This window comes from Melanerpes formicivorus, unplaced genomic scaffold, assembly GCF_026170545.1.
Source record: "Melanerpes formicivorus ecotype bairdi unplaced genomic scaffold, bMelFor1.0.p_v2 SCAF_608, whole genome shotgun sequence".
In the NCBI taxonomy this organism is placed as follows: Eukaryota; Metazoa; Chordata; class Aves; order Piciformes; family Picidae; genus Melanerpes; species Melanerpes formicivorus.
In genome coordinates this window covers 24358-96446 of record NW_027142960.1, presented here as the reverse complement: position 1 = coordinate 96446, position 72089 = coordinate 24358, and the positions used below count along the sequence as shown (strand labels likewise).

Below are 72089 nucleotides of genomic sequence, written 5' to 3'. Positions count from 1 at the left end.
TTTATTCTCTTCAGCCTACATAGCCTCATTGAGTGAGAAGTGAAGCAACCAAAGAATGATATGTCATGCTTATTTGCAAACCATCTTTTATGTGTTTATTGCAAGGAATGCAAAGATTCAGAATGTGAACTATAAATAGGATTTTATTTATTGTGTTTATCAAACACACACACATGCACTTAGACCCTGTTTTTGATTTCTGGTGTTCTGAATAACCAGAAGCAACAAATTGTTTGGAAAACTGTGGTAGTTTTAGTTTCAACCCACCACAAAACCCAGAAGATGATGCTCTGAGAGGAGGTAAATAGGCTGAGAATGCTCAGGGAATGTGAGAGAGAGATTGAGTCCTGGAGTCACACCTTGCCCCCTGTAAGACAAACCCAAGAGGCAAACAGAGCTCATGTTATGGAGAGATCCCTGTGCTCTTCTTGCCTGATGAAGTGCAGTGATTCAGAAGATTGGTGGCAATGGCAGCAGGTTCCTGTCTGGTGCAAAAGGCACCGCATGTGTGTGTCCCCAGTAACAACCCCAGCTTCCCAGCTGCCCTTGCAAAACAGGGACACTGCTCTGCAGAGGGAAGCAAACAAGGGTAAGGATGATGGATCACACATATTGGAGGAGTTGCCAAGGTTTAGTCAGTTTAGACCCCGCATCAGAACTTCTTCATTAAAAAATAAAAGGTGCATCATTGTCATGAGTGACTCCCCTCTGAAGGGAGCAGAAGCCCAGATATGCAGGCTGGACCCATGTTTTTGGGAAGTCTGCTGCTTCCCAGGGGCCTGGGTTAGTGATGTGAGGAGAAAGTTTCCTTCCCTAATCCAGCCCTCAGACTACTTTCCACTGCTGATCTTCCAGAAAAGCAGTGATGAAATAATGACAAGAAGTCCAAGGACAATTAGGAGAGACTTCATGGCCTTGGGATGACTAATTAAGGGATTGCGAGCACAAGCAGTGTTCTTCTCTACTCTCCCATTGTGAGGAGTGATGAAAGAATAACCAGGAAAAGCCAGCAGATCAATGGCCCCCAGATTGGAATTGGGAAAATTTTCTTTACTGAAAGAGTGGCCAGGTATTGGAACAGGCTGCCCAGGGAGGTGGTGGAGTCACTGTCCTGAGGATGTTAAAAACAACCATGTAGACGTGACTATTCAGGACATGATTTAATAGCCGTGGTGCTGTTAGGTTCATGGTTTCACTCAATGATTGCAGTGATCTTTTTCAACCCAAACAATTCTGGTTCTATGATTCTATAAGAACCAAGATTAGCACATCCTGCTTAGGACATGTTTCATAATTGTTTAAACATTCCAGAATAGTTCCTTTAGACATTGTTCTCTTCACGTCCTCAGAGAGTGCACAAGTTTCCCTGCTCACAGGCATAAGCCCAACCATTGCATTTCTTTTTAGTCTGTATAAGGGAGATGATTTAATATTTCTTCCAGATGAAGAACTTTACATCATGGGCAGAAAGTTGTCAAGAAAGATCAAATCAAATCAAAGAGCAGTATAAAATATCTAACATAACTCACCTGAAAAATAGAAAGTTTGTGCTACATTCCTGTTCTCTTTTGATCAAAAGCTAGTTGAGACTTTCTAAACCGCTCAGGTTTTTCAAATGATTGATTTCTCACTGAAGTGGCTGAAGAATGAAAATATTGAAAATCAACCCAACCTTCCCATCATTTGACGCCACTTTAAAATGACATGTGATTTGCTTTCAGACACTTTTCATGACTTGATTAATAGGGCTGATTCAGATTTGGATCAATAGTTGCTTACTCTCAAATGACTATTTACTCCCCATCTTTGATTGTACAGCCTGATGAAGCAAGGACAAGCCTTGTCATTGCTGCCTGTTTCTAGTGAAGCAAATCTGTTCAGCTCTTGCAGTGGCCAGAATCAGGGACTAAGCATGCCTATAGTATGGTCACTGAGGCAGTTATCTGCTGACAGAATAAACAAGTTTGCATCTGGGTTGGGGCAAGCCCAAGCACTGATATAAGCTGGGCAGTGACTGGCTTGAGAGCAGCCCTGAAGAAAAGGACTTGGGGGTGCAGGTGGATGAGAAGCTCAACATGAGCCCCCAGTGTGCACTTGCAGCCCAGAAAGCAAATCACATCCTGGGCTGTATCAAGAGAAGCATAGCCAGCAGGTTGAGGGAGGTGATTCTCCCCCTCTACTCCACTCTGGTGAGACCCCACCTGGAGTACTGCATCCAGTTGTGGAGCCCCTATTACAGAAGGATCTGGAGGTGCTGGAAGGTGTCCAGAGAAGGGCTACAAGGATGAGCAGAAGACTGGAGTTCCTCTCCTATGAGGGCAGGCTGAGGGAGTTGGAGCTGTTCAGTCTAGAGAAGAGAATGCTGCAAGGAGACCTAATTGTGGCCTTCCAGTATCTGAAGGGGACCTACAGGAAAGCTGGGGAGGGACTTTTTAGGGTGTCAGGTAATGACAGGACTAGGGGGAATGGAACAAAACTAGAAATGGGTAGATTCAGATTGGATGTTAGGAAGAAGTTCTTCCCCAGGAGGGTGGTGAGACATTGGAACAGGTTGCGCAGGGAGGTGGTGGAAGCCTCATCCCTGGAGGTTTTTAAAGCCAGGCTGAATGTGGCTCTGAGCAACCTGATCTAGAGTTGGAACTGGATCCTTGAGGTTCATTCCAACCCTAACAATTCTATGATTCTATGAATATATCTACTATGTATTTAAGTATTTTATATAAAATTGGAAGCTTCAGTGAGAGTTTTCAGGACCAAGTATTGAAGCATACAGGGAAGCAGCCACACCTACCTCCTTCAATTCCTGCCTCACTCACCGCTAATCCTGCAGCTCAAATTGAGGCCAGCTCCAAGTCATCTGTCATGTGAACTGTGCCAAGTGAACACAAACTGCCTTTTCAGTTCATAAAATATTCATTCACTCCCAACTGGGATTGCAAAGTAAGAATCTGTTTCTAACATTGATATCATAAACTTTTTATTCTCTCACATATACATTTAAGGAAATAGCTATACCCCCACTTGTAAGTACAGCTATCTCCTATATCTCTAAATCAAAATTTAACTTCTCCATCTCACTCTGCTGGAAGCCCACTTCACACTAAAATCATCTGTCTAATCCAAATGATAGCTATTGCAAAAATGCTTCAAATTTTCACCCTGCCATAAATTCCTACCCTCTTCCTTCATATCCATCTTGCACTTGGGAAATTTAAGTTCCTCAACTTTACCTTCTCTTGGCATTTGATATTCCTTATTGAAGAAGTATTTGTGGTAAGATCAGTGCAACACAAGTCAGAACTAAAATGTTGATGGAACAAAGAGCTTTGGAGTCTCCCAGAGTGTATATCCACTCTTCTAATTTAGAGAACTGGAGAGTGCTGTGATATGCAGCTTTAAACACAGAGAAACTTCATGCACAGGATACTACTTTAGATCACATTTGCGAAATTCTGCCTGTATCACTCTTGGGTTTTCTCTCTCTTTTTGATTTACAGACAAGGATTAATGCAAATCTTTACACTTACAGAGATTAAATAATAAGTAGTGTAGGATCATGCTGAAAGAATCCCCCTGTGTGTCACAGGCACATTCATATACCATGTCAAAAATGTGACCCACTGGCCTTCATTCATATCTAGTAGACTTCTCTCTGTTCCTTATAAAGAGTTTATATCCATCAGACATACTTTCACCCCAAGACTCTTCCAGCCACAGTGCTGTGAGATGCAGGGTCTTGGGGTTTAGATGAAGCCACTCTTCCCAAAATAGCTTTAGTGGAAGTCTGGGATTTTCTACCTTTCCAAGTCAGAAGAAAACTGATCATTGAAAATCTCTGATCATAGAAAATGTTGTGACTGTGTTGTCATGGACTGTTTGGACTGTCTGTAAGAATGGTAATGTGATCCATAATTTGAGTGGTAGAAGAAGAGACTGCAGAAAACTGGGCTGAGACATCACACCCCAGATACAGAGGTTTGCCACTTCTCAACAAAGGGGAAATTCTTGATACTTCTTGCTTGTAGAATTAGCATTGGCCATCATTGGCCTCAATATGAAAGGGAGAGCTGGCACAGTCTTCAGACAGCCACACAGAGCACCGATACATAAACAAGCACTTCAGCGGACAGGAAATCCAGTTTTTTGAAGGGTGAACAAATCCCTACACTACATTCTAGTCTTGAGGCATCTGTTACAGATTGCCTCAGTCAGAGTTTTGTTTTGAAGCATACTTCCTCCAGATACTTAAAAGTTCATGCTACAACAAGAGGGAATATATTCAGGCAGGGGACTGTCAAAATGGCTGACACTGAGAGTCTGCTGGTAGGTAATCCTAAAGGAATCTGTTTTCAGAGGGAAGAGACATTGATTTGAATTTCCTTCTTTTGGAGATGAAGAAGGCTGGTTGTCTACCCTCTGTGTTAGAAGAGAAACTGTTTGCTGCAGAAGTTGAAACTGGTGAAAAGAGTACCCAGAAAAGTGATGAGGAAGGTCATTCAGTAGCACCAAAGAAAACAGAATAGAATACAATAGAATAGATCAGGTTGGAAGAGACCTTCAAGGTCATCATGTCCAACCTATCAACTAATCCAACCCACCTATAAAGGACACTGCTGCTCACTGCAGGCTTGAACCCATGACCCTGAGATTAAAGGTCCCATGCTCTGCACTCTGTCTCCATGAGTTGCATTGCCCAAGAATTCAGCCTTCAAAGTGGTTGATTCCAATGTAAACATGTACATGGATAATTAATTGTTGAAAGAGATGGATAAAGAAGACAGATGCTGTGGGGATAATGAAAGATTGTATCCTTCAGTATGCCTCCAAAGCCATTCTGTAGAATATGAGGGTGTGAGAGGCTAGTAGGTACATACAAATTGCCTCCAGCAGTAGTGATGTCTAGATGAATGGTAATATCTCCAGGTTGTGTGGATATGCTGTCATGGAGGATGATCGGCTTCTGGACTGACCACAGTGCAAGATAAACATAGTGTGCATTGTTGCTCATGCTCAGTGGTTGTATTCTTAGAGGTGAAATGCTGGTCTTTGACTTTGTGAGCCATTCAGAGTCCCATCTTTTCTGGGACTGAAAATCTCCAGGCTCTCAAGATGATTCTCTGCTGCCTGCTGCAACCTCTATGCACAGATTTTACCAAGACTGAAGAGGCAAAGCATTGAACTGCAGTGACAGTGGCATCTAGTTTTGCTTGTAAAACACTCATCATGAAAGTGGTATCTTGAATAAAGGAAAGGATTAAGAGCTTTGCCTTGAAACAACTCATCAGCAACTGCTGTCCTTTAGACAAAGAAGAGATGTGCTTAAAGGGTGAAAAGGAGTCTGTGCTTGATGATTATAAATAAAAATATTTGCTGTGTTGTTAGAGCCCCAATGACTCCATTGTCTCAAAACAATGTGTGACATACCTGGTCTGAACATACAGGGTGATGGCTTTGATGGACCTTAATTGCTCTGGAGGAGAGCTGCTGGCCTGGCTGAATGGCTTAACAATGAAAAGAGAGATTTTCTGTGGAGGTGGGAATTCCCTCTTTCCTGATTTTAAAACCACTGCAACAGCGCCATGGAAAGGCGGATGGCAGACATTGCACTGGAGTGGCCTGGTGCACACCTCGCTGTGCTTTGGGTATACACCTCCTCCGCAAGATCTTGTTCTGGAATGCAGAAGCTGAGGATAAAACTGATAATTTGGAAAACCAAAACCAAACCAAACCAAACCAAACCACCCAACATTAGAAAGGAATGAAAGAATAATATAAATTCTCTTGAGAGGTAGAAGGTTCGGTGCTTGCTGCTAAGACTAAGGACAGGAGGAAATGTCTGAGAAGTGCCCTGCAATCCAGAAAAGGAGATGCTTTAGTGGGTGAAAGCAAAACTCATGTATTTTCTCTTCTCTTTCATTGTTATCACATGGGAGAGACCAACTATGCCAGTTTAGAGTCACTGATAAGGAAAGGAAGATCACTCAAACCTCTTTATATACTCCAATGATAAAGAGAGATCTCATCTCATGCATGTCTCAGTAGTGATGGAGAACCACTTTCCTGGGCTGATTTGCAGGTGATTGATGCCTCCTTTCTGGCCTTGGAGTTATGGTTGGCAGAAATTCTACCATGTTGATCCTCTCTTGTTTCTTTGTAAGCCAGTACTGAAGTTTCAGGAAATCATATTATTTCCAGGAACATAGAATCATAGAATGGTCTGGGTTGGAAGGGACCACCAAAGGCCATCTAGTCCAGCCCCCTCTGCAGTAAGCAGGGACATCCTCAATTAGATCTGGTTGCCCAGAGCCTTGTTGAGCCTCACCTTGAATATATCCAGGTGGGTTGGGGCCTCAACTACCTCCTTGGACAACCAGTTCCAGTGTTCCACTACCCTCATGGTAAAGAACTTGTTCCTAACATCCAGTCTAAATCTGTTCTTCTCTAGTTTGAAGCCATTGCCCCTCATCCTATCAGTACAGGCCTTTGTAAACAGTCTCTCTCCATCCTTCTTTTAGGCCTCCTTCAGGTGTTGGAAGATTGTTATTAGGTGTCTCCTGAGCCTTCTTTTCAGGCTGAACAACCCCAGCTGCCTCAGCCTGTTGTTGTAGCAGAGGTGTTCCAACCCCTGATCATTTTCATGGCACTCATCTGGACCTACTTCATCAGGCCCATGTCCTTCCTGTATTGAGAGCTCCAAACCTGGATGCAATATTCCAGGTGAGGTCTCACCAGAGCAGAGTAAAGGTGATAAAGTAGTATATAGCATAGCTGTCAGAAAGAGAAATCTCTCTCCTGTAGTCTGAACTCTACTGTATGTTTCTGAGGAGCAAAGAGACAAGGAAGAAAGTCAAATCATTAAATGAAAGCAAATTAGGATGAAAACAAGTTGAAAAAAGAGTAAGGTCTGTGTGAGGGCAGGACAAAAGATTTAAAAAAGAAAAGAAGAGAAAAAAAGCCTGGTTTGGCTGGTAGATAGGCAGTGATGAGTGTGCTCATGTCCTATAATTACTATGCTGCTAAGCAGGAGGTACATCAGTAAGGATGTTGTTAGGGCTAAAAATCTTGTCTTGCATGTTTAGTTATACGCACACCACAGTTTGCATGCTCATATGGACAATCACTTGAAGGGAAAACACAATCTGCTATAATGCCTGTCTGCTAGACAAAATGTGCATGATTAGCTCCATATGGCTTTTGTGGTTTTTTTTAGGGTTTTTGTGTGTCAAACAGCAGAGCTCCAAAGTGAGGAGAGGTTCCAAACAGAGGTGGTGATGTATTTCAAAGTCTCAATTCGGTGATGTGCTTAGTAGGGCAATTGCTGCGCCAGGGGAGGTTTAGACTCGAGGTGAGGAGGAAGTTCTTCACTGAGCAAGTCATTCGTCATTGGAATGTGCTGCCCAGGGAGGTGGTGGAGTCACCATCCCTGGAGGTGTTCAAGAGGGAATTGGACGTGGCACTTGGTGCCATGGTCTAGTCATGGGGTCTGTGTTGATAGGTTGGACTGTGATACTGTGTGTAATTGGCCTTCAGTGGGATTTAAACACACACTCATGTGCTTTGCTGGATAGAGATGTCCTTAAACATCTGCCTACCGACCTGTATGTACTCAGGTATGATCATCTTTGGGTGGGCTTTGAATCAGCTCCCAAGTGAGGCTTCAAAAGAAGATACCTGCAGTCTACAGAGAAAAGAGTATCTGTTTTCTGATGTAACATTTTCCTCTACTGCTGAGCTGCCCTCGCAAGTAGAAAAGTGCTAATGGCATTCCTCGTGACACAGCCACATTTAGGAGACAGATAGGCTTCTTAATGAAATGAAGTGCCTAGTCCTATATGTGCCTAGTCTTACAGTCACAGAGGAGAGAGTCCTTTAGAGGGTAAATTGGGAAATCCAGATGTCATGCTGCATTTTAACATAAGCCACCACTGATGACTTTAAAACAGCCCCTGGCCTTCAGTTCCAGCTTTGAAATTTTTCTGGGTGAGATTTTCTTTATGTACACACCATAGAAGGGAAATGAGGCAGGCTGGTCTCCTAATTTAGATGTCTATGTCAGCTGCCTAAATTTAAGTGCTATTAGTAAGAAATGTGAATAGTCTCCTTCAGACAGAATATTTTAGGAGAGGTGGGCTCTAGAATCACTATTTGCCATAAATGCAAGAAACCCCCCAGATCAGTCTGTCCAGCATGGCTGTTTGTTATCACATGTCAAGAGCGCTTCAGCAGGCATTCTGCATCAGGCTGTAGGAGTTGCGATGTACAGGAGGTGGCATATCTGTTGCCAGCGTCCACCTTGCCATGCTATCTGCAAGGGTAACTTGGTGAGGTGACAGTCACTCCATCAAAGACAGGAAAATCAGGCATCCAGCTGAGAATGTCCAAAAGCCAAACTGCTGAGCATGGGGGAGTCTTAAATTAGACAGAAACACCAGGAGAGATGAAACCTCTCCTTTGATATTTCCCCAGGAAGACAGGGATTCAGAGCTCTGAAAGCACTGCCTGTGATGTCTTGCCTGTTCTTTTCCATAGCCAAAGATTACAAAACATGCCCAGGAGGTGAGAGCTAAATCCTAAACCAGCATCACCCTTGCTGATGTTTGAACCAATGGCTCTGCATTACAGGAACCTGTGTTAGCTGCCAGCTTATGAGGCACATTATACAGAGGCAATTTCCATCTTACTGAATTCAGACTGCTCTGTCATCAAAAGAGATGAATTTGTGAGAGCAGAAGGCAGGGGTCCCCACAGGGAACTGGATCAGTAGCCTTGGTTGTAGGCACTTGGCCTGGGGAGGGTTGTTCTCTAGTTCCTCTGTCTGCTAAGAAAATTGAAATATAGCACTTATAACAACAAAGGAAAAAAAACCCTGGAGTAGGTGTCAGAGTTCTAGCCCACCAAGATCCAGGTTATGGTTGCTCTTATTCGTGCTGAAGTCCTCTCTTTCTCAGATGTACCATAGTCCAAGAGTAATGGGGACCATTCTTACCCCATATATGCAATGCCTGATATTTAAGGCATTTTTCTAAGCTCAGGGAGATGGAGGCTCCAACTTCCAAGGGCTTAGAAGACCCTAGGGTACAAGTTTCATGTTTCCTGGAGTAGCACTTTAGTTTATTGGACAGAAGCACAGCATCATGTTTCATGATAAAGTCATCTTAGCCAAACTCCAGGAGAGTTCAGGCTTGTGAAATGAATACTGAACAGGAGGCCAGGCCCCAAACAGCCTCAGAGATTGAGCACAAACCTAGCTGGCCAGCTCAGTGAAGCCAAGGCTGTGTACAGCATACCTGTTGGCACTGCAGAACCGTCTCAGGGAAGATTTTCCCTGGGGATGCAGGTGTCAAAGTGCCTGAAACAAAAGAGAGGCAGCTAGTCACAGCAGGATAGGACAAGATCCTTCCTTGATTCCTTCTCCTCTGTGAGCTCCCCTCCTCCTCCACCATAATTTGATTGCTAGTAGTACGCCTGAGTGTGAGGTCCTATCTGAATGCAGTTTTATTTATGGAAATTCTACTTCATATACAGAAGTCAATGACTTGTAACAAGAAGTCAAACTGCTGTCACTTTTCCTCCAGCCCCTGAAAGAGGGCATTTCACACTGCACATTTTGGATACAGACTCGTAAATTCCACCTAAGCACCACTTTGCATGCATAAATCTCTTTTTGGAGCTGAGAATTAATCCACAAGCCTCACTTTGTCATCTGCAAAATGAAGAATTTGCTTACCTGACAAGAAAAGTGAGAGGATAAATATTTCAGAGACTATGAAGCACTCAGACAGCTCTGAGAGTGTGGGTGACAAAAGTACCCTGGCTAGACAGGAAAACACTCCCTTAAAATTCCCAGAAGAACAGCGTAGAATAGAGGTGACATACAGCAATGTGGGAGGCAATTGCAGCAGTCTTCATCATGGATGGCATCATTCATACACAGTAAGGTGAAAAGGATCAGTCTGCAGACTTCCATCCCTAGTATGCTCTCCTCACTTCTGGCATAAGCTTCATAGAATTGTAGAGAGAATCCTAGAGAATGGGTTGGGCTGGAAGGGACCACCAAAGGTCATCTAGTCCAGCCCCCTCTGCAGTCAGCAGGGGCATCCTCAACTAGATCAGGTTGCCCAGAGACCCGTCGAGCCTCACCTTGAATATATCTGGGCATAGGGCCTCAGCTACTTCCCTGGGCAACCTGTTCCAGTGTTCCACTACCCTCATGGTAAAGAACTTGTTCCTAACATCCAATCTAAATCTGCTCTTCTCTAGTTCAAAGCCAGTTCCCCTCATCCCATCCCCACAGGCCTTTGTAAACAGTCTCTCTCCATCCTCTTCAGGTACTGGAAGGCTGCTATTAGGTCTCTTCAGAGCCTCCTCTTCTCCAGGCTGAACACCCCCAGCTCCCTCAGACTGTTGTCATAGCAGAGGTGCTCCAGCCTCTTGATTATTTACCTGGCCCTCATCTCTGCACTGTGCTACAAAATAATGTTGTCCATTCTCCTGCTTTTTAATAACTGCTTGTTACATCAAGACCCTCAGAAACAGAAGTGGGAAGAGTAGTTGTGTGGTGTTTGAACTACTTACTGATTTGGTGTTGTGGGACAATCTTTGCAGTTCCAGTAGGGATTTAGCCTTGGAGCTACAGAAATGCAGAGACAGAAGGTTCAAGGGAAAATGGACTTATTCAACTAAATTTTTACCACGTGCAGGTTTCTCCTCAGGCAGGACATCAGCTGGCCGTCAGTGAAAACCTGTGACACTGAGGGAGGGGAGTTGGCAGCTCTGGCACCTTTAGCTGCTGTTTCCAGGCTGGCCCCACGAGAGGGCAATATAGCAACGTAAAAGAAGGATCCAGCTCTGTACCCGAGGATTTGATTCTCCAGTATATGCACAGTGTTTATCGAAAGAGCATTAACTCTTTTAAAGTGATAATATTTTGCTTAGAGCAGTAACATATAACTAGCATACATTAAATTATTTCATCTCACAAAAACTAACGCAGCCCTCTGCTGTTTCCAATATAGGACAACTAAATAACCAGAAGAAAACTTTGGTTTTTTTTTTATTATTTCAGACACTCTGTAAGACAACTAAACTGGAGAGTCAGTGCTACAACTCATCCTCAGGGATTTATCAGTCGTTTTAATAGGGCTAAGAGTATGGATAAAATTCAATAGGTTCATGTCCTTACTTTCATTGATCCTCTTGGAATTAAATACCTTATTTTGTATCTTGCCCTCAGGTCTGTAACCTCCCTTACTTAGCTAACAAATATCTGTATCACTTCCTGACCTGGTTGATCTGAATGAGCTTTCTGAATGTGCCACTGACAGCAAATCACTGCTCCTACTGCAGTCTATAAAAGGTTTATTTTCCACTCGACTGGAAAATGCTAAGCATATGCTAAACAAGTTTGATAATGCCATCCAGAAATGTTGTTTTCCACATATTTCATATTCTGTCTTATGTTCCAAAAGGCTCTGCATATTTTGCAGCTGTCTTATCAGATGCAGCTGAAATATTTTTCTTTTTGAGTGATTCAGCTCTAGACGAGTGATTTGCCTTCCCTTTGTGTTACACAGAAGTTACTTGCCAGGTCCAGGGCTCTGGCAGTGATTTGCAGCGTTACCAGCCATTAGAAAGGAGAACACAGAGCCCTTACCCAGATCTAGACAGGTAAATGAGAGGACCATACAAGCTACTACTGTGCTATTTGCTGCAGGATGAGCAGCAAATAGATGATGAGGAGAAGAAGGCAGGGAGGATGCTGCAGGAATGCTGGGAGGCCTGGCAGCAGTGACTCCTCCGGAGCAAACCGGTCAGTCAGCCTGCAGCTGAGTGCATCACTATGGGCAGGCAGCAGCAACAGGAACTGGATTGTATCAGGTCCTGTACAGCCATAAAAGGGTCAGCATTTTTAGCATGGCATAGGCATTACTATGTGTACTTCTCCCACATATCACACTCCTTAATTACTGTAAAGCATTGGGCAGCTCTGTGGAATGGAGGAAGTGAGTAGTGTGATTACTCACTGTTTATGAAATCACTGCTCACGTGTGTGGCCCCCTGCGCACACTGCATTCAACACATGCACTGGGCTGTCATCATCAAAGGTGTGCTGCCACCCTCTGAGGGTAGAAGTGAAGATGGTGGAAAGTAAATAGTCATTCAGGCCACAGAGACTGGCAGTGATGAGGGGGTGACTCTCAGCAGGACAGAGAGAAACACTGTGCTTGGAGAATTGCCTGGATGAAACAAGTACTTCTGTGCAGGTGAGGACAGGTCAGTCTCTAATGATCCTGTGGTTCTGTTGCCATCATGAGAAACAAACCTGCATAATTAATTTATTCTTGGTTTGTTCTTCATCTGGACACTGTAGACAGGCAGGGAGCATTGTTACCTTTACAGTTCTGCCCCTGGCTTTTCTGCTGGCCTGGAGAGGCACCTTGCACTCACAGAGAAGTCTAATATTTCCCCATCAAGAAGTATTTGAAAGAGTTCATAGAATCACAGGACTGTTTGGGTTGATAAAGATTTTTAAGATCACTGAGTCCAACTGCTAAAGTAACACTACCAAGTCTTTAGAAAGTCTGTAGTTCCCAAATTTACTTCAGGAAAAGACACTAGGAAGCTCTGCTCAGAAAAAAAGGTGTGGTGAAAGTGGTGCAGCATGAAGCTGGATACACCCTAGTACAGGGTGTACCAAGCAGCTGCTGCTGGCCTCACACACTGAACGTGCATGATGCAGCCAGGGCAAAGAGAGAGAAGATATTTCTGATAAGAATGCTTATCAGATTAAAGCATGAGTAAAAATAGTGGTGCACCAGGACTGTGCCCAGGCATACCAAGGAAGCAAAGGGCATACCAGGGCCAGGCTGGGAGGCTGCTGTCCTCCTGTCTGCCCCATCACACTCATGCATAGAGGCAGAAAGCAACAGGCAGCAATGTAAAGGAGAATTCTGGTAGAGAAAGTCAGTGAGAAAGAGCAGGGGACCTCTGCCCTGAGCTAGGGGCAGCCCCTGCTGCCCTAGCTTCATCTGTTGGGCCTCTGGCTTGGTCACAGAGCTACCCCATCTTCCCAGCCCTGCCTGGCAGTCCTCAGGTCTGTGATGGTCCCTAGTCACCATCCTGTCCTAGTTTAGTGTGGGACAGATTGCTCTATTTCCCCAAAAGGGGCAAAATAATGATGCTCACACAAATGGATTGGATAGTCATGGAATGTTTAAATGGAAAAGCAATTCACAGGTGCTACAAAAACTACAAAGCATAGTGGTGAGCATAGCAATTCAAATAAATCACTAGTCTAAACTTTATACAGAAGTTCCTTTACACCATACCAAAAGCCACCCAAAACCCCAGGCCTCTTTCTTTCCCCCCATTGCTAGGGTGGTTTCAGACTGGCCAGGCCTTAACTGCCCCCCTGCTTTTTACCCTGGCATTAGGGTAAACAGGCCAAGATTGCACAGGGAGAAGAAAAAAGATACCCAGGCCAAAGAGGCCTGGGATACTTCCCCACTGTTACCAGATAAGAATACATCTCTCTCCCATGGGAGCAGAGAGGGAAGAAAGAGAAAGGCAATAACTTTGCAGCCAGATTTATAAGGGTGCAGGATGTAAGGGTAGCAGTACACTATTGCCTGTGTCCACCCACTGGACACTGGAGGTCTCAACTCTGTGGCTTCCTTTTGGAGGCACCCAGCCTAAAGAGCCACACACCCTCATTCTGACTCTGCCCTGGGACTGCCCCATTGCCAGGACAGTCTAAGGACAGGTACCACACTTTACAGGCTCATTCATTTCCATGAAAACAGTGGCCTTCCCCAGATTACTTTTACCAACTTTTCACTGTACTTCAGCAAAAGCAAACTGCCAGCTGGAAAATTTCCTTTGCATCAACAAGATTTGCTTAATGGGAAAGGACATTACTACTAGGGAAAGTAGTTTTTCCAGCCCACAGAACCAAATGCCAGGCAGCATAAAAAAAGAGAAAATGGGAGGGGGGTGGAAGAAAAAAAACTAAAAAGCTCTATCACTTTTTTTTTAATGTGAAGATTTACTTCTGTTATATATCTGAACATAAATTGCAATAAGCTTTTAAGCAAATATAAACTTGAGTAGACTTTAAAGACATTTTATCTGTGAGACAGATATGTAAATGGAGCTATTCAGTTTTTATTAAGGCATCATAAAGAAGCAAATACAGATTTCGTGTGACATGTAGTATTCACAGCATAGATTCACTGAATGGTTTGGGTTGGAAGGGAATTTAAAGATCATAGTATCATAGTATCATAGTATCACTCAGGGTTGGAAGGGACCACAAGCATCATCTAGTTCCAAGCCCCCTGCCATGGGCAGGGACACCCCACACTAGATCAGGCTGGCCAGAGCCTCATCCAGCCTGGGCTTAAACACCCCCAGGGACTGGGCCTCGACCACCTCCCTGGACAACACATTCCAGGGTTTCACCACTCTCATGGGGAAGAACCTCCTCCTCACATCCAGCCTGAATCTCCCCACCTCCAGCTTCATTCCATTCCCCCTAGTCCTATCACTACCTGAGATCCTGAGAAGTCCTTCCCCAGCCTTCCTGTAGGCCCCCTTCAGATACTGGAAGGCCACAATTAGGTCACCTTGTAGCCTTCTCTTCTGCAGACTGAACAGCCCCAACTCTTTCAGTCTGTCCTCACAGGAGAGGTGCTCCAGCCCTCTGATCATCCTTGTGGCCCTTCTCTGGACACATTCCAGCACCTCCACATCCCTCTTGTAATAGGGGCTCCAGAACTGGACACAGTACTCCAGGTGGGGTCTCACCAGGGCTGAGTAGAGGGGGAGGATCACCTCCCTCGAAGATCATTTAGCTCCTTGCCATGGGCAGGGACACCTCCTACTGGACCAGGCTGCTCAAGGTCCTGTCCAGCCTGCCTTTGAACACTTCCACAACCTCCCTGGGCAACCTGTTCCAGTGTCTCACCACCCTTATTGTAAAGAATTTCTTCCTAATATCTCATTCACAAATCCCCAGTTAAATTTGAACACTGAGAGGGATGTGCATGTGTAGAGGTTAGACTCTGGATAATGCCTAATATTTCACTGGAGTGAAAAAGGAGGGTTTTGTCAGCTCAGCCACTTCTAAAGTCACATGCTACCCACACACAGTCCCCTTCTCACAAGACAAGCTGCTGTACAATGCCACACAAACATGACGGTCACAACACGTAACAGCTAGCTTTCAAGGTGCCTCTTTCTGCTACCTTCGTTAAGTAAATACGTGTTCTTAATGCAGGCCATTTAGAACTCTTGCAGTCAAGTTCACGGCAATTTCCTTTCCCCACAACCAGAATTGTTTCCCTGAGCACCTGTGTCCTTATTTCTTGCTTGGGTTGTTTACCTATTACACAAGGCAGGTCAGTAATTTCAGCTGAGACAGATCGGCAGAGTTAAGCTCAATGGGAGCCTGACCTCAGGTTCCATAACCAATAGATTAGATAATAGAAGTTTATTCTTTTCCAGAAGAAATGACAAAACTAAACATTAACAGACAGATTGACTTTCCTGTGGGGTCACTGTTCATTAAATTTCCCACTGTTTTTACAATCAGAACCACTACAGTCATTTAGCTTTCAGCTCAAGTCCTTAAAGCAAGAAGATTGTTTCTTTATTACCTTGGGACCATTCTTCATTTTAATGGCATTTTTCAAGCTCTCATCTTAGAACTGGTGAACACTATTAAAAAAAGAAGAAGAAGAAGAAGCAGCAAAGAAAACTGTGCCTTGTGCAGCTTAAACATAAACAAACCCAGCTGCTTTCATCCTTCTCATTTAAAATCTGTCAGGCACCAATTTTCACCAGGCAGGTAACTAGGTGGCTAATGGAGGCAGCTGGGTAAGGATGAAAACCTCCTTCACAGAAGCTGATGGTGGAGTCACAGCAATTACTTATGAAGGCCTGGCTCTGCAAAGTAGCAGTTTGTTAGGTAGGCTGTAGGGAAGTGTGTACTTGCCATGTTTTGGCATGCTGAGGAACCAGGACTAGGAACTAGGGACAGGTCATTGAACTAAAGAAGATATACCAGAGGGGAAGTTTACACTAAAGTCTGCTGAGTTTCTCCAAGACAAGCACAGTGCTGTAGCCAGACTGGAAACTAGTGGCTTCAACAACCCTGACATCTTTTGTCTTCACTTTTCCTTCCCCAAAAGTCAGCATTTGGCCTTTGAACAGACACCACTGTGGAAAGTCATCCAAGTACAGTAGAGAGGACTGTTGTGGGAAGTGAGTCACAAACAAAATAGTAAGAAACTGGAGAAACTCTCTACAAGGCATCCCACCCACCAAAGAATAAAGGTGGGCTTTGCTTCTTACTAGGTGGATCTGCCATAATATTTATAACCTTACAACACTTTTTTTTTAAAAGGACTCATTGCCCATCCTAATTACATTGCATACCTGCAGATTTCAGCAGCCTTTCTTCAAGGTCACAGGGTATTTTAAAACATAAGGGCATCCATAACAATATGAAACTTTTGAAGAGTGGCCAGAATAACAGAAGCCTCATATTGTCCATCACAGATTTCCCAAAGAAAACACCTTTCCTGCACATACTACAGGAGTTACAGTAGTCTAGTTCCCTCCTTTTCTGATAACACAGGGCTCAGGTCATGGAATTTACGTTGTTTTGATGGAAGATTGAACAAAACTGTTTCCTCCTTGCCTCCAGCTAATAGATTGTGACCTTTAACTTTGTTTCACATCGCTGACTGATGGTGGAACTGTGTGACCTGACCACCTTCCTTCCTGCTCAGTCCAAAAACTAAAACGTGATCAAAACAATAGACAAGATACAAAGGGGCAATGTCTGTTGAATCAGTGTTTCACCACTTCAAGATGTTTTTTGAGCCCTTAACCCTGCAGACTCAAACAGCTAAGGATGCCTAATACAAGAAACACTTGGGAGAGCTTTGCAGCTGAGCAACAGCAGAAGGAGCATGCAAAACACCTTTGGCTGTTCCTTCCATTACAAGCTCCAATTTGTTTTTCCTTTTCTAAATCCAGATTTATTGTTTGGGGCCATCACCAAAATGTTCTTTGTTTTTCCATTTTGAAACAGATGGCAGAAATGTGCCCTGCAACTTTATTGCTTTGTTACAATCTCATTGTGGCATGCTAAAGCCAATAGGTTCATTCAGCCTACAATAAAATTTTCCCTCTGCTGTGCTGTGGATGGATTGAATGAAATGGCAGTTTTCAAGTGGCTGAATCAATATTTCATGATTTATATCAGTTTTATCAGCAATAGAAATGAAGCTCAACAACAGATAAAAGGTGGAAATGGTTAATTGGAGAGATGTAATGAGAAGGGACTTATGTGGTTTTAATCTCTCCGCTTCTAAATACAAAGCTTCATACGTCTTCTCCAACATGATGTGATTAGATCAAATTGCTCAAACTTCCATTGTAAATTTACCTAGACTAGAATGAAAGAGAGCTCAGTCTGTGAGAAGGTGTTCTGAGGAGTGTTCAGTTGAAGACAGGCTGAGGGAGCTGGGGGTGTCCAGCCTGGAGAAGACTCCAGGGAGACCTAATAGCAGCCTTCCAGTACCTAGAGGGGGCCTACAAGAAGGATGGAGAGACTGTTTACAAAGGCCTGTGGGGATAGTATGAGGATCAATGGCTTCAAACTAGAGAAGAGCAGATTTAGATTGGATGTTAGGAACAAGTTCTTTACCATGAGGGTAGTGGAACACTGGAACAGGTTGCCCAGGGAGGTGGTTGGGGCTCGATCCCTGGAGATATTTAAGGTGATGCTCAACAAGGCTCTGGGCAACCTGATCTAATTGAGGATGTCCCTGCTGACTGCAGAGGGGGTTGGACTAGGTGACCTTTGGTGGTCCCTTCCAACCCAGACCATTCTGTGATTCTGTGAACATGTCTAGAGGGAAAATACCTGCTTACTTCAGGGGGGTTGGAATAGATGACCTTTGTAGGTCTTTTCCAACCCAAACCATTCCATGATTCTGTGATTTTACCTGAAATACTGCAAGATGTAACTCTCCACAGTTTGTTACCAGTGCTTTTCCACCACAGCAAGAGTCAACAGTTCAATGTGATCTTCTAAGGCCAGAGGCAGGTACAGGAACTTGCCAGTCTAACTTCAGGGGTATTCTTATACCCAAAGTAGAGTGGAGTTGGTACCTGAGTACATAAACATGTACAGAGCTCCAACTTCAGCCACTCTGTTGAGTTCTTAAGGTGAAATATGGCAGGCCAAACCCTATTGTTGTTACAGAGCCTTAAAGGAAAATGACATGGAGACGTGCTGATGACAGAAATTACTTTCTCCTACATGAAAAACATTGCAAATCTCTGGGGTTTGGGGGATGCTTTATCTACCTGTCCTGTAGGGACAACCTTATACACACCATCAAGGGAGCAGAGAGGTGATTTCAAAAATCCTAAGGCATGAAAACCCCTATCAGGTTAGACAATCTGTGCAAGGTTTCTGGGATGACCTCAGCATTCCTGCTGTATGCCTCCTTGGTGCCTCACTGCATGCCAAGGAGACTCAAAGTAACCCTCTGCCTGGGTTGACTCTTTCACACAGATACAATGAGTGGCTGCACTGGCTGATCCAGTTTAGAGGATCAGGATCTCTGGTTGGTCTTGAGGGTGATTGGTACTGTGTGACTAGTCCAATATTCCCATTTTCTCCTCACTATGGATTTTCTTGGTATCTTGATACCAGCCACAGGACAAAGGCAGGCCAAGTCAAAGCAGCGAAGTCTGCATCACTAGATACAAATACAGATAATCAAGTTAGAAAGCAATCAGAGATATGAGCACATGAACAAACCCAAGAGATTTAGAGGACTTCTAACACTCCTGTACTCTTATTAGTGTAATTGCTTCAGCTGACCTGGCCTCTTCTTTTGTTTCCTCATTTCCTTAATTTTAATTTTTCTTGGAAGAAGACTACAAGACCATTATTTAATTCTAGCACTTTCTTGAGATTTGGCATGAAAAGAGACCTTTTAACATTTCTGAGTGCCCTTCTAATTATTAGCCTTGCAAAACCCACCCTGTAGCAGTCTATTAAAATTAATTAACTCACCTGCCAGCAGTTTCAGATAACAAAGTGAAGAAAACAATTTGTAGCAGGCACTGGATAGTGGTGGCAGGGACATTTCACAAGCACACTCACATGATTTCCTTATACTCCCTTCAAGGGCTTGTAAAAATATGCAGCTTTTGCAACATGCCCTCTAGAAATTGAGGCCACACAAGTCAGAGAGAGATGCAACTTAATGGTCCTGGAGAGCTTTTGATGCTCCTCCAACTTCCTTTGCAGCACAAATCCAGCTAAAATGTTGCTTCCTCTAGTTGCAGGGGTAAGACACATGGAAAGAAGTGATCACTCAAGTAGAGGTCTGCCTCTTCTCCCTGGTATCAGGTGAAAGAACAAGAGGAGATGGCCTGAAATTGTGCAAGGCAAGTTTTAGACTGGATATTAGGAAAAAATTCAGGCTGCACCTGACTGTGAAGACCTGTGCCTGACAGCAAAATGGTCTTTACCCTTTGCAAGCCCCACATGGAAGCGCTGCTGGGAAAGGGCAGGGCAGGGGGAAGTGAATGTTTTGGTGATGTGGGGTGTTGCTGCTCAGCTGCCTGGGAGGGCATTTTGCATGTGTCTTGTCTCCCGCAGGAGCCTGAGAGGGGCTTGTACCTTTAGTGTCACTCTTGGGGAAGCATTTACAGCAGCACGGCACAAAGTTTGGTGTAGGGAGTAGTGGTGAAGTCAGGTGGTTTAGTCAGCCCCATAAACATGCTTTTACTCAGCAGTCTGGAAGCCTCTGGGCAAATGAACAATGTTGGATGATCTTTTTTTTCAGCCAGTTTGCTAGGAGTCATCCCTGGAGTCATTCCTAAAACCATCAACTATTGCTGCCCATGGTTTTTTTAGAATAATTGTTTCTATGCTGGACATTAATTCAGTGAAGCTAAAATTGCTCATGGAACCATGCTGGTGTTGACAAAAACAAGAAACAAAACCTGCACTGGCAAAGATTTTTCAGGTTCTAGGTGGAGTCTGTGATGTAAAAAGTATAGTGGAAAGGTTGGTGTTACCAGCATCTAAAAAGAGAGTGGCTCAAATGTGCACCCTGTGGGATCTCTTAACAGAAAAACACTGCTCTGCCTTCCAGCAATCCATAAGAAGCTAATTAAGAAAATGAAGTCTATGGTAAGCAGTTTAAATTCCCTATAGACAGGAATCTGCATATGCTAGAAGACATTCCAAGGGGTTTTCAAGTTGGAAAAAGTTGAAGACTGCTAGCCTAATATAATGTGCAAAGCAGCCTAATACCCTGCAATGGAGGAAACACAAGTTCAAATCCTTGCTCCAGGGCCATGGGTGAATGGGAAGGTCAGGGCCAGATCCAGCCTTCCCCGTGGATTTGCCAGCAGCCCCAAGCCACTGTGTATTTTGGCACTGGTATTATGGTTTTGTGAACAGTTTTGAGACTGTCAAGCATTGTGATGATGCAGAACAGTAAATGTTGAAATCTGAAGGCATTATGCAGGGCAGAAAACCCTTTTTAAAACAATTCTACTGCCAGTGGAGGAGATGGTAGCATTTCCAGAGAGCCAAGCTGCCTCTCTGGCAAGGCTGAAGGGTAATGAAGGTGGCAGCACCAATCAATAAGAAAAGGGAAACTGAGCTATAAATAGCACTTCATAATGCTGAAAAAAATTATCAGAGAGAACAACAGAATTAAACCCAGCTGGTGGCAGGTCACAAGCAGTCTTCCCCAGGGCCCAGTATTTGGGCCAGTTCTGTTTGATACCTTTACCAGTGATTTGGATGAGTGGGTCAAGGGCACCATCAGCAAGCTTGCAGATGATATTAAATTGAGTGTGAGTGTTGATCTGCTTGAGGGTAGGAAGGCACTGCAGAGAGATCTGGACAGGTTAAATGGATGGGCTGAGGCTAGTGGGATGAGGTTTAACAAGTCCAGATGCCAGGTCCTGCACTTTGGTCACAACAACCTCAAGCAATGCTATAGGGAGGAATGACTGGAGAGCAGCCGATTGGAAAAGGATCTGTGGGTGCTGGTGGACAGCTGGCTGAGCACGAGCCAGCAGTGTGCCTGTGTGGCTAAGAAGGCAGACAACATCCTGGCTTGGATCAAGTACAGTGTGTCCAGCAGGAGTAGGGAATTGATTGTGTCCCTGTAGGTGGCCCTGGTGAGGCCACAGTTTGAGTACTGTGTTCAGTTCTGGGCACCACAGTATAGGAAAGACATTGAGGTCCTGCAGCATGTCCAGAGAAGAGCAATGAGGCTGGTGAGGGGTTTGGACTCACCTTCAGTCTCCTCTTCTCCAGGCTAAAGAGCCCCAGCTCCCTCAGTCTCTCCTCATACAGAAGATGTTCCATTCCCTTAATCATCCTCATGGCTCTGTGCTGGACTCTTTCGAGTAGCTCACTGTCTTTCTTGAACTGAGAGCCCAGAACTCGACACAATATTACACATGTGGTCTCACCAGGGCAGAGTAGAGGGGAAGGAGAACCTCTCTCAACCTACTGGTCACATGCCTTCTAATCCATCCTGAATTGGCATTGGCCTTCTTGGCCACAAGAGCACATTGCTGGCTTATGCTCATCCTTCCATCCACCAGGACCCCCAGGTCTTTTTTGCCTTCACTGCACTCCAGCAGGCCCTGTCCCCAACCTATACTGGTGCATGCAGATGTTAAAAGCAATGATTTGTCCTCAAGCTTCAGATTTTGGTGAGCACCCACAAGCAGAGAACAGAACCTCAAACCTTACAATGTGCTTATTGTGGGCAAAGCCCAGAGCAGGGCTGCTGGGCAGCTGCCTGAGTTGTGCTGAGTGTCAGGGTGCTGGCACTTCTCCCAGCCCACGTCTCTTGCTATGCTGGCAGACAGGCTGCTGCCCACATTGCACAAGCAACCATGCCGCAGATCGCTGGTCCTGTGCCAAGCCCTGTCTGATGCAGCAGGACTCCCCAGGGCAGCAGTCAGGCTTAGCTTTGGGGTCAGCATGTATTTATTTTTTTCATGGAAGGCAGCTATGTTCATTTCCAAGTCGATAGCTGCCTTCAACCTTTCCCACTTGTCTGGTGCTTTCCCAGAGGAATTTGCTTACACTGCTAGCAAATGAATGTGCAAGGGTGCTCAGCCTTTATTACACTTTTACTAGCAGTGGTAGGTGAGCTGGAAATGATCCAAAACACAGCTTTACAGGGTGGGTGGATGGAAGAAGTACCCTTAGAGAAACCAACCTAACGTTCAGTGATGCAAGCCTGCTTGCAAGAAGGGGATACTGAGGTCTAAGTATCACTATTGGGATATGCAGCAGCCATCAGTGTGGAAGTCTTTGGTTTTGTTTGAGACTCTTTTGAGGTGAGTATATAGACAAAAACTAGTCTGACCAACACTCAGATGTGAGATTTTACCTTCATCTACCTACAAAGAAAAACATATGGTTACAATAGAACTATGAACATGAGAGCAGACAATCCAAAAATGAAAGGGAGAAGTAAAAAATAACAAAAGCAAAACCAAATCAGTTCTACTGGCAAAGTGAAATAAATGAGTTGTCATAAGACAGTTCAGGGGTAGCAGACAGGGAAATTTTTTGAGCTGGTTGGTTTGTCCATGGTTGTCTCTGACAGTATCACTTTTCACTGGCAAGAAAGGCTTTCTTCAGTGGTTTTAATCTTGGAAATGATCCACATGTGGTGGATCTGTTAAGGTTGGAAGTTTAAAACCCACATGTAGTACCAGCTTGTGCCTCACTGCATCATAGCTGCCTTATGCCTGCATCTGGGCCCTTGGTTGTGTTTCACAGAATCACTAAGGCTGGAAAAGACCTTTAAGATCGTCAAGTCTAACTGTAACCCAACTACTGTGATCACTAAACCATATCCTGAAGCCTCACATCTACACATTTCTTGAACACCTCCAGGGATGGCAACTTCACCACCTCCCTGGGCAGCCTGTTCCAACACCTCACCACTCTCTCAGTAAAGACATTTATATTAATGTTCAATCTAAACCTCCCCTGGCACAACTTAAGTGCATTTCCTCTTGTCCCATTGTTAGTTACTTGGGAGACCAATACTGGCCTCACCACAACCTCCTTTCAGGTAGTTGCAGAGAGCAGTAAGATGTCCCTTGGCCTTCTCCAGACCAAACAACCCCAGCTCCTTCAGCCACTTCTCATAGGCCATGCCCTCCAAACCCCTCACCAGCCTCATTGCTCATCTCTGGACCTCTGCTGCAGGTAAGGGGACAATGGAGCAAAGCAGGCAAGCTTGGGTCCCAGGTACTCTTATATATGGACCTTGCATTAAAAGAATGCCCCACTGTCATTACAACCAAATCCCTCCTGGCAGCACCAGCCACATAGCCAGAAGCTGACATTGTTTGTCCATTTCTGGCTGTCCCCATTCCTCTAACTGGTAAAACGGAGGAAAAGATAACTTGGACACCAATGTTTTTCACTTGTAGTCACTGAGGGAACAATTTAAATCCTTGTGCAGCACTGCCAGCCGGGACAGTTGAGTAAGAAAGTAAAGAAAAATTCAATTGTGACCCTCTGACCCATGGAATTGGTCCAGGGCCTGTTCTGTGGGAGAACACATCCTACACCATGGGAAAGAACAGGGCAACACTCTGATACAGAGAGCTCCTTACACAGAGATTTCACTGCTGAGTATCAAAACAAATTTCCTGATTGTTTCCATCGTGCTTTAAACTTGGCTAACCCTGACAGACCCACAGGAATGTATGTAACAAGTCTCCCCCCTGGAAAAGGCCACACTGAAAGGTTTGCAAGATTCTTATGAATTTGTTGTTTCTAACAGAGAGGAAAACAGCAGAGCAGTGTGTTTTTACTGCATGATAACAGAGACAGGACAGGAAAAGAGAACACAGGTCTTAGTATGACAGCAAACATTGCTGAGAGCTAAATGGAAATAAATGCTCCATCATGTACAGTTATGAGAACACAGGTAAGGCCTTCTTGCACTGACTTGTTACTTAGCATTCAGTAACTGGCTGCCAAATCAAAAATACAATTACTAAGACCCCACTGCAAGAGAAAAGCATAGTTCAACTTTTCTGGCAAAGCTCAAAGTTCAATTACCCTGTAGCAAATCAATCAAATGTGTGTGCAGCAAGCAGTGAAATTGTACTGATGTCACCTCACTGCTCTCAGCTGAATGTGGCTTTTCTGCTTAAAAATGAGCAAGTAGCACCAGGAAATATTTACAAAGCTCACATTATGAGGAAGATAGAAAGGTCGTTTGGATGTGGTGCTTGGGGATATGGTTCAGGGATGAACCTTGCAGAGTAGGGTTATTGGTTGGACTTGGTGATCCTGAGGCTCTTTTCCAACCTGAATGTTTCTGTGCTTCTGTGAATAGATCAGTACGATTTGAAGCAACACAAAACAGTGTTCAGGGCTTAGAAAACAATAACTAATTAACTTTCCTCACCAGCAACCTGGCATGCTGATTTGATTTTTACAGACACCATGATTCATGATACCAGTTCATCATTATATCTTGCCACGTTTCAATAGCTGGAAGCCAGGCATGCAGAGGCAATCATGCATTGAACCATGTGCAGACACGTCAGTCACTGCTGAAGGGATGCACGGTCAGGACACTGAACGTGTATATGCACAGCAAATGCCACTTACCCCAACAGAGAATGTTCTCTTTGGATGGTGTTGGTCTGAGCTACACAAATAAGAGGTAACTAAGGTGTTACAATATGCAGATGATGACTTGGAAAGTCACACAAAGATGACTCTCTTTGCACTTTTGTGATGACCAGTGGAAGATGGCATTTATATTCATGTAACTCTAATATGTGTACCTCCTATTGGGCTTCACTAACACCTCCAACAGACCCCAACCCTGTGGTAAGCTAGTGAAAACCACCAGGGACATATTAACTCATTTACCAGTGAGGTCATGACTGGAATGGGGATCACAGGATGTTAGGGGTTGGAAGGGACCTCTGGAGATGTTTCAGTCCACCCCCCCGCCAGAGCAGGACCATAGAATCTAGTGCACAGGTCACAGAGAAATGCATCCAGATGGGTCTTGGAAGCCTCCAGAGAAGGAGACTCCACAACCTCTCTGGGGAGCCTGTTCCAGTGCTCTGTGACCCTTACAGTGAAGAAGTTCTTCCTCACGCTGAGGTGGAACTTCCTGTGCTGTAAGTTTACATCCATTGCCCTGTATCACAGGGCACAAGTGAGAAGATGCTGTCCCTTCCTTCTAGACACCCAGCCCTCAGATATTTATAAACATTGATTAAATCCCCTCTCAGTCTTCTCCAGACTGAAAGAGATGCTGAATTTCCAGCAGGGTTCATTGTGCAAGGTTGGGTTGGCTTTTTTTCTTTGCTATTAATACATCCATCCCAGAGCTCATAAAGAATGTTGCAATCACTTTATTGCAAATGGCTGAAGCCAACTCTCAGATTAAGTCCTCTGACTTAAAACATTTTTTGCTACAGTGTGCTGTTTCAGTTTGTTGTAGGAGAGGATAATTTCTGCTTTTCCTCTGCTAGTGGTTGTTGCCTGGTTATGGCTACAATGAATGCTTGGTAAAAAAATAAATTTAAGATAAGCAAATTCAGAAATTATTAAAAATGAGCCTGAATCTTAAAAGATTATCAAGTTTGCCTGAAAGAAAAGTTATAACTACATCTTAACATAACAAATTGACTCACTGCAACTAAGTACATGTAACAATGGAAAGAAATTAAAGGAACACCACTTAAAGCACAAGCCTTATGAGGAGAGGCTGAGGCAGCTGGGGTTGTTTAGCCTGGAGAATAGAGCAGAACAGAACAGAACAGAATAGACCAGACCAGACCAGGTTGGAAGAGACCTTCAAGATCATCATGTCCAACCCACCTAATCAACTACACCATGGCACCAAGCACCCCATCAAGTCTCCTCCTGAGCACCTCCAATGATGGTGACTCCACCACCTCCCCAGGCAGCCCATTCCAATGGGCAATCACTCTCTCTGTAGAGAACTTCTTCCTGACATCCAACCTAAACCTCCCCTGGCACAGCCTGAGACTGTGTCCTCTTGTTCTGGTGCTGGCTGCCTGGGAGAAGAGACCAACATCCGCCTGTCTACAGCCTCCCTTAAGGTAGTTGTAGACAGCAATAAGGTCACCCCTGAGTCTCCTCTTCTCCAGGCTAAGCAACCCCAGTTCCCCAGTCTTTCCTCATAGGGCTTGTGTTCCAAACCCCTCATCAACTTCGTTGCCCTTCTCTGGACTCGCTCCAGCAAGTCAACCTCCTTCCTAAACTGAGGGGCCCAGAACTGGACACAGTACTCGAGGTGTGGCCTAACCAGTGCAGTGTACAGGGGCAGAATGACCTCCCTGCTCCTGCTGGCCACACTGTTCTTGATGCAGGCCAGGATGCCACTGGCCCTCTTGGCTGCCTGGGCACACTGCAGGCTCATGTTCAGCCTACTATCAACCAGCACCCCCAGGTCCCTCTCTGCCTGGCTGCTCTCCAGCCACTCTGACCCCAGCCTGTAGCACTGCATGGGGTTGTTGTGGCCAATGTGCAGAACCCGGCACTTGGATGTGTTCAATCTCATGCCGTTGGATTCTGCCCATCTGTCCAGCCTGTCGAGGTCTCTCTGCAGAGCCTCTCTACCCTCCAGCAGATCAACTCCTGCCCCCAGCTTGGTGTCGTCCGCAAACTCAGGGCAGACCTTCTTGCTCTCTACAATTGCCTGAAGGGAGGTTGTAGCCAGGTGGGGGTTGGTCTCTTCTCCCAGGCAACCAGCACCAGAACAAGAGGACCGAGTCTCAAGCTGCACCAGGGGAAGTTTAGGCTGGAGATGAGGAGAAAGTTCTTCACAGAAAGAGTAATTGGCTATTGGAATGTGCTGCCCAGAGAGGTGGTGGAGTCCCCGTCCCTGGAGGTGTTCAAAAAAGGACTGGACGTGGCACTTGGAGCCATGGTTTAGTTGTCATGAGGGGTTGGGTATTAGGTAATAGGTTGGACTTGATGATCTCTGAGGTCTTTTCCAACCTGGTTGATGCTATGATTCCATGAAATACACAGTTAATCCTCACTGTAATATAATAGAATTGACGTTTAGAAACATTAGAGGCATCTTAAAAAATTTTATTTAGCATGTTGAAAAACAAGTATTACAAAACATTTTCTATAAACATAGGCAAAAAAGTTTAAATAGGATAATTTAATGTAAACCAAACCCCTTGGAAATATGCAATACTGTAATCAGAGGTTATTTACATCCAGTGAAGACAGAACAACCTTCACTAAGTATCATTTAAGCAAATAATTTCCATAGTTTCTTAAAACAGTGACACGTATTTAAGTTAGTTTTAGTAGATAAATCACCTCAGTCCTAAGATAAGATGAAATTTAATGTTATATTCCCAGGTGGGAAAGGCAGTATCCTGACTATTTAGGTCAATCACTCAGGATAAGCACTGCATTCAGGCTTGCAAAACCTTTAGAGAGGTACAACTATACATGTACAGGATTTATTGCATGGCAATCCAATTACAGGATAGATAAAACAATAACATGACCTGGAAAAAAAATCCAAACCAACAAACCAAGCTGCATAAAAACCCCAGTAAAAATGACTTTTGATTTTTTTTCAGTCAGATTAGCAAAGCCAGCCACAAGGCTCAGCTATTTTCCCATATTTTGCAGACCACAACAAAATAAATTGGAACTTGACATTATTATTCCAACATGGAGAAAGCTGTTCAAGGCTATTAGGAGATTCATTTGGGCAACTGTCCCACGCAAGGTTTTGTTTAGCTATGAAATTTTTTCACCAAGACACAGGTTTATGTTCCACAATGGCTTTCATGCTTATGTACATGGAAGAGGCATAGCCAAATAAATTCAGCTTCTAGATCACTGTAGATATTTGGTTGTGGCTTTGTTGTTTTTTTGAAAGCAAAGTATCCTTTCTGCATTGCACACGAAAGCACCTAGAGGACACAGCAACAGATTCAACTTTGGAGCCAGAAACATGAAGTTGTTAAAAATGGGAGTGGAATATAGAGTAATTAAAAGAAAGAAAAGCCAGCTCATTTCTGAAAGACTGCCCCTGTTCAGGGAATGATGACTGCTGCTGAATGACCTAACATGCAATGGGTGATCTCCATGCATCTCCTACAGGAAAGTCTGATACCCAGACAGAGAAGAAAGTTACTGCTAAAACTACCAGCTGTGCTGGCAGGCACAGGAGATGCCAATATGGCATGGACGTTTAAACACCAGCTCTTTTTGAGGTGGTTCCTGCATGTTGAGATGAGGCACTTGGTAATGTCAGCCTAAAGCAGTATATTAACTGTTGCTCAGTATAAAAGGAGCTTTAACTTCTACAAGTGGCAATTCAGGACACACAAGAGCTATCAGACAGCCCCAAAACATGATCCAGGCAATTCTTACTATGAGTGTCCAAAATAGACTGTACTTATCTGCCCAATATCTATTATATATAACAAATAAAAATAAGAATTCTCTTTCTGACAACAGGTAGGCCTGGAGTTCATCTATTAGCTCTAATGCAAATTGCCTTTGTTACTGAAGACCTTCAGCAGACAACTGAGGCTACCTATTCCGTCAAAAATGAGAATATAAAACTAATCATAAAACCCTTCCATAATTTGTCAATACAATAGAGCAAATTGTGATAGAAGTATGCAGATACACACCCAGACATTTCCTTTCAGCAGGCTTCTGGAACACTCCTTAGGGAAAAGATGGGCCAAGCCCCCATGAGGCAGCAGACACCACCACACATCTCAGACATTAATTTAAAATAGATGGCACTGGCACTTCATTTGGGATGTCTGGAACAAGATGCAGCTTGAGTGTCTGTTGTAAGAAAGCCAACATAACACAGCAGTCCTCCACAGCTAATGACATTTCAATTGGTGCTAAGTGATTAGAACACAGAACAATACTAAAGCTAATGCCATGCCACCTTAGTGTGGGCAGCAAGAAAACTGAACCAAGCTAAACCAAGTAATGAACTTGTAAATCAAGTTAGGAAAATCAACTGCCACACTACAGCCTGCACCACCATAACTGTCACTAGCATCTAAACCAGGTGTTTGAAATTCTGTACAAGGCTCTATTCCATGAAAAAGTCACTCCAGACTAATGCCTGTGGCTATGCCTGTGTTGTGTTCCAAGAAAGAGAACACCGGGGGTCCTCACAGTCCTGCCCTATGTACAAGGGGCCCCACAGCTCACCGCTGGAGAGGGCAGAGCCAGGCTGCCCACACAACTTCTGGATCCAGCCTGCACTAACGTGCTTCCCAGCACCTCTGATGAGTACCTGCAACCCAAGAGCTGTGGAAAAATTGAAAAAAACAAGGCTTGTGTGCATGGAGAACAGAGTGCACTTCAAGAATGCAGGCCATGGATAGAAGCACTACACTGCTCTTGGAGACAATGAAAAATCCAAGCAGCGTTATTTCCTTTTGACATATTGTTCACTTTTGCAACAGAAGCACCTTGTTGGAATGGATAAAGAATAAATATAATTCACTGAAAAAAGGCAAAAAGGCATCTGCATCTATATACTCTGCAAAGGATTCCCACAGCCACCACCCTGAGGTGCACCTGTGGTACACGGAAGTACTCAAGAGGCAAAAGAGAATCAGGATTTGAGGAAGTTTTTATTTCATAGTTGGGGGGAGTGAGGAGGGGAAGGCACACACACTGAATGCTTTCCCTTTTTCTTCCCTTTTAAAAAGGAAAGTAATACCTTTGGACTTAACATGGTTATGGATGATATCCTGGTCCCAGTGAAGACTATGGTAGGAAGACTATGATTAGGATTTTATCCACTCTTGAGTATTTCAGTATTTCATTATTTCCTGCTGCGTGAACTTTCAAGTCTAAAGTTAACATATGCACACTTCTCACCTCTAGAATACACAACTACCAACAGACAGGGGAAGGGAGAGGAAAAGCAGAACACAGACAATAATGTACACTATTAAATTTGCTAATTACCACATTGAATTGTTAGATTCTAAACACGTACAGAATTTTGAGTTGTAATAGCAAAAGCTTTAGAATGCACTTCTGCTAAGACTCTGAAATTATTGCTATTACACCAGCAGAGTCTGGTTTGAACACAAAGGCGTACAGCTCTCAGCCTTCCAAGGGTCCAGGATAGGCTGCAGCATGTAACAAAAAACCAAGTGAGGAAAAGAAGCCAAAACAAGAGGCAGTACTGCAAAAATCAGTCCCCTTTAGTGTAAATAGCTATCTAAAATGTTGCTTAACAATTCCCAATTTCAGGCAATTCTAACAGTCTGCGGTAGGAAAGAGGAGGAGGACTCCACAAATCTTGTGGGGAATGTGGACAGTGTTTGGTATAAAAGAAGTGACAACCCTCAAATCAGAGGTACTTTTGAGAAGTATGACAGAGCACCACATTGTACCTGCACTAAACTCTCAATACAGATTCCTTCTAAGACCTGCCAAAAAAAAATCCCCAACCCAAGGAACAAGTGAATCTAAACACAAGTGAAGTTCATTGTACAAGTCCATTAAATTATAGAAATGCATAATAAGATAAAGTGCTACAAAATGATTAGTAATTTTTAAAAGTCCATAGCATTCTTCCTGCTTTACTTAGTACTGGTGACAACAGGAGAGAGTGCAACTGCACTGGCTGAAGCAGAATTCACAATGTCTTCGTATTGTGGAGGTGGATCTAAATGCTGTTCGGTTTCACTTCTCATACTGATTTCGCCAGTGGCTTCCTCATATGAAGGAGGAGGATCACAGTTTGAGAGCCTTGTGGATATTGAGTCTGATCGTCCATCTGCATAGCTCAGACCTCCTGGAGAGAGCCCACTGACTTCATACATTTCCTCCTGTGGGGAATGAACAATGCTGAGAGGCGGTGGAAGAGGACCTCTGCCATCAGCCACGGCACCATCACCCATGGCTTCGTGGGCTCCCCTGTGCACGTACACCGACTGTCTACGCATTTTCTTTTTAAACAGACATCTCCAGATGACAAAAATGACAATGAGGATAACAAAAAGGCCAATGATTAATGGAAATGCAAGGTAAAATGAATACCACGAATGTCCTGTGTTACTGTCTCCCTGAAGTCCATTTTTGTAGAATTTCCAGAACTCCTTCTAGAAGAGCAAGACAGGATAAGTCAGAACTATCAAACAGAACTATTAAACTGTTAAAAGCAAAGAAATAAAGAAATAAATAATCACTGTAGTCAAATTCATTTAAATGAATGAGGAAAAAATTGTTTTAAATGAATGAGGGGAAAAGAAAAAGGCATTTCAAATAGTGATGATTAAAATAAGAACAGGAATGGATAAGCACACACAATAAACTTTCCAATTGTCTCCCAGTGTGACTAGTTATACAAAAGGGGGTTGTTGTTTTAAAACCAGCTCCTCACTGCTTTCAAGATTCCTGTATCTGCACTTATTGTTTATAAATGTGCAGCACAGACAGGACCAGGTGACAAACATTAAAAAGCAAGAAATCTAATCAGCATGCACGTCAGCCAACTGGATCCAAACTTTTCAGCACCACTCAAAGTTAGGGGTTGGTTTGTTTCTTTTAAAACTGGAATACTAATGCATTTGACAGGGAAATACTGTTTGGGGATGACAGACCATTTTGGCAAAGCACAACTGTGTTGTATCGACTCCCCCCCACCCTCTGGCTCACAAAGCAATTGCTGTCAGCTTATTATGAGTTGATTTGGATCCTCTGTTTAGAGTTGAAAATGGCTCCAAGCACTCTAAGAATATACACAGCTTATTATATTCTAGAAATGTCAACAACACAGCTACAGATAAATGGAACAGAAAGTGAGAGGTGAATATAAAGATGAAGTGGGACACCAGCACTTGAAAGCATTCTTTTCTATACTAATATCCACAAGCACCGGCCCCAAAGATCATGGCTCCATCCAACTTCCTCTGCAGGGAATGCTAGGGGGGGAAGGACAAACAAAGAAAAGAAGAACCTGTCTCAAAAAAAGTAGTCACCCTCACCTGTAATAAGATCTCTCCTACTAAGAAACTCTCCCACTGTTTCATAGTCATGTGTAAGTTCAGAACAAACCCCACAGTTAAACACCCTCTGCCCAAATCCATTAACAGAGGCTCTGAACTCTCTCCTTTTCTTTAAAACTGCAGAGACCTGACCCATTCACACTCATGCCAGCATTTATTTGGAATGACAGCACACATCTCACATGCAAGTATTTATGTAACAGTCCCCAGATAAATGTGATGTTGCTATTGTTCTGTTATTGGTAAATGATATATTCAGGTCATAGACTGACTGACTGTGTGCACAAATGAGTCAGATCCACCACTTTTCTGAGTTCAGAACTGCTGCTGCATGAGCAGCATTAAACAGAGAATGCCAGGGAACTGATCTCAGAGGCAGCTTAGGTCCAGAAGCAGCATGGCCTCTAGCATGGTGGCTAAGCTTGCTCTGTGCAAAGCCAGGAGCAGGACACCCTGGGCAAAATACATTCCTGTAACGTTGATGCTTCTAGGTCAGAATTTACTAGGATTAAAAGCAATGCCCTGATGAAACAGCTGCCTATCCTGTAGCTTTAAAAAATATACATGCAGAACAAATAAAAATTAATAATGATTTTTAAAGAGCCTTAATTGCCACAGCAATCCAGGATCAGGAGGTTTTCCTCAGTTCCAAGGCTTGACATCGCAAGCAAGCCTTCACAGTGTCCCTCTATGATGTGAACCCAGGTCCAAATCATTCAAGTTAAGTAGAATTGACTTCAGACAAAATACACAAGTCATGGAAGATGGACTAACTTCTCTAGATACTTCTCTACTATAAGGGCCTTCCTTGATGCATTATTACACAGTGAGTCCCATATCAACTATGACAACTTTAGAACAACATATTTGAGAGGGCAAACTAAACATTAACAAATCACCTTAGCTGTACTACTGAGGACTTTTGGGATCTCTGCATAAGAACTAACAAAACCGAACACTTCACCTCTCCCCACCAGATCACCAGTGATTAAGATCTGTTACCTATTACCTTTCCATATAGTTTGAATACAACCAACGAGATTCTTTAGTGGAATAAGTAGTAAATATATTGAGGACTGAAAAAATATCAGAGGATTTATTAGGATTATGAAATGCTACTGTCTGTGCTGGAACCAAACTTTGCACTTCACTGTTTCGCTGTCTCAATGGCAGCAAAGGAACAAAATGGTACAATGTTTGTAAAGATTTACTGAAAGTCATCAAATACACTGTGCAGGTGTGTGTCATTTAAAAAGAGTCTGTGTTGATGAAAAGGAAGAAGTCACACTTTCGCCCCAGCAATATGTTTTGTGTTGCAGACTTCTCCACTGGAAGGGTAGTAGGCTGTGGCTGGTATTTTAGTATTGTTTCCATGTTAATTCTAGCTGAGAAAACATCTCTGTACCTTCTTCAGAAAGCTGAAATACCAGCATGTCTCCTTGTCATTGTGCAACATGGCAAAGCAGCAGAACAGATGTTTTCCCAGAGTGGCAGGCAATTAGTTCAGAATAGGCTATGTGGCTGTGGGAGCCGTTCAAGTTGATGGTGAGACTTGACAGGTGCATAAAGCGCTTAAGGTAACAGTTTAAACTGCCTTGAGGATGCAAATAGTGTCCACGTTCATTTGTATGCAAGACATAGGAAGAGTTTAGACATACACACCCCCATCAAAAATTACAGCGCTTCAGGTGTACAACTGTCTTACAGAGATAGAGGGATACTGTCTTGCACTCAGGTGAAAAATACTAAGAAGGAAACATCTATTTAGTGGCTTGAAAAAAAACAGCCAAAAAAGCAACAAAACAAAACAAAAAAGCAAAAAAAGCAGAAAACAACCTCAGGGAAACCCACCAACCAAAAACTAGCATACTAGATCCTTGCATTTTTGCAAGCCAAATTTCAAAGAGGAGCACAAAGGTTGTTAGTTCCAGACTGGAGGAACTGACAGGAACAGCAGGAAATTAATGCTTCAGGTTTGAGTTGTGCAGCTGCCAGGCAACTCTCCCCCTCTGCTCTGCCATGCCACTGCTATGCCGAACTGTGAAGTGAAGGCACAGGAGAAGGACAAGTCACCTGGTCAAAGTCAAATTGTGCCCAACAAAACCATGGAGAACTTGGATTAACTTGCACACTGTGAGGTTAGTACAAACTGCTATGAAAACAACAAGAAGAGAGGGAAATACTGACAACCTGCGAAGTAGCTGTAGAACTCAAACAGAAAGTTAAAGAGTAATTTAGAAGCTGGAAAACTCTCAGCACAAACATCCCCTCCACAGTGGCTGGTCTCTTAAACCACCACCACAACGGACTTTACTTCTACTGGACAAGATCATTAACTTGTGATTTATGAAGAAGACTCCAGTAATTATTTATCCTTGAGTGCTGTACAGCTGGGAACACCAGGCACAGATGCCTTAAAAGGATGAAAAACTAAGTTAAGCAGGCCATGGAATCAGATAACCACAGTGGAAAAGCCTTAGAAAACAGCTAAGAGATATTCTCACCAAGAACTAGTTTTCTGAATGTCCCTTGCTGCTTTGGCAAACAGAATTTTAAATGATCAAAAGGAATTCTCAAGGGCATCCTACACAGATTTGCCAGCATTTTCTTTCCCTTTTATTTCTAGTACTTCTTAGAATGCAGTCTGGATCAGTCAACTGGATCTGAATGCTGAATCAATAAGGGATCCACACGAAGGTTAAGAGACTCACACCCTGCTGAGAATTTCAGCTGAGCCTTTTACTACACTTGGCAGCATCGTCAGTCTCAAATCATTCTTGGTCAATTGGCTGACTTGCTTTAAAGCTGGACTAATAATATACCAGACAGAGGACCGCTTGGTAGTCAGTAGGCAGAGGATGTAGACAAAGCAGTAATGGGAAGTGAGCATACCTGCTACACTGTTTTCTTCTGGTCTGTCCTCAGTTTCAGGTGGCAGGAAAAGATTCACCTCTTCTCTTCTGGGTTTTCATCCAGCATCCATAATTACACACAGACTGATGCCAAAAGTTTTACTCGATAACGTCATTTTAGATCTGATGCTATCAAGTTCTAAGTTGCTTGCTAAGCATTCTAGTGGTAATGCTATGCTAGAATAGGGCTTTACAGAGAACTTTGAAACGTCTTTGCTATTTAAAATCTGTAGGAAATTTGAAGCAACTGAAGATCTATGACTTGTAGCTTGTAAAATCTTATTGTCATGTAATTTAAAAAAACAAGTTAATGGAAGTAAAATTTGCATCAGTGCTCCAATCACAGACTGGCACAGTGATCTTTGAACAAATCGTTCCAGACTCCTAACAACCTTAGACAACTAACGATGACCCCAGACAGTGCTGCCTGCAGGCTACAGCTACTACAAATAAACAGCTTTACTAAATCAGACCGAGGATTCACCTAATCTGTTACCTTGGTTCTGACAACAATCATCAGAGACTGATGAAAGAAGAGTGCAAACGTAAGGAGGCAGTGATAACTCTCCCAGCTTCCACAGGTTTGTGCTTCAAGAACTTTCATCAGCCAAAACCGCCCCCTTTTATTCCAGACTGATTTATCTTCTGTTCACTTAAATCACTGTTCTCTGAGCCTATTCAAGCTCTTAGGATCTGAGACATCCTGTGGCAAGGCAGTCCACAGCTCTGTTATCTATGGTGAGAAGAGATCGTTCGATTTGCTTTGAACCTGCACCTTCTACTTTCCTTTGAGGCCTTTTTAGCTCTTCTGACAGAAGGGCGGCGAGTGACTGACCTCAGCTCAATCTTCATGCTACTCACAGACATCACCCATATTCCCTGATCCAAATCTTTCCCAATCCATTGTTACAGAAATCTTTTCATATCTTTGGTCAACTGTCACACTTCTCTGGTCCTCCCTGAGCTACCAATTTGCTTTTTTTAGGAGATAAGAGCTGTACAAGACACATTCAAGATGTGGGCATGCAATGATAGGGTTACATTCTGCATTTTGATCCCTATTCCTTTCTTCAGACTCTTAGCATTCAGGTTTTTATTTTGTTTTGTTTGACTGCTGAGCATTAAATTCAAGTCTTCATAGATTCAAATTCAGATCTCGCTTCTGAGTTGAGTTCAGAGCCAATCATATATATAATGCGTGTTCCCTTTCCCCTGCATGCATTACATCTTTCAGCTCTGAATTCTGTATTTTAATTAATCCACAAAGTCCTGTAAATTATTCCCTGCTGTCTCTAACCTTACTAATGCAATAGTGTTGTCCTTATAATTAACTTCAGAATTTCAAGTAATAATTCTGAATTTATCAAAATCCTCAAGCTCATACAACATTAAAGGCATTCAATATTTCCATGACAGCTATGCATGTACACTTAATTTACACAATCCTAGCTTCCAAGAAAACCTCATGCATTGAAAAGAGCTTGAGGGAACTGCTTGATCTTATTCTAATATTACAAATCTGGAAGCTGCACACCTCCTCAAGAGACTCAAAAACAAGGAACCAAGTGGACAAGATAAATACAAAAAGAAATTACATGAAACAAAGCTACCATAAGATAAATAAGCTACAGACTCTTCTTGAATTCCAGTCTATCTATGCTATGAAATCATTGCATCTTACTCTGAACAAAGTGTATTGTGATCCTAGTCTATTGCACCCATTTCCTTCTTCTGGCACACATACATTAAGTCTTGCTAAGGATGGATACTGCTTAGAGGGGACAATGAACTAAGTAAAGCCCTTATAAGCAAAAGAAACTGCACAGGCAGGACAGCACATTCTCAGAGCCCAGCCCATTAGTAAGCTACCAACAGCAGAATAGAGCAGCTAGGCAAGAAGGACACAGTAGTAGAAATGAATAAAAGGTCAGAAGCAGCTTATCCACTGTGACATAAAAGTTATGGCAAGAGTAGGAATGAAGCTTTTTCTATTTTACCATTTCCCAAATACCCTGCAAGGAAAATGCTATCTTCTAAAACACAAAACATTCCTAAATGGGGAACAAGAAGGTGAATTGTGAGGCAATGTTTAGGCAGTGCTTTCCCCAGTGTCTTGGACTTCTGTGTCAGAACTTCACAGAGGGTTGTGTCATTGTATGCACTATTCTTAATTATGCAATGAGCTGTCATTAGGAATGGCCACACCAAGCCAAGTTTGTGAGGTAAAAATCATGTGTGTGCATGCACTTTAAAACCTCAAAGCTCTGAAGAGATGTTGCACGTCCTACCACTTCATTTAATAAGTCTGGAAGTTCTCATTCCAGCCATATCCATCTACCCAGATATGACCTCCAACAAAAAAAACACCAAGAAATTAAAATGTTCAGTATGCCTGCCCTTGTTTTCTGATGCAGAGCTATGCCACTGAAGACTGGAATGCCTCATCTGTCTAAATTCTGGAAGAACTCTGCAGTGCTCCCTGTACTACTTTGCTCATTGTCTCACTGGACTTGCAAATATAATTTCTCTTTGCAAAAAAACCAACCAACCAACCAACCAAAAGCCACACAGAAGGGAAAAAAGCTGTTTTGGAAGGTAACTTTTCTGAATCACATTTTCTAGCACCTGTTTTTCACTTTAGATTTATCATAGAATCATAGACTGGTCTGGGCCAGAAGGGACCTCCAAATGTCATTTATCCTCAACTTCAGCCCTAATATCACCCATGTCTGTCTTGAATTTAAAAAAAAACTAGAAATTATTGACATTATTGCATGAAATAGGTCAGATGCCACCATCAAAAACCTATGTGCTGCTTTTATTTGTTGGGAAACAAAATAAGATATGTTTGGTATGATGTGCAGCTATTGCTTGCAGAGCCATTAGCCCACAAACTTCTTTTAATTGGAGAAGCCAACAGACTTATGCAACCATTAACTGTGTGGGCAGTATCTGCTTCACTCCCCTGAAGTTAATGTATCACTGCCCTTGCACAACACATGTTAGCACTGAAATTAATGTTTTTTCCATGTTTCAGATCAGTGCTGCTTAACAATAGCCTCTGGAGGGCTTGCAGATTTTAGACTGAAGAAGTCCACTTGTCTTCCTTATTTTCAGACTTAGTCTTGGCACCAAACACTTTGGCCAACTACAAGAGCACCTGGGTGTATTTCAAGGTATAATTTTAGATGGAAAGCTTTTTGAGTTGCTCACTCATTTAATGTGAACATCATCAATAAATGAGTTATTCCAGAAGTGAGGAAAGCAAAGACTTGTGCCCTCTCCTTCTATCTATTCCCCACAAGTTCCAATCCAATTATTCCTTCCAAGCATTCATGGTATCTAGTTCAGACTTAAGGGTGTGATGACAGGAAAACCAGTACACAGGTTATTTGGGTAAACAGTGCTGCCAAACCAATGACATCTTTGTCCACCTTTTCTCAAGTGGGGCTATTATTAATTTGTGTTCCTTTTCCTCCCAGGTGCAAGTTTTTTTTCCACAACATTTATCAGCATAATTATCTTTGAGACTTCTACTCCTTCAAATTCAGTTTAATTGGGACAAAGGATTCACAAGTTACTGCTGTGCAGTCTGTCCATCTCCACTGAACTCATTTACTTAAAGGCTCAAAAGAAAAACAAATCTAAACCAATGTTGGAAAACAGACAAGCATTCAAGGAGACCCCACAATTTAGTATCAGTAGACTCCATCCATCTCTAAGCACACACCAAAACATACCGTTTTTTCCTCATTTTCAAATGCTTCTCTTGCTTCTTCATAGCTACAGATCTCTTCTCTGCATTCGTGTTCGATGTCACCTTGCTTTAATTCTTCCAGAAACGTGTTGGCTCTCGGGTATCTTTTTAACAAAGAGTTGGCTTTGTCCTCTGTTAAGAATACTGAATGAGAAGAGAGATAACAAAGGTCACTTCTAAAATAGATCTCCAGACCCTTGTGCTAAAATTGCTCAATGAAAACATGCTCTGGGAAATACAGAGTTTTTCCAAAGTCTTTCCCTTTATTTATTATGATGAAAGGCCTTTCCTAATTTTGTTCACTGTTATAAGCAGCTGGGCTTACAACTTCAGTGGTTATTGCTATAGCATCATAAATGCAATGGACCTCAACTTGGCATCACGGTCATTTGTGCCTAATCAAGATTGAAGCCAGTTCCTGAGAAGAGCGCTCAGGAGAGGCACATGCTCAGCTCATGTGACTTCTTAAACTAAGATGACACAGAACAAAGAAATCCCGCTTGTGAACATTCAAAACCATATTTACAACTGCCTGAGGGCATCATAACCAGAATGTCTGTAGTTCTGGATATAAATGTTTATGAGCATTACCCAGACTCACACACACCAGAAAGCTGTATTTATCAAATTTTAAGTCTGTCAGTTTTCTCAACCAACTTTGAAGCAGACCTGCTCCATTTACTCAACCATGAAATAGTTCCCCGTTTGGGGTGTGTGGGGAAGTAGCCTCTACTTTCTTGAATTGTATAGAAAACCTCACCTTAGTTGCTGAATCAAATACAATATCCCCAAAAGACAAGCAATGTTTTCTGACACAGGCGTTCTTTACATGAATTCCTTAGTTTTCTGTTCAAGGAAGAAAGCTGGAAGTAATCTCTTTTCTTTCTTCTAATGATCCAGCTTACCCTCAAAAACCTTGCCCCAATGATTTTACAGTTAATATGCAGTAACTGGAACATTCCAAAATCTAGCAAACTGAATTACCTGGAATTGGAATGTGCAGTAAATGATGTAGAAATTCTCCAGGTACTTCAGATCAAGAAGCAAGAACACCAGGTCAGTGCAACACTGCTCTTGGGCTCTCCCTGTCAGCTAACTGTTCAATGCACTGCCATACTAATACACCCAGACCACTTTCATAGAACCCTAGAATGGTTTGGATTGGAAGGGGCCTTAAGGATCATCCATCTCCAACCCCTTCTGCCATGGGTGGGGGCACTTTCCACTAGATCAAGCTGCTCAAAACCCTATTCAACAGGTGGCCTTGAACAATTCCAGAGGGGGAGAATGCACAACCTCTCTAGGCAACCTGTTCCAGCATCTCACCAATCTCACTGTCAAGAATTTCTTCCTAGGGTCTAATCTAAATCTGCCTTATTCCAGTTTGAAACCATTAGCCCTCATCCTATCACTACATTCCCTGATAAAAAAAGTCCCTCTCCATCTTTGCTGTAGTTCCCTTTAGGTGCAGGAATGCTGCTATAACATCTCCCAGAAGCCTTCTCTCCTCCAGGCTGAAGACTCCCCAACTCTCTCAGCCTGTCTTCATAGGGGAGGTGCTCCAGTCCCCTGATCATCTTTGTGGCCCTGCTCTGAACTTGCTCGAGCAGGACCTTGTCTTTACACTAGGGGCCCCAGAGATGGATGATCACTCCAGGGGAAATCTCATGGGAGCAGAGTAGATAGAGGAGGAGAATCACCTCCCTTGACCTGCTGGCCACACGTCTCTTGACATAGCTCAGGATGTGTTCCCACACAATTTCTTTACCTATGCAATCATTTCTGCATCAGCTCACTTACAGCTAGTCTGGGACTGCTGATATGCCATGAAGACAAGTTCTCACTGCCTGCTGAAGGACAGGGACTGCCTGGTCTAGGCATTGATTTATCTATAATTTTACATTAAATAGTTAACTCTTTTTTCCCCCCTTAATATCTGATTTTGAATTTTAGAAGAGGATGGCAACAAGTCTACAAAGATGATCACTATGCTTTGCTACAGACGCAAGTGGTGGCATTTTTCAGCAGTGAGGCCACTACCACAGCTAGGCATATCTACTCTAATTTCATTTTGTTTAGTCTCTGTGGTGTACTTTGTTACAAATCATCGGACAATTACATTCACTTTGCAATGGATTAAATGAAGATTTGAAGATCAAACTCCAAACCTCCTATGCTTTCAGCTGACTATACATGGTATGTGCATGCTCTGCACAAATTGCACTATTTGTGATACTGTAGAACTCTACAACTGCACCCACTGCAGTTTTAGTTTTCTAAAGTACTACAGGTGAGCAAACAGGCATCTCCCACTGTGTAACTTCAGCAAGTAACACAGAAATTAATATTCAAAATCTCTTCTTTCCACTTCACAACTGCTCTGACTCCCCTCTAGGCCTGAAGAACTTGGTTTCTTTCAACATGCTTTAGTGGAACTAGATGATCCTTGTGGTCCCTTCCAACCCTGACTGATACTATGATACTATGAAAGATTTGTTCATATCAGGAAGTCAGAATGCAGCCAGGCATGGGGATAGACTGCCAGTGCTCTAGCCACTTCTCACAAACTCCTCCTCTGTGCATTTGTGCAAACAAAGCCTAGAGTGTCTTACAAGTGCCCATATGTGGAGTCACCCAAGAGTAGACAATGCACTATAAATCAAGTTTCCCTTCATTCAGCAGATAAAACCTAAGGAACTTCACTTCACAGCTGGCATCCATCCATTTTGTATTTAGCAATTCATATTCGGAAATTGTCTTTCTTCTTTCAGAATACACTATAGAAAATACATCACAGAGACAAAAGAGCCTATAGAGGAAAATCAGCCACACCCCACACTAGTTCTGAATGCATCTGATAAATACTGATCCATGCTTATTCCAGACCAGAAATGGCTTTTGACCCTGAAAGGCTAGGGAAAAAATGAAGCAGATTAATTTGTTTTGATTTGACATTTTTAAAGTTCTGCCACTCCTAGGGACTTCAAATCCTATTGAGAAGTGAATACATAGGTAGCAAGAAAACACAAAAATCTACACTGATCGGAGCAATCTTGATGGATACTGACTGCAGTACAGTTATTTAATGAGAATCAGTCATTGCCTGATGAATCCTAGAAAAAGAGATAATGGAACCAAGGGATTTAACTAGCAAATATCAGATAAAGGAAAAGAAAAATGCTGATTTTGGTGTTATGTAAGAGAGGCACAGAAACAAATCATCTCAAGTGTCTTCCTTTCCTTCAGTTGTTGTAGAATATAGATAAAGATCTACAACTACCAAATTTAATGCATTTAAACCCATGTTTATTTCTTCAGACATGCCTGTGCTCTGTAAGTGTAAAATACTTGGCTTTTAGCAAGTTTTCAGGTAGCGGAAAACGACAAAGAAAAATCATTCCAAAACCTTAGCTTCACTTACAGTTATTGAAGTGAGTAGTAATACGATCAGATCAATCTGTTACAAATTCTCTTGAAAACCTGTGTGCTATTGTAATAGCAAACAGATACTTTAGCAAGGTGAAATTCAATCAGAACTAGAAAGACAGGCAAGGACAAAGGAGGATAAATGTGTCTCAGCCTGCCAGCTGAAGCTGTCACAGGCAAAGAAAACAGGCTTCAGGTCTTTAGTGACAGAAGGAATAAAGAGAAGCAATGTGGGAGAGGTATTCTGGGACACAGAAATGTTGGTGAAGCAAATCCCATGGCATCCTGGACATCAAAACCAGCTCTACAGAAGTAATTTTTGAGGCTTCCTTTCTGATTCCTCACCAACACCCAAGCAGATTAAACCCATCACTACGGACTAGTAATAAACATTTAATCTCGAATATGAAGCTGCAGCTATGGATAAATTTCAATCTTTCTGTAAGTGATCTTAGTAAAAATTACTTGTCTTGCACAGGGCAGAAGGGAGAATTTGATCATTTGCTTAAAAAGTGACTTCTGAGAATCTGGAGTTACTGGGACAAGCTTAAGAACATTTAAAACTTAAGTACTCGAGACTGGAAATTCCTTTCTGAGTTCTTCATTTCGCAGCCAGCTTTAAGAGGTCCACAAATGAGTGCGTGATTACCATGGTCTGCACATAATACTTCTGTTGGAAGAGCAGTATGATTCCAGTTCAGTTTAATGTGGGCAAAGGTCTGTTATATACAACACCAAAACCTGTTCAACAGCAGAGGATTTTTTTTTTCTGCAAACTACTGGGGATTTTAAGTAGAGGACAGTTTTGGGCTGTGATAATGCTCACTTCAAAGGGAATAAAAAAGAATGTGCACTCCTCATGAAGTTAACAAACTTACCACTATCCATGATTACTGTCAGGGCAGGGAACTTGCAAATGCTGGGTCTGTAAAAAGAGGAAACATCTTGTTGAGTTTGTGAATTAGGATGAACTTGGAAAAGTTCTCTTGATTCCCAAATATTGTTACATTGTACCAGTTGTTGCAAACCCAATGATCAACTCCTGAGTTGTGCTACTACTGCATGCAGACTAATTCCAGTAGTACAGTACTATCTGCAAAAAAGATAACTCTTATGAAATGAATGCTTTAACCTTTTTCAAGTTTTCCATATTTAGAATAGATGCAAAAATGCTGACATAAAATAGAAGGTGTGTTTCATTTTAAACACATCTGCAGCCTCTGTTTTACCTAACTGAACTTGAAAGACATTACATCCTCCACTGCAATTGGTTATACCTTATCTAAGACTTAAATTCACTCTGCAGAGATCAAGTCAACTCATTATCTTCAGTCTATGGATCAGATTTTTTCAAATCAGAATGAACACACACCAACTCACCCAGAGTCTGCTACTGATCAAAGACAGGATGCCTGCATAAAGTTCGAGGGCAGAACAAGACTTGCAATTTGGCAAAGGAACTAGCAATACATGAGAGGTTCCCAACCTGCCCTACAAGAACTCACATGTACTTTATACCTCATCTTGGAAAGAGAACACACAAGAGACGATCCCAGTCAAGAAAGTGCCTGAAGCTTACTGCACCCACCAAGCAGAAAGAAAAGAACTGTAGCTGAAAGCTGCAGCAGTTGTTTGAGTTCTCAGTTTCTTGGAGTTTGTTAGTATAGGAAAAACGTTAAGAAAACAAAAGTTTTCAGCAAAGAATGAGAAAGGTACAACTGTCTAACCCAGTTGGTAGAACTAATAAATTACTTACTCCTAAAGGTTAACTTTAATTCTACTACAGAGGCCATGGTACACGTTGACATATCATCCCATCCTAATGTCCTCACTCTCCATAAATCCAAAACCTCATAAACAAACTTCTCTGTATAAAAAAGTGGTGTGAGTGCTCAAAGGTTGGCCACAGCTACTGTAATAAACAAAGAAGGAAGGTTACCACTTACAGCATGGGCTGTCCTACACGACTTCATCATGCAAGAGTAGACTGCAGCACTTTTAAGGACTGCTGCCAAAGTGGGGCTTTATGAAGACATCCTAGCCCCTAACATTGTAGGGCTGGAACTACTACACATGTGGGACAGAGGAGGAAACTGACTTTAAAGTAAGTTCACCAAGTATCTGTTAAGACAAATAAATGTGAATAAACTGTAGACATGATACTACTCTTAAATCTCACCACAATAGTGTTTAGCTTACTATTCTTAAGTATTTTAGGGTAACAGAAGCAGAAGGCTTAAAAAAATTCTTCAGAACATATATACCTCTTTTCATAGGTTGAAGGTTTGCAACATCCCCTCGAATAAGATTCAAAGCAACAGAAGAGCAAACCCCATAAATGCTCACTTCTTCTGTTGAGCAGCACTGATGCAGTGAACCAAATCCACCTTGCCTGGTTTCCCCTTTCTGATGGGGATGCTTTTCTGCATTACATTTCAGTTAGCCTTTAATATTTCATTCTTTTAACATATAACTTGGGTGTGGATTTCAACAGCATTACAGAAAAACCCAGCAGAACACACACATCCACATCGAGTCACAACTAGATGGCTCTGTCTACTGGGAACTGTGGCAGAAACAGGGGCTAATGTGCCTCTCCCCTGCCATGGAATGTTCTTCACCAGAAGTAGTGTTGACACTGGCTTGGCATGCAATGTTGCCTTGGCACCTAGCACTAGGTGCTTGGAACATCATGATCTTTAGGAACGAACATAAGAATAGACAAATTGGGGAAAACACATGGAAGAGAAGAAAAGGGGAAAAGACTATTCATTTTCTTCAGTGGAAATTGAGGCAACTGTATAAGGAGATAGTGTCAACAGTTTACTGAATCAGCAACAAACAAATTATGTTTCTCTTCACCCTTCCTTTATTACAATAATGTATTCTTGTCCAGGAAATATTACAAATACAGCTTTACTGCAGCTGTGGTGCAGAAATTTCCTTCAACATTCATTAGTTTCTTATAGCAACTACAAGATTCAGAGCTCCTTGGAACTATGTTTTCCTACAAATGTGTCTCTTTATGCTCCTCTGCCTTCTCTCCCTGTATCTCCCCAAACTTCTTCATTTCCAAGCTCATATAAAACATAGCTTCCTGCTATGACACCCAAATGGCCACCAGGTCAAGAGGTTGATTGAGGGCACTGCCAACGGTGTGTCACTACGTGCCTGTTTACCACATGTCACTACGTGGACACTACACTGACAGAGCAGATTCTCCCACTGCAGAGGAACCACTTGGGTCTTTGTTCTCTACTTAATTACCCCTTTCCCTAAAGGAAGGAGCTCAATTATATTCCAGTCCTCTGCTCTCTTGACAGTCTTGGTTCAATTGACTAAACAGTTCAGAGGATGCTTGGAAAAAGGGCTCAAACACAGACAAGTATATAAACCTTCTTTACCTTAATAAACCAGCTAATAAAAATGAAGAGGGCTGGCAACATGACAGGAACATCCAGACTTGCTACTGACTCATTTATTCCTCTACTCAGCTCCTTATTTAGTTTACTTCTAAGTCTTCATGAACCTTACTGAAGACTATGATGGTTCTGTGGTGTCAGGGCAGTATTTTTCACATATATGCACAAACAAAATACCAAAAACCCCCCACATAGTGTCTTACTTGTAGCACCAGCAATTACTGTTTCAAGAATCCCTCTTCCAACTATCTTCCATGTATTATTCCTTCCACACCCTACAAGAGGTTATAAATCTTAGATTTGCTTGCAGAAAAAGTGACAACATGGTGGATAGCATGGGTAGCATTATGGCCAAGCTGACTGTCAAATTCTGAGTTCAATTGCCCGCTGACATACCTGACCAACAAATTATCTTTTCTGCCTGCCTACTTGTCTGTCAGTGTAATGCTAATAAACAAAACAAAACTAAACTGAAACAATCAACCATCCACTTCTAGCAGACAATATGGGCAACACAATGAATTCTAAAGTATAACAGACAGCAAAGGAGTCACACCAACAAAGCTCATGCTATATACCAGCAACACTGCTCACCACCAAAGGACTGTAGCAACTTACTAGGGAGAAATATTTTGCATGAAAGTTTAAGGAATCAATCTTGAAGTAACAAAACAAGCTGTACATTTCTCTTCACAGCTAAGTAGTCTTTCTTCAGTCCTGAAAGCACCCAAACCTTGTATCCACTATGTACAAACAGTAAGCATACAATATTTTTATAGACATTTCCAAAGGTGGTAATCGTACTCTGGCAGCACAGTGTATCTCTTAAACTGGGAGGCTGACTCATTTCAGCATTAAAAGTTGTTGGCTGGAGATAATCTTTCTGCAAGACTTTGTTGTATTTGTTAAGATAACTGCTCTTGGTTGGCAGGTACAGCTCTTCTGGGTACATATCTTATCTGCAAGTTAAATGGAAACTTGTGTGCAGCATGTACCCTTAAAGGACAGACCATCTGATGGAGGACACATAGGTCCAAACTGTCTTCACTGTTCTCACTCACTGACTGTCATGTATTCTAGGCAGAATACAAGAACAAAGGAAGCTGTTAAGGAAAGGGATTACAAAAAGAGAGGAAATAAGGATAATGTAAACCAGCTGCAATGTTTTCCCCTCACTGTTTCTCACTTGCTGCATTAACAGGGACTTAAGACTCTGCAAGGCCATCATGCTCCTGTCACAGCTGTGGAGAAATGTGAATTACAGTAGGAAGGTAGGGGAGAAGGAACTGACTTTTTTCATTCTTCAAAACAAGTATAACAAGGAATACAGATGTTAAAAGAATAGTGAAGAGGTGATTGGGAACAGTCAGCATGGCTTTGCCAAGGGCAAATCCTGCCTGACCAACCTGGTTGCCTTCTATGAGAAGGTGACAAAATTAATAGCTGAGGGGCGAGCAAACTGATGTCATTTACCTGGACCTGAGCAAAGCCTTCGACACTGTCCCGCACCACATCCTGGTCTCCAGGCTGGTGACACAAGGGTTTGATGGATGAACCACTAGATGGATAAGGAACTGGCTTGATGGCCGCACCCAAAGAGTGGCTGTCAATGGGTCCATGTCCCAGTGGAGGCCAGGGACAAACGGAGTCCCTCAGGGATCAGTCCTGGGACCTGTCTTATTCAACATCTTTGTGGGGGACATGGACAGTGGCATTGAGTGCACCCTCGGCAAGTTTGCTGATGACACCAAGCTGTGTGGTGCAGCAGACACGCTGGAGGGAAGGGAGGCCATCCAGAGGGACCTTGACAGGCTGGAGAGGTGGGCACAAGCCAACCCCATGAAGTTCAATAAGAGCAAGTGCAGGGTCCTGCATCTGGGTCGAGGCAATCCCAGGCACAAATACAGGCTGGGCAGTGACTGGCTGGAAAGTAGCCCTGAGGAGAGAGACTTGGGGGTGCTGGTGGACAAAAAGCTCAACATGAGCTCTCAGTGTGCGCTTGCAGCCCGCAAAGCCAATCAGATCCTGGGCTGCATCAGAAGTGTGGCTAGCAGGTTGAGGGAGGTGATCCTCCCCCTCTACTCAGCCCTGGTGAGACCCCACCTGGAGTACTGTGTCCAGTTCTGGAGCCCCTATTACAAGAGGGATGTGGAGGTGCTGGAGCGTGTCCAGAGAAGGGCCACAAGGATGATCAGAGGGCTGGAGCACCTCTCCTATGAGGACAGACTGAAGGAGTTGGGGCTGTTCAGTCTGCAGAAGAGAAGGCTCCGAGGTGACCTCATTGTGGCCTTCCAGTATCTGAAGGGGGCCTACAGGAAGGCTGGGGAAGGACTTCTCAGGATCTCAGGTAGTGATAGGACTAGGGGGAATGGAATGAAGCTAGAGGTGGGGAGATTCAGGCTGGATGTGAGGAGGAGGTTCTTCACCATGAGAGTGGTGAGACCCTGGAATGGGTTGTCCAGGGAGGTGGTCGAGGCCCCGTCCCTGGAGGTGTTTAAGCCCAGGCTGGATGAGGCTCTGGCCAGGCTGATCTAGTGTGGGGTGTCCCTGCCCATGGAAGGGGGTTTGGAACTAGATGATCCTTGTGGTCCCTTCCAACCCTGAATGAAACTATGAAACTATCAAACTATAATTTTACTCTTACTGTAATCTGTAACATTAATGAGACCACTGGGATGCTGTTTACATGCAGATGCCATATAGAGCTAGACAATTTTTTGAAGTTATAAATATTTCAGCTCTTCTGGAGCTTTTTTATGAAAGCAGGTACATTCAAGGGACACTGCTAACCAAAACATTAGTATATGTTCAGTCTAAAAATAAACACCCTTTTCTAGTCTAGAGACCCTAGCCAGGTGAAGTGCAACTACTGAATTACTCCTGTGGGAGCCTGGCTTAGAAGAAAAATGAAAACATTAAGGAATTACACAGAAAGATGACAATTATTTGACTGCTGTTTATTCAAAATTTGTTATGTGCCTACATAAAAATCCCAGTTCCACCACGAGTCTCATATCCTTGGGAAAAAAAACATTACAGAAGACTACAATTTTATTTGTTTCAAAAGAATGTTTCCCAAGGAAAAGTGCACAAAAGAATTTACATGGATTCAAATGCTGGAGAGAAAATATTGCTTTCTCTCTGAACAGGAAGCCCATAGCTTAGGGATATGGGAGAAAGCTGTATTTATTAAGTTTTGATTCCCTGCAACAACAAGGTTTTCCAGGGAGTTCAAGTGGGAATAGAGAGATAGAACACTTCATAAACTACTGCATCAGACAAAGATTTGTCCTACCTGAGACTACATGGGATAAGAAGAGTAGAACAGAGAACTTAAAAAACCCCAACCCTCTGCTTTGTGGATGCTATCCAATCACAGTATCATAAAATATTATCATTAGTTTTGATTACACATGGCCCTGAAACCACAGATCAGATCACTAAAGGAAAACTGTATTTAGTGGGCTGCCATTATGTCTTAAACCTAATAAAATATATCATTACTCATAAAACTAGCACGTTGTCCACAACTCTTGACCACCACCCTGTTTGCAGGGAGGTGGTTCCTTCTGACTTGGAACAGGGTAGATTTAGGCTGGACATAAGGAGGAAGTCCTCTGCAATAAGAGTGGTAAAATACTGGAACAGGTTGCCCAGGGATGTAGTTGAGGCTCCATTCCTGGAAACATTCAAGATCAGACTGGATGTGGCCCTAGGCAGCCTGATCTAGTTGGAGATGTCCCTGCTGCCTGCAGGGGTGTTGGATGAGATGACCTTCAAGAGTCCCTTCCAACTTTATGCATTCTGTGAATCTGTGACTGCAGCTGTGCATGACTTCAGCTGGCTGGCACTGAAGTCCAAGCTTCTGTCTCCGCTTCATTACACCTTCTTTACTCAGGGTTTGTTGTTGTTTTAAATCTGTGATAATATTCTGGATGGTTATTCTCTGTTTATTTCCATGGCAAGTTGCTATAAACTCTCTCTTCCCTACAACTCCCCCCACCAAAACCAGACAAATCCAATCTTCTGATACACACATTTTGGTGAGTAGGACACATCTGGGAGAAGAAGTAACCACACTCTCCCTTTGATGATGGAGAATTTTAGTGAGTTTCATTGTTTTAAAGCACATGGGGACCATCTGGGGCAGTTCCTGGGAGGCATAACTGAACACTTACGTAACTAGCTGTATTGAAACCAGAATTGCACAAATCCTCAGGAGACTGTGCCTTTGTGAGCAGCCTACATAGTGGCATTTGAGACACCTCAGTCTTCTGCAAGCTACTGTTAAAAGATACTGCTTTAGGTTAGGTAATATCACTATGCTTTGGGAATTTGAATTGGGAATATCTAACTCAATAATCCATTTCAGTATTGACATAGTAATAACCACTTCCTTTCCTCCTTTTTCAAGTGGGAATGGTGAAGAATTAAATAAAGCTCTCACAGTAGGAACTGTTTTCATCCTGATTTTGTCTGAACATAAAAGTAATGATACTGTGTTACTTATCCAGTCTTTCTGTTCCACTCTCCCTTGCACACCACCTTTTAACTAAATCTGACATTTCTTTTTCTGTGCTACCATAAGTTTTCCACAAAAATCCATGACCAAGAAGAGCACAGAAAACCATTCATGTTCTCACTGGCGTTTTACCCATCAGAGCAGAATCTCAGGGAGCAGGGTGCTTTGGGCAGCTGCAATATGCTAAACACTGTGTCACAAGAATAAGAACGTTAGAGAATGGAGGAGAACTCAGATTAATAAAGTAGGAAAGGGCAAAAAGCAACCAGACAGGAGAACACTTTCATTATAGCTCTGGTGCTCACTAACCTAATTAGTGGCTAAGTGTCAGCTTCCAAATCAAACTCAAGTTGTCAGCTACTTTGGTATTGTCTATTCTAACCTGGACTTGGATAGCTGTACTCTATCTGAAGCAAGTCCAGTGGCCATGAATAATGACCTTTAAGTGCATTATGTTTATCCATACTACATTCACATTAGTCAGGAATGCAGAGCACCCGGAGTGAATAAGAACAAAAGAGTTGGTGCTGAGGACCCAACATTAACACAACAAAGAGACTTGAGAATTTTACTTGGGGATATCTCTAATTCCATTCCTTGAGCTGAACATTCTGTGGCAGTGGGATTGCAACAGTTATGCTCCAATAGTGTACCTTCTGGTTTACTTTCATCCAAAAGCAGTTCAGTCTGAGTGCTTTGAAATGATTCTGCGATGGAAACCAAAGTACAGCAAGTGGTTACAACTGGGAGTTTTGCTTTCAAAGCGTACTCCTAATCTGAACCAGAACACTACTGCAGATACACCCAATGTGTACTGGATGACTACACTCAAAGCAGCAAAAAGCTGTGAGGAAGGAAGCTCTAGATAAATCATTCCTCAGCAAAGAATCACAGGCTGTTAAGGAGTGATAGCGAATGTCTGGCAAAACTTCCTGTGAAGCTACAAAATTGCTTTGACAAAAACAAAGGTAAAGTAAGCTTCTTCCTTGAGTAAGAAAAAAATCCAAACCCAAAACCCCCAAAAACCACCAAACACCCCCAAACCAACCAATCAACAACCAAACCCCTGGAACAAAAATCCTGACCACTGTGGAAGATACTTCTGAAGCAGTCTATGTGCTTGCCTTTTGTCTTCAAGTTAAATATTGATGGAAACTGAATACACAGGATAGCACAGGGCTCCATCTAAGAGCAAAAAATCAGAAATATCAGAGTGATTGAAAAAAAGGTGTCTGCTTGATAAAATTTCTTTTGCTTTTCTGAGGTGAGACAAGGGTGAAACAAATATTCTGCTGTGTACAGGAATTGCATTTAGCACTTGTTTGGCAGGCCAATGTCTTGCACCTCATTCAATTTAGAAAAACAACCCAGAAAACAATAAAAAGTACTTTCTTTGTGTAGTGCTAAATTTTAACTTAGAGAAATGTGCAAACAAAGCCTCCTCTTCCAAATACTTATGTAACATCAGCATGTTTTAATACAAGTTTCCACGCTGCCTCTCTTCCCCTGAAGCAAGGCACATAGGACAGCATTTCAGAGCATGCTTTAATGGGATTTTCCAGTCAACCAAAACCCAAATTGCCTAGAAGTGATAGAAGAGTCATAAATATATATTTCATCTTATTGAATTACATGGTAACTAGCAAAAAGATAATGAGGCACAACTCTCTTACAGATTTTTATGAAGTTTTCTGTCACACTGGGAAATTGCATAAAGAGTGCACAGAAAGGTGTACACCACCAGAATACTGCTATTTGCCTCTCTCACAACACCCACGCCCATTTCTCTTCACATCACATGAATTTCCACATACACTAAGATGTGTGACATTATGCCTATTTTACTGCATTGCACTTATGTTTTCTAAGCAGGATTTGAACAAATCTACACACAAAGGTACTCCAGCTGATTTACATATTTGAAGTATAGTAAAACACAATGTTTTGGCTGCAGCCTTGTCCAGAGAAGGGCAACAAGGCTGGTGAGAGGCCTTGAACACAAGCCCTTTGAGGAGAGGCTGAGGGAGCTGGGATTATTTTGCCTGGAGAAGGGGAGGCTCAGGGGTGACCTCATTGCCCTCTACAACTACCTGAAAGGTGGCTGTAGCCAGGAAGGGGTTGGTCTCTTCTCCCAGGCAACCAGCACCAGAACAAGAGGACACAGTCTCAAGCTGCACCAGGGGAAGTTCAGGCTCGAGGTGAGGAGAAAGTTCTTCACCGAGAGAGCCATTAGTCATTGGAATGGGCTGCCCAGGGAGGTGGTGGAGTCACCATCCCCGGAGGTGTTGAAGAGGAGATTGGACGTGGCACTTGGTGACATGGTCTAGTCATGGGGTCTGTAGTGACAGGTTGGACTCGATGATCCTCGAGGTCTCTTCCAACCTTAGCGATACTGTGATACTGTTAATTTCTCCTCCCTTCCTACCACTGCTGCCCACCCTTCAATGGAGATCAGAGCTCCCAACATGGACTGATGCAGTTCTGTGCTCCACAACAGAGCCTTGTACCTCTCGCTCCTCCTCTACCCCTTTGCTCTCAAAGATGCCCACAGGAAGTATGAACTCCCTGGAGTGTATCTGCTACTAAAGCAAGTAGTTTTGCTTCCCTCCTTAGTTACCTTGTAGTCTCAGTAACATAGATTGCATTTGGTTTATTAGGAGTAAAAAAAAGTATCATTTTATTTTAAATGGGTATCATTCTGACAGTACTTTCAGTGTTCCCTTTAAACCTTTATTAGAATAAACCAGACCAGGTTGGAAGAGACCTTCAAGATCATCGCGTCCAACCCATGAACCAATCCAACCCCCCCAAACAGCTAACCCATGGCACCAAGCACCCCATCAAGTCTCCTTCTGAACACCTTCAATGACGGCGACTGCACCACCTCCCTGGGCAACCCATTCCATAGCGCAATCACTCTTTCTGTATAGAACTTCTTCCTAACATCCAACCTGAACCTCCCCTGGCGTAGCCTGAGACTGTGTCCTCTTGTTCTGGTACTGGCTGCCTGGGAGAAGAGTCCATCATCCACCTGTCTACAACCTCCCTTAAGGTAGTTGTAGAGAGTGATAAGGTCACCCCTGAGTCTCCTCTTCTCCAGGCTGAGCAACCCCAGCTCCCTCAGCCTCTCCTCATAGGGCTTCTGTTCCAAACCCCTCACCAACTTTGTTGCTCTTCTCTGGACTTGTTCCAGCAAGTCAACATCCTTCCTAAACTGAGGGGCCCAGAACTGGACACAGTACTCAAGGTGTGGCCTAACCAGTGCAGTATACAGGGGCAATTCTGTAAGAATTACTAGAAATACAAAAATGGAGACCTTCCGAATTCTATCGCTTGTATGTCATAGCTGGTTTTCATACATGTGAATCCAGAAATCTGATTAATCCAAAATGGAGACCACTCTCTCAGACACTCTTTTGTCACCATTGTAAGAAGGACACAGAGCTGTTGGAGCAAGTCCAGAGGCAGGCCACAACGATGATCGAGGGGCAATTAACCGTGCTTGAAGATGCCATTTATCTTGGTTGTCACAAAAGCATACGTGGGATTAAAATTAATTCTTGAAACCTTCATTCACAACTGAAAGAGCCTCTACAGAATCTAACACCTCATTCAAAATTTAAAGGGTGTTCCCCTCCCACCCCCAAGAAGCTGTACTTCTACTCCACCACCTACAAAGTGTGAAGGTTGAGTCTTCTAATGCAAACAAAAATGCCACTGCTGCTTTTAAAGTCTGGTAATTCCCTTGTATTCATTTACGTGTGTAATACATTGCAGAAGTCTTTGTAGAACCTTCCCGGACGTGCTGCCCACCAGCAGGTACATCTCCACCTTTTGTGTTTCTTGTGTAATCACCCCCATGAAAAATTCAAAGAACCATAAAGCAGTCCAGGTTGGAGGGAACCTCAGAAGATCATCCTGTCCAACCTTTCATGGGAATCAGAGTCTAGATGAGGCTATCTTGGCACCCTGTCCAACAGCTTCTTGAAAACTTTCATTTATGAGGATTTCTGGGTAAGTATCTCTGGGAAAGTTGTTCCTGTGAATGATTCTCACTGTAAAAAATGCCTTCCTTATATTGAGATGAAAACTTTGATCAAACCTTTGCCACGAGTTTCTAAGGAAAGGTCATAGTGAAAGTGCTCTTATACTTCTGTTTTTTTGACACAACTGCAGATCTAATGAGATTGTAGCTGGGGACTTCTTCACAGTTCATCATAAACAGCCTTTCCAAAAGAGATGTTTGTTCAATTTTCTTCTCTCTTCCTGTGTTTTGACTGTAAGATTTGTTCATCAGGTTCTTGGCCCTCTTGAGGGACTTCCTAGTGTCTTTCCCCCCTTGAGCAGTTTGGTGCTGTTCTTCAAAGATATCAGCAGGGAAAGATATTGATACACTGCTGCTTCACTGATGGTTTCTGATTTAGCACTTCAATCAATTCCAGCTATAGCTGCTGAGTAGGTAGCCCATGTCACCCCACAGACCATAGTCTCACTTCCTGCCTTGAGTCAACAAATGATGCAGCTAGTGGCCCAGTGGAAAGCCTTTTGTGTATGTGTGTATGCTTGCTTTAGTTTGACTGGTTTAATTTTAAAACAAATCAGCTCCCAGGTTTAGCTGAGTGCACAGCGTTAAGAGTGCTGTGCCAGCACAACTGGAGCAGTCAAAACGCACAACCCAGCAAGGATGGATGGGAAAAGCAAGAACTCTTGTTTTCAGGCAGCAGGACAAGCTTAGATCAGTTAAACTGCTTACAAAGCCAGACACTCAGCTCACCAGAATAAGCCATGCCTTTATTTTGCTGCTGCCCACAACTCTGACAACTAACAGTAGCAAACAAAAAATTGTACAGTGAGCCCGTTTTGTGTCTGATACTCAGAATTGCTCATCAGTACTGAAATGAAATGCCATGGACTGTGCTAATTTCAGCTGCCACACGGAAAATCTATAGGAAGACAGGCAAGAGTGTTAGATAATATTCTGGTTTTGAGATGCTTTACCCATAGCCATGATAATGAAGACAGAAAGATTAAAAGAAAGTTGCTTCTCCTGTCGTCTTTATTTAACAAGTAGTTTGAAGAGTAATACTCTACAAATAAAAGCTAAAGAATACACAGAAGGTCAGTAAACAGCCTGGAGATACAGGCAGGCATAAAAGTTCACGTCTGATGAAGCCACTATTCCTGCTTTTTCCTGCATTCCCATAAACTGCCTCACACCAGTGACCTAACAAATTCACTTACTGAGCCAAAAAGGAATTGTTCTTCAACATCACACGGTAAACATTTAGAAATACAGATAATTACAATAAATATTACACTGTTTAGACAGTTATATTGAACAGTTAATTTAGCACTAGGGATTTGATGAGGAACTGCTGTGAAGTGAATGTTGAAACCAGTCCATGGCATTCATTCTTATACTACAGGAAAAGAAAGGGCTGAGCAAAACAAGAACATCCAGAATTACAATAAGATATAACTTGGTGTAAACAAACATACCCTACAGTTCCGGCAAGCACATAAATCTCTCAGTTTCAGGCAACAAAACAAATACCTCACTAGGCTTAAGTTTTACCTATGATAATCTACTCCAATACTAACTTTCACTACAGTCTCTCCCTGGATTTTACTATCACTTAATCTGGCCACTGCTGGAGTAATCACACTGGGGCAGACTGACCATCATGTGGAAACACAGAAAGTATGTTGAACGGGTGATCTTAAAACATGAGATGCCAACTTTCAAAAGTCTTTCCAGAAGCGACATTAGAAGATCCATTCAAATGATTTAAAATGAACACTCCACTGAGCAGACATACAGCAGAAAATGCAAGTGATCTCAAACTTTCAAGATGTAATTGCAGGAGAGTCGGTCTCTCCCTGTGTAATGACATCTACTCATAAAAAACAACAACCACCACCAACCAACCCACCAATGAACCCATCACAGAACAACGTTCTCAGCCTGAAAACAGGCTTCTAGTACTTTATTGTCCAGGAGTCTTAGCCCTGGATGCTAACTCCAGTACACTGCACTGTGCAAATGTTTCTTGGCCAATTTTACAAGTGTATTTCTGAACAGATACAACAGATGAACTTCTATCTAGAGTTAAATATATTTAACAGTTATCTATTATTTAAAACAATCTATAGCCCAAGACACACATAAAACATCCTTCATCAAATACGAAAACAAATGGTGTGATTTTTGATGATCATACCATTTAACTTCCAGTCTCAAGACAGGCTTTGCTTTTGAAATGTAGCTATTTTAGTAATGCTACTCAGCTACTTTGATTAAAACACAGATCACCTGCTAAATCACTACCATCAAAACTGCTGGCAACAAGAAAATGGGTTAAGAGTATTTCAGGCCTCATAAATGTGTATCAAATTGTACTTAACAAGAATCAGTAAATAAAACAAAGGTAAATAAGGAAAGGGCTGAGTATTGTCAGATTAGATTTCAAAAGGTCAAACAGTTACCGACATCTGAACTCAAACAAAAATAGCTGGCAGGAGAACAGATATCAGACATTAGGTCATTTAATCTACTCCCTTGCCCGTACTGTATTGTTCTCTAGTGCACCCTGTAAGTGCTTGTGTTTGTAATGTGGGAGAGGAAGCAGGGGTGGTGGGAGGGCACGTGTGAAAACCACCCCCACAAAACATCAAAGAAACACAAGCCAGAGGATGCCAGCATCCTGGAAACATATCTGATAGGAATTCATGAAAGAGCAAGATGAAAGAGCAGGAGAAAACTTCAGAATTAAGCTGAGAAACTGAAAGCAAAAGCTCTTAAAAGGAGGGTGCAAGAAAATAAACTTCTTGCCTATAAGGATGTGGTGACATTTGTTGAGTAAATGGGGAAAACTGAAGCACAAAGTTTACGGGATTATGGAAGAAGCAAAATGGCTTAGTTCTTTCCCTGCACTCACACTGGGGTTAAACAGTACCAACCACATACCTTGTTCCCCGCTCATACAGCTGTTTGTAAGAGCCAAGTAGGAGTCAAAAGCCAGATATATCTTTTTTTCAACATGATTATTTCTGTGATTCACCTCACCAGCCAGATATGAAAACCGTTACTCTATCACAAGTGAGGGAGGTCACAGAGGTAGGTAGGACAAAATGATGGGAGAGAGGATTACAGAAGAGGGAGCTGTTTAAAATGATACAGCAAACAAAAACTGTTCACAATACTGTGGTCTAAAATATGTTAGGACCACCCTGACATATGTGGCAAAAGCAGGGATAAAATAATTCATTCATGACTCTATATAAATTACTTTAAAATGCTGTTTTAATGTGGACACTAACCACATCGATGTTATTTTACAGGTGCCTCTCCCAGATCCTGAGTGCTTGATTTGCACAAGCAGATACACAATTTATTTGTACCTGTGCTGAACTCAACACTGAAAAAAACCCTGGATCCTATCTGGATCACATTTGGTCTCCATAAGTTTTTGGTTTTTTTCATTCTTCATGTGGCATGGGAGGATGATTATTTCCTTATTTCAGGAGTTTTGTCAGGGGGGGTTTGTTGAGTACTGACATATTAAGGTGACAACAAAAGAAAAAAAAAATTAGAATTCTATCGTCAAAACAGAATCTGAATGTAGATTTGAGTCATGTCCACAAACTGTCTTGCAATCACACAACTGAATAAGTGTAACACCAAAATACTTCATCTCTTTAGTATCTTGAGTATAACCACATTTTTTATTGAACAAACAGTATGTTATTACTTAATAGAAAACTGTAGTCCAATCTAGAGGCACAAAGAGGTTGAGCTATCTAAAAATCTTCCGTTCTCCTCTTCTAATAAAAGAATCATGGAATGGTTTGGTTTGGAAGGGACTTCCAAAGGACACCTAGTCACTCCCCTGCAGTGAGCAGAAGCTGGGACATTCTCCACTAGACCATGTTGCTCAGAGACTTGTCAAACCTGACCTTGGATATCTCCAAGGATGCGGCTTCATCTACCTGCCTTGGCAACCTGTTCCAGATGACACCATGTTATAGTATCAATACTTACACATGCTATAACCAGACACAGTACTTTGTCATTTGAGCCAATACATTATTTTGTAGTATTCACAGTATAACTAAGGTTGGAAGAGACCTCGAGGATCATCAAGTCCAACCTATCAACACAGACCTCATGACTAGACCATGGCACCAAGTGCCACGTCCAATTTGTTGGATATATTCACTGGATGCCAATTTCTGGATGAACTTCTGTGTGAAAGGGCTAATCCATGTTTTGCCTGTGGATTTCCTATTGTTTCCTAATTCCAGGAGTGTGCAGATACACAGGAATTCTAGGCTCTAGCCTAATGTGTTCCCAAACCCAGAAATGTTCTTGTCTGAAAGAGGTTGAAGTGTGACGTCTGTTTCCATGTAGTACTCTCACACACAATTGCCTATCCTCTGGCTTCTTGTCTCACACCCCTGGCCCATCAAGAAATACTCTTGCAAACTCACTCTTACTGGTTATGTCAACTCAGAGTCCCAGTCACCTCTTGCACTTGTAAAACCTCCCCCACAACCGCTTTATCAATGGCACTCCCTCTGTTCAACACAACTCTTCTGAGCATTGCAGTTACACAACTCCTTCACACAGGTGTACGTGCTTGTATGTGTATACATACACGTATGTACATAAAAATCCCTCAGTGTTTTTACACACAGACCTATTAATTCATATATAAAAAGTTAACTCCCTCCCTATCACGCACCTTTCCCTGAGCTAGATTTAGCATTCTCACGGCAGTGCAGAGGACTAGACCTGAGTACCTACTAGGTTCATCAGAAAAAATGTTCAAGGGGTTAATGGGAACTGGTGGGTCATCATGCCCCTTCACCCCACTGCTGTACAAACAGTGGTGCCAGTATGGGGAGAAAATGCTACAGAAGGTGGTAATGAGTATCAAGGCTGCAGAAAAAGCACATCCACGGTCTTGTTCAGTAACAGCGTCAGCCTACAGTAAATTTACGGTGTTGATTTTAATCTAGAACACTGACATCTGCACAACTGTCCCTCTTCTCTCGCCAGACTTATCTATGACAACGGGGTTGCAAAAACTTCTTTCGAGTGTTTTCATATGCTTATAGTTTTTTTCCCTTTACTCACTGGCTCCATTCTTCCCATCCCAACAAACCCAGCCACTGCTTGCTCTTCCACTCCTCAACCAATACAACATTCTATCCCATTTTCCACTGAGGCCCCCTGCATGACTCCCGTTTCCCGTGGACACTGTTCCCTTACCAGGGTTAGGCCTAGGAGAGGTGCACCGAACCCCTGGAGAACAAGGCTCGCAACCTCAATACACCTACTCAGCATCTGACAAGCTTCAGCTGGAGTGACTGCCCCGGCTACTGCCAATCTAGTAACTGACACACTATTTAGGGGAGCCTGCCAAAAGCACACACAAAAAAGTTATAACAGTAATATGAAAACTTCAGACGGTTGTAGGTTTATTTCATAGTTTTATTGGTGGTATTGTTTTTGTAAAACTTAAGAGAAAAGAATTATTAGCTGCCTGTCTTAAAGACAACCATTAACCTCTTAAAAAAAAAAAAAGAAAAAATAAAGCAGGATTTTTTTCCTTTGTTAAATACAATCAAAACATTTTCTTCCCTGGCTTAACTGGAAATGGTACAAACCCCCTTGAGAGAAGTTTTCCGGGCGGCTCCGCCAGCATCCGCCAGCCCGGGCGCCAAAGCCCGGCGAGGGGAGGAGGGCGTTGGGCACGTTTCTCCCTTTCTCCCCTCGGAGGGCCTCCGCGTCGCCCCGCCAGGGTTTGCCGGGCGCACTCCCCACATGCGACCGGCGCACAGCCCACGAGTGACCCTCGCCTCACGCACAGCCGCCGGGCAGCGCCAAGCGCGCCCTGCCCCGCCCGCCCACCCCAGGGCGTCCCGAGGAGCCCCTTCCAGGCGGTCTCGCTCCGGGGACCCCCTAAGTGCGGCAGCGCCTGTGTATGTGTGTGTGTGCCCGCACAGGTAGGAGAGGGGACGCCGCCTAACCACCAGCCCCGACCCTCCCCCACAGCACGGCTGCCCGCTCCGCTCCCGGGACGCCACGGCCCGGCAAGCTCCCCGCTACCGGCCACGCTACCCCTCTCCGCCGGCCCAGCCCTAGAGACAAGCAGAAGCCCCCTAGGCGATGAGGCACCGGCCACGCCGTTCCGCACTCACCGCTGCAAACCGAGGTGAGAGTCCGCCGGTAGACGGTATGCGGACAGCGGAGGTGGCCGAGCGCTGCCGGCCCTTCGCTGCCGCCACCCCACTGACTGCCCCCGAACTCTCCGATGCGCGCTCGGCGGAGCAGGCAACACCACCGCGCATGCGCCGTGGGCAGCTCCCCATTCCCGCCGCCAGGGGCCGCGAGCGGAGGGTGGACAAGAGGCAGGGCGAGCCTGAGGGTCAGCGAGTGCTAAGGGCGGTTCACAGCCGTTCTCCTACCCCTTCAGCCGAGGCTCTCTTCCGAGGAGCCCTGGAGGCTAACGGGTCTGGAGAGCGGGCGCTGGCCTATTCCCCGTCACAGGGTGACCTTTTCCGTTGCTCCTATTGGAGACCTCGCCTCGACCGTGCTCCGGGACCCAGGAGACCCCCTAAATTTTGGAAAGGTGTGCTGGGCGGCCGGTGTCTCACTGCAGCCTGGCCGAAATGGTTCCCAGGCATTCCCAGTGCTAGACTTGGTTCAGATTGACTGTATAGATACACGAAAGATTTTCTTGTGGTAGGGAAAGTCACATTCCTCTGTCAACTGCGCCCTTTAATGGAGAGCTAAAACTGATAGCAAAAGTTAATGATTTTCGCCTTCCTTGTGTTTGCAAGGGCGGCCACAGTGCAGCAGCAGGTCTTGTTTCCCAAAGGTCCGCCCCTTTGGGCGAGATGGGATCTGTCACCCCTACAACCGCCTGGTAGAGGCCTTTTAGGAAACCTAAAACCCTGGAGTTCCACCTTAAAAGTTAAAGGTGGGTTGCTTTTTGTTTTGGTGTCTTTACTTTCTGACTAGAATTGGTGCTACCCAACTTTTGATCATTCATGTGAAACTGATGCATTTCTTCGCTCCCCCACCCCCCCATTTTATTTGTGACTAGTGCTTCAATTTTTGCCCCTAGGGTTTTTAATGGATGCATTATGGAAAGAGGATAAAGCTGCTCAGGAAATTCACAGTCAATTAATAATCCCTACTTGGTTTCAAAGGTGCTGTTGTCAGTAGTGCAGTGGCCTTCAGAATGATTCACAAAACTTGCCTCCTGGAAGCGAGATTGAGGTCTAAATGGTGTGGAGCATAAAATACCATTTATTCTGTGAAAATGGAAGTGAAGCTCTCTATATGCAGTATTTTTTTGAAGTTTACATTGCTGCTGCCTTCATATTCAATGCTCTGTGACTTCAGTTTTTAGTGGATTACCATGAGGTATACCACTACATTTTGCCTTTGATTTTATATTAGCAGACAACTGACAATCCAGAGAAAAAGTCGAGAGGTAATAGTACAGTCACAGAGACATTTAGGGAACAGAAAGATGAGACACAGTTTGCAATAGTTCAGACATGTCTCCACTTCTTTAATGGATCCTGACCTATAATTAAGAGTTAAAGCTTTCACACGTTGACTTATACCTGACTCTCAGACCATCAGGTTTTAAACAACAAGAATTACATTAGTATGTCTGACAGTGATTTAACAGCATTACCTAGAAATTCAAATCCTTTGAATCAATGGCAGACAAAATGTGTCTGCTCTTTGAAAGTTTGCTGAGACCCTGACAACAGTCATCATTACGTCCTGACAACAGTCATCATTAGGTCACAGTATCACAGTATCACAGTATCACTTAGGTTGGAAAGGACCTCGAGGATCATCGAGTCCAACCTATCAACACAGACCCCATGACTAGACCATGGCACCAAGTGCCACGTCCAATCTCCTCTTGAACACCTCCAGGGTTGATGACTCAACCACCTCCCTGGGCAACCGGTTCCAATGACAAATGACTCACTCGGTGAAGAACTTCCTCCTCACCTCGAGTCTAAACCTCCCCTGGCACAGCTTGAGACTGTGTCCCCTTGTTCTGGTGCTGGTTGCCTGGGAGAAGAGGCCAACCTCTTCCTGGCTACAACCACCCTTCAGGTAGTTGTAGAGGGCAATCAGGTCACCGCTGAGCCTTCTCTTCTCCAGGCTAAACAAGCCCAGCTCCCTCAGCCTCTCCTCATAGGGCTTGTGTTCAAGGCCTCTCACCAGCCTTGTTGCCCTTCTCTGGACACGCTCAAGTGTTTCGATGTCCTTATTAAACTGAGGGGCCCAGAACTGGACACAGTACTCAAGGTGTGGCCTAACCAAAGCAGAGTACAGGGGCACTATGACCTCCCTGCTCCTGCTGGCCACACTATTCCTAATGCAGGCCAGGATGCTATTGGCCCTCCTGGCCACCTGGGCAGGAGGTGTCCTGGCAACAGTCATCATTAGGTCCTGTATGAATTCCATCTCTAGGCAAATCAATTGGGGTTACAATCAAGCTTAAGGAGAGAGAAAAAGATAAGGTAGTTAATGGACATCAATACTAGTATCGTACATAATGTATCTTTCCAAGTTCACAGTTTTCTCAGTTTCTTTAGTACTCTCCATTAGAGTTTTGTATGAACTCTTCTAAACAAAACAGATTTTACAGAGGGTAGTCTTCCCACTGTTGTTGAACTGATAGTTGAAATTACTCTGCAGAATTAATTCCAGTTGGATATTAAAAAGTATTTCAATAAAGCCCTCAATCCTATCCATTCAGTCATGTATGTGAAGGAGAAGATTAATATCAGAAAAAAGAATGGTTCACCTAAACAGAAAATTTAATACCTACATAATTAGATTTTAATTTTTTTTTTAAAAGCATTTATTTTTACAAACTCTATAGGACAAATACCAAAGTTGAGAGGAGGATAGAAGCTTTGAAAATCATGAAATTGCATTATGTCCCACATAATACACCATTAGCAGGGTAATGCTCTTACACTGAGGCTGAGAAGGCAGAGAGACACACTGTAAAAGCAAAAACTGTGTAGAGAGAAGAAGAGAAGAATGTCCTAAATCATGTTTCTTTTTTGTAATACGTTTGTCACAGGAAGATTTATATTTGGAGACCATGGATTCTTATATACTTAATGACAGTTTTTTGTACCTTCCAGCTGTAAACCCATTTCATTTCTTGAGAATTATTGTCTTTATAAGTGAAATATACTTTCAGCCATCTGCAGAGACAAAAGAGATTATTCCTGAGTCATTTGGTTCAAAAATTACCTTGGGGTATGAGCAATTTTCATACATTACAAAAATCACATTTTAGCTTGTCCTGAACACTAGCCTATACTGAGATGGCTTCGTTACTGGAAGAACATAACATTATTTTAAAATGACTCTAAATTGTCTCAGTTGCCCTTTGTCTGCAACCACAGTAAAATGTTTGCAAAGAGAACAGTCACATGTTAAAGGACTGCCCAAATTGCATGGCAAAATTTTCAGATGCTGGCATTTCGATGTTTTCAAAGGAAAGTTTAAGTTTTGCTGATATCAATTCAAAACTGAAGATGAAAGTGTGAAATTGTATAGGCACTGTTGACAGATTTTTAGCTCAATTTCAATGTTTTGGTTTGTTGTTTTTTTTTTTTTTTAGTACTAGAAAAACATCTTCAGAAAATCATCATCTTCTTCTTATGAAGACAGAATTCAGAGAAGACAGATGGGACATTTGAAGTTATGGTATCGTAATTGTTAGTGCAATACATATATCATAGAGTGGTCTGGGTTGGGAGGGACCTCCAAAGGTCATCTAGTCCAACCCCTGTGCAGTGAGCAGTGACATCCTTCACTAGATCAGGTTGCTCAGAGCCTTGTGAAGCCTGACTTTGGATATCTCCAGGGGTGGGGCATGAACTACTTCTCTTGGCAATGTGTTCCAGTGTTCCACCACCCTTATGGTGAAGACCTTATTCCTAACATCCAGTCTAAGTCTACTCTTCCCTAATGTCAAACCATTGCCCCTTGCCCTATCACTACAGGCTTTTGTAAACAGTCTCTTGTAGACCCCTTTTAGGTGCTGGAAGGCCACTATTAGGTCTCCCCAGAGCCTTCTCTTCTCCAGGCTGAACAACCCCAGCAGCCTGTCCTTGTAGGAGAGGTGTTCCAGCTACCTGATCATTTCTGTGGCTCTCCATATACCTTTATATTCTGTTTACAGTTTGGTATGAATTGTCAAAATGTTTGTTGGTTTTGTGGGGTTTTTAATTGTACACACATAAATCACTGATGATTTGTTTTCTAAAAGGAAACCTTTTGTAATTCAGTATACAGATACCAAATAGGTTTAAATACAATAAAAGGCTGGGCATTTTATGACTCAGCTGCAACTTTAAAAATATTTCACTGAATAAATTATGGGGAAGGTACAAATTTTAGAAACTCTCTATCTTAGACTAGAATATTCTTCAGAATAGTGGCCTCAAGTCTGTACTAAAGTAATACCACTTGAAATTTCCATAGCATGAACATAAAATAGTGGCAAGGTTCATTAGGTTGCTTGAGAGAATAATATGTATTCCTTGGGATGATTTCATGTGATTCTTTGCATTTTCATGTAAAAGGTTGATTTTATCTTCCTTCCTGACACAGCCTAGTGCAGGTACTGTTAATGCTATTGTCCCTGCTGGTAAGTGAGGGTGGCTCATTCTGGCTGTCTCCTAATACCCAAGCAGATGCAGTCTTCTCTCCTCATGTTGACTTCTACTATGTGAATTGCTGTTGTTAGAGAGAATGAAAGGGGGAACGCACCTGTTCACGCAGAGATGTGGCCATAGGTTGCTGCAGCATCTGAAGTATGTTCAGGATGCGTGTGGCTGAGCCACAAAACTTATATTTGACTCCAGGTCCCAGTGCTGCCAAGGCTGTCCTATTATGAATCTAGGGTTTAGCATTGTCTTCAGTGTCTTGACACTTGATTCTAATGCCATGATGCCTAATGACAAAGTACTTTCCAGTGGTCACCATTCTCTGTTATTCTCATAAACCAAGGTATTGGCCAAATGGAAAACTATGATCCTCCTCAATTATGAGGTTAGAGGTAAGCTCCATTGTCCACACAACCCCCTGAAATTTATTTGTGAGGAAATGCCCTGCTCTTCCATGCACCTGTGACATTCCCTCATGAGCATCCTTCAGATCTCCGAAAGTCTGGAAACGGGAAGTGTGCATGATAGGAAGAAAAGAGCAGAAGTCAAAGGCATATGTGTAGGTAAGGCCTGAAAAATCACCAGATATGTTTTAGCAGAAAGAAAGGGATCTGTTGCCACTACCTCCTAAAATATCTGTGGAAAGGTGGCTGTTCAGCAGCTTGTGTGGATGCTCAGATTCATTAGGAGACACGTGAATTGAAAGAAAGTATAGCAAAATTACAGTTACTGTGAGGGAAAGCTGTTTGAAAGGTAGAAGCCAGCAAAATAAAGAAAAGTAGATTTGGCAGGTCTTTATCAAAGGCAGCTAATCAGGATAGGCAAAAGAAGACACGAAATCTGACTCACAAACTTGTGGGGAAAAAAGAGAAACTCTGACAATTGTTAAATTAATCTTTAAGGAATGAAGGAAACCCTCAGCCAGGTACAAGCTATGTGGATGCTTGGAACTCAACAATCTCCCTGCAGTTTGGCTGGACAATGGAGCCAAGCGCATACCATGGTAGGTTAGGACTCACAGAGTCCTGTTTTGCACCTGCCTCTCTTCAGAAGACAGAGTTTTTCTGTATCAATTTATGAATGCTTGGTACATATTGTTTGAATATGTAGTATTTGGCCATATTTGTTTAACTTAATAGCACGTGGTTGAGAAATAACCAGGAAAAGCAACAGATGAAAAATTTCTTTACAAGGGCTAGGAGACAATATTTAACTTAGTAGTTTTGTAGTACTTTCTTCCTTGATTCCAGACACATTGCACAGTTTGTTTGTGAAGGCTCAGAGCCAAAAGCTCAAAAGGGCAAGGAAAAAGTGAAAAAGGAGTTGGAGGACAGAAGACAACAAATCTCACAACCCTATTGGAAGAGTGCAAACTGTTATTGAGTACAGCTGAAAGAAGTAGAGGCATAAAATCAGACCAATCCTTAGGTAGAACTCATTGGGGAATGTTGCAATGATACAGACTTTCTTCTCAGCAATTAGTCCATTTTTTAAAGGACATAGTTTGATAAAATTTACATCGAGAGAGGTATCTTTGCTCCAATGTGGAATGGCTAGACAGAAAGAGGCCCATTAGCGTGGGCAATAGATTTGCTGTGTAGGATTTTTGAAAACAAAATCCCTGCTATTCTGCCTCCCATACATGAGATGGGAAAACATTTGGGTCCCACTTCTTGGGGATGTCTCACACTATATAAACAGTAGTAAGCCCACCTAAAGTTCTTAACTTAAGTTTCATGACTCTCAGTTTTCATAAAAGTCTTAACCCTCAGTTTCTTCCCATTCTTCTTCCATTGTGGTATGGAAATAATTTTTTAAGTTTTATGTCTTACCTGCTTTCATCTCTTAAGATTAAAGAGTCGTTTTATATTAAAAAGATTGTCATGGAATCATAGACTTGTCATAGGCAATTACACAATTGCTTCCAACTCCACAGCACCTTCAGGACTTCCACTCCTAAATCCTGAAGAAAAGAGACACAAAAGGGAGAATACAGCCAGATCTTTCTGGGGTGAGACAATTATTATTATCATGCAGCCAAGGACAGGAGTTCCAGATGAAGGGAGGTGGAAGTCCAAAGCCTGTCTCAGTGAAAGAACTGACAAGACTTTTTCAAAATGGAAGGAAGCAGAGTTGTGACTATCACAGTAGCTATGGTAGTATGCTGTTTTCTGTAGAATGTAGTGCATATCTTCAATTTAGCACAGCATACACATTTAAAGAAAGTGTGCCCTACACAGTCTTCTTTCTTTTTTTTTTTAAAGTGAGTGATAGGATGCAAGTAAAGGTACTTTTAGATACAGAACTTCCTTGAAACAAGCAAAGGGGAAATATATAAAGTATCACTTACTGCTAAGAATAGTGCAGGTTTATTATGAGTGCTGTGTTTCAAACTCTCCTATTAAGCTTTCCTGTTTGTGGTCTGGGTTGTGTTTGCACAGCTAAATTGTAACTTGCACTGGAGCATTTCTCTGTGTGTCACACTTTCACATAAGGAACTGTTTTGTTCTCTCTCATCAAAGCAAGCAAAGGTAAACCCAAGAGGTTTCTAAAGTGCCATGTCAGACAGATCGAATGTCCTCATTGCTCACCATTTCCTGTTCCATGACTTAATCTCATCTCCTGACAAATGACAACTTTCAGCAGTGACAGTGCTAGTCTGATAGTGAGAGAACAACACAGACTTTCCCCTTTCCTTTTATCCCTTAGTCTAGTTTCGCTGTCTAGTTTGGGAAGTTCGGGTGGCACAATGAAGCAGTAAGTGCTGTGGGGAATGGGTACAACTATTTCCAGTGTATTCAGCCATTTCTCCCCTACAGTCTCTCTGCATTGAGCTCTTGGACTAGAGCAGCATTCCTCTCAGCCATGTAGAGCTAGATTAGCTTCTCTTTAGGGCCCATTAAAGTTGCCCCTTAATCAGGCAGGGGAGTTGGTCTGTAATGGCAGCATTGATGAGTGACATTCCCAAAGAGCCAAGCGTGTTTCCTCATAATGACCCCTAACCTTGCCTTTGCACTGGAACACTGCCTCACAAAATCTTCACATCAGCAGACAGGCTTCACTAAACAGTTGCTTGCTGCATTATTTGAATTTACATCACCTAAATATCACTGTGTAATACATTAACTCCATGCAAATATTTGAGATTTTTTTATAATCCTTTATTATTCCAGCACAGCAACACTGGAATGTTTTGTGTTCTGAATGACTGACCACTCACATCTAAATGGCTTTGTGCTTCCAGAAATTAATTTATGATTTGCTACACTCGCTTACCCAAACACTGTCAGGGTTTGATGTGTGTTCTAGCTGTGTTTTGAATCGTTTAGAAAGCACCGTTTTGCATTTGTGAAGGTATCCACCTGAATTGCTACAGCTCACACAAGTGTGCTCTTGATCAAAGTAGAAAAGGATCTGGGGGTCCTAGTGGATGGAAGGTTGACCATGAGCCAGAAATGTGCTGTTGTGGCCAAGAAGGCCAATGCCATTCTGGGGTGTATTAGAAGGGATGTGGTTAGTGGGTCAAGAGAGGTTCTACTCAGCCCTGGTGAGGCTGCATCTGTAATATTGTGTCCAGTTCTGGGCCCCTCATTTCAAGAAGGACCTCAGGGTACTGCTTGAAAGAGTCCAGAGCAGAGCCACAAAAATGACTAAGGGAGTGGAACATCTTCCTTACAAGGAGAGACAGAGAATAGGGGCTCTTTAGTTTGAAGAGGAGGAGACTAAGGGGTGACCTGATCCACCCCTTAGGGAACACTGGAACAGGCTGCCCAGGGGGGCTGTGGTGTTGTCTGCTCTAAAGATATTCAAAACTCACACGGATGTGGTCCCGTGTGATCTAGTCTAGGTGATCTTGCTCTGTCAGGTGGGTTGGACTAGATGATCTAAAACTCTGTGATTACAAAGTAATTGCAAGTGTGTTTCTGCTCTATACCTTGCAGTAAGAAGAGCAGGCTGCATATAAGTACTATACCTTTGTTTTTCCAGTGTTTATTTCAGTTGCTTAGTGACTTCCATTTGACTAATGAAAGTATCATAATTATTTTTCAGATCATGAGCATTTGTATCTCTCAGAATTTCTTCCATGATGTTGAAGCATAAAGGGAAATATTTCAAATCAAACTGGGTGCTTTAGCTGTGAAGTCTTCCCTACACAATAGCAACTACAAACCCCCCAGCATTGTATGACATGGGTCCACAAGTTACACCCTAGAACTGATGATCTTGTGCTTAGATCCCTACTGGGACAACGAAATAAACAACTTTCTAATCAGGGTTTCTGCTTCTTGCTGGATAAGGATGTGAGAATATGCAGACTAACATCCTGGAAGTAAAACAAATAGCTGATGAAATAATAATAATTCTTCAAAGAGAGTCTGACAACTGTTAGAAAAATTCTGCTCCCCAGGATATTTATGTAAATAAGTGATTTTGGATTCAGAAAGTGGATTCATAGTGTATACCCTGTGAATTTGGAATATATTTCTGTACCTTTAAGAAGAGAGGAAGAATGGGAAATAGACTAGTGACTTTTTATTTTATAACACCATGCAAAGCTTTTAAAAGTCCATTTGATATAAAAAATAAATAAGGAGCTACGTTTAAGAGGGCTGCTGTAGCAATCTCAGCATCCCTGTAATGTCACAAGCAACTCAGATTTCTTTTCTGTGGTTTATTATGCCTCTCCAGAACATCTAGATGAAATTGCATCCTTGCAATGCTTTTTTTTTTCTTACAGTCTGTTTTGCTGTCTGTGACACATATTTGATAAACACATTTCGTGACAAAATGAGCATACAAAAAGAGCAAATATCCCAAGTAACAAAGTCTGACATAAAAAAACTGGAAATGGACTTATTTAACACTTTATTATGTCATGCTGTCGGAATTCTACTGACATGATCTTATAAAATGCAGCACTGTGTGCCTTCTAATGGTTAACAAAAGTCTAAGGACAAATGTATTTGTTCTGCCCAGTCATGCCATGTACATAAGTTTTGAGTTTGCCTACAACACAATGGTGACAAAATCCTCTGTTGTGCTATAATTCTGCTAAATGAGAGATCATATTAGAAAACTTCACTTCTTTTCTGGGCAGTGTAATAGGTCTCTTGACATGACTGACTGGTAGACCAGATGGCTGTCTTGCCCTTCAGAGGGACCTTGGTGGGCTAGAGAGATGGGCCAACACAAGTCTCATGAGGTTGAACAAAGGGAAAGAACAAGACCTGCCTCTGAGAAGGAAAAACACCGGACAACCAAATTCCTGTAAAGCATCTTGTCAGAATAGGACCCTTGTGCAGGTCCTGATGAATGCCAATCTGATGAGTGCCACCATACTACCAGTGGGTGACACAGGGAATATAAAACTCTTCCAGAGGCTACCTGGCCCAAGGCAGAAACCACCAATGAAGCTTCTTGTGCTCTTCCTTTCTTCCCCATGGCTTTCTTTAACACCTTCACCTCAGAGCTGCTCTGGTCAAGTGCTGCAGGATGCTGGGCACTCTTGGCTCTGACATCCAAATTTTGCCCACATTGGACTTGCTCTCCAGCTTAAATTAGCAATTAGCTATCAGTGGCTAACCAAACTGACCTGTTGAAAAGCAGCAATATTAGTGCTGGGAAAGACAGCAAGCAGAGACTCCCTGGTGAAGTGCTAGCTCGTGTCAGTGAGCAAGCATGTAGTGAATGAGAGGCTTTCAGCTGACAGCACCCAAGCCTGCACAAAATCACAACATTTGAGCTTTTGTATCAGCATCAATGATGTAATCATCTGCCTTTGGCTCTGAGGCTTATCCTTCTTAGCATTGCAAAGAGGCAGTGACTCACATGTGTTCCTTCACAGTTTGCTTTGAAACATCTTAACTATTGTTTCTGGATATCCGAGGAAATTGTAGGATGGCACTGGAGGATTATTGCTGTAATGCCAGCTTGTTTCTATATAGCTAACAGCTGTAGTAGCAAATAATTGATTTATGATCAGGAGCAGGAGAAAAAGTAGATTAAACCTTCAAGCTAATTACCTGGTAAAGGTGCACACCACTTTGTAATATCCAGCAACCCTGGGAAAGGTTCTATCCTATTTTTGTAAGTCATGAACATGCTGGAGCTGGATCTAATGGTGAGAGCTACAAGCCATGCTGATAAGCATTCCACAGTTTGCATCTGCCTGGCTGATAGAGGAGTGCTAAAAATCATCTTAACAAACTTATGAGCTCTTAAAGAGAAGAAGAAGGAAAACTGAAATAAGAAACTGTGTCAGATGAGCAAAGATGAGTATGAAAACATGGTGAGTGTGAGTGATCTAATCAGCAAGGCTATAGAGCACCAGTATGCTGGTGTTGCAGCCACTGTTCAGAGGGCAGCTGCTGGACGTGTGCAGAGTGCAGGATTCCTTGACTGACCAATTCCTTAGCACACTGCGCAGAGCAAAACAATGACGTTCCATGTGTGCCAAGAACAACACCCCCACCTTGGCAGCCTGTGATTGGAACATGCTGCAGAAGCCACCTCCTTGACTTGCTGGCACCTCTCATTGGGAAAAGATTTTAGCTTATATATGTGGTTGGATTTTACAGGTTAAGTGATTGATAAGAAAGAGTATAAAGAATAGCCCCTCTGAGCAAGAGTCACTTTGATTAGGGACTTCTGCTTCTGTTAGTTAGCTACTTCTTCTGGCTATGGCTTTGGTTTAGGGATCTCACTTCTGTAAGTGGGATTCAGACTCTGTAATGCAAGGGACTCAATTCTACAATAAAGGACTTCTGGGAGGACTTCTGAGCTTCTCTATTCTCTTAGTTTCTGGAATCTCATTGCTATATGGCAAAGGGGTTTGTGCTTGCATTCATCACCCAGTAGCCCCCAAATCAGGGGGGTAGAACAATATGCTGGGAGAGCACAAGCAACAAAAATGGTAACAAGAAGTCATTCTATAACTATGTTAATGTGTGGGGAAGAACAACCCCATGTATCAGTACAGGTTTAGGGGATGACCTGCTTGTGAGCGGCTCTGGGGAAAAGGACCTGGGAGTCCTGGTGGACAACAGGCTGACCATGAGCCAACAATGTGCCCTTGTGGCCGAAAAGGCCAATATCATCCTGATTAAGAAGAACATGACCAGTAGGTTGAGGCAGGTTCTTCTTCCCCTCTATTGTGCCCTGGCAAGGTCTTATCTGGAGTACTATGC

General features: G+C 42.9%; 1 protein-coding gene across 2 annotated transcripts; it reads right to left on the bottom strand.

Annotated features, from left to right (window-relative positions):
• Nucleotides 1-27170: 27170 nt before the first annotated feature.
• PRRG1 (proline rich and Gla domain 1) lies at nt 27171-60408 on the bottom strand. Of its 2 annotated transcripts, none has more exons than XM_068170792.1 (4): nt 60373-60408; nt 43101-43147; nt 38780-38940; nt 27171-31221 (listed from the first exon to the last, which is right to left on the bottom strand). In XM_068170792.1, the coding sequence occupies exons 2-4, from the start codon at nt 43108-43110 to the stop codon at nt 30700-30702; spliced, it is 693 nt and encodes a 230-aa protein (XP_068026893.1). In that variant the 5' UTR covers nt 43111-43147; nt 60373-60408; the 3' UTR covers nt 27171-30699. The 2 variants fall into 2 exon arrangements, with proteins under 2 accessions (XP_068026893.1, XP_068026894.1); XM_068170793.1 differs by having other exon boundaries at nt 27171-31218.
• Between the last annotated feature and the right edge of the window lie 11681 nt (nt 60409-72089).

Bases quoted from the DNA above. Each gene is read 5' to 3' on its own strand.
- PRRG1 (XM_068170792.1), bottom strand. The intron at 31,222-38,779 runs GTATGTTTTGGT...TTGCTCTTCTAG, and splicing joins TTGAAAATGAGGAAAAAACG to AAGGAGTTCTGGAAATTCTA.